Here is a 72,089-nt window from a genome sequence, read left to right on the forward strand (position 1 = left end):
CAACAAGTTGCTTCTTAAGCAGCGTTTGTTTGGTCTTCGTATGCAAGAAGGTACGTCTCTCAAGGACCATCTAGATCATCTTAACTCTATTTTACTTGATTTACGTAATTTAGATGTTAAGGTAGATGATGAGGATGCTGCCTTAATTTTGTTAGTTTCTTTGCCAAATTCGTTTGAGACTTTTGTGGAGTCGTTTGTTGTTGGTAAATATTCTTTGACCCTAGAAAAAGTGAGGTCAGCGCTTCACACTAGGGATTTGCGCCGAGTAGCGTCAGGTGGTGTTGTAGACAGTAGTTCTGTAGGGCTTGTTGTTAATTCGAGAGGGTTCTAGTAAGGGTAAAGCCAAGTCTAAGGGTCCTCGTAAGAATGTCTCGCAATCATCGCAAAGAACTAGGTCATTGGAAAAATCGGTGTCCTAAGTTGAAGGAAGTTTGGTGTTTCATTTGTTGCACAAAAGGTTGCTAAATACGATTCTGAGGAAGATTATGCTCTCGTTGTTGATGTTGTTCCACGTTCTTCGGATAGTTGGATTTTGGTTACGGGATGCGTTTATCATATGTGTCCTTTTAGAGAATGGTTTACTTCTTATGAAGCTTCACATGGGGTTAATGTTGCCATGGGTGACGGGTCTATTTGTGAGGTGCTTGGAGTTGGGACTGTTCAGGTTAGGACATGTGATGGTGTTGTTATCTTCCGAGAAGGTGTTAGGCATGTTCCATGTTTGAAGATAAATCTTGTATCACTTGGAATGTTAGTTGATCAGGGCTACAGTTTTCAAGGTGACGGTGGATCATTGTGGGTTGGTAAGGGTTCTTGTTACTTACTTGAGGGGTGTTAATGAAGGAACTATTTATTTCCTTCAAGGCACTGTGCCGACTGTTGGAGCATCAGGTAATCGTTCTTCTGTCTCTCTCGAATCTAAGTTGGGGCATATGCAAGTTGGATATGTGAACGATACTTTGAAGCACATCCAGTTTGGGTCACTTGGTGATATTCTGGATAATTCGGGTTTGGATAGCTTTAGTGAGAATGGTAGTGTTGTGATGAAGGTGGAGTCTATTCCGGTGCACGGGTCAAGCTACGGGGTTCTCAAGACAAGCTATCTACTTTTGTCTCTGCGCCTCAATGAGACGGTCACGCCCAAGAGGTGGGGCGGTTTGGGGCTCGGTGGAGCTGTTGTGGCTCTTGAAAGAGAGCCGTTTGGGACCTCATAAGGGGTCATTTGAAACTTCGACGGGAGTTTATTCTTTGGAGCTTTTGGGTTGGACTATCTTGTCTAACAATTTGTATCTTTGATAGAGGTAATTTGTGCTCACTTAGAATGTTTGTTTTTGTTTTGGTTTCGACTTGAGTTTTGTTGCCTTGGTGTAGGCATTTTTGTGGTGGTCATGACACCTAGTTTACTCAAGTGAGACATTTGTTTTGTTTCGTGGCATTTGTGTTTCTTTTGAGACAGTTTGGTACGACGGTACATTTAGCCATGTAGTTTGGAGGAGATTTTGTTTGGAGTCTTGTGTGTTGTTTTGGTACACCGTTCCATCTTAGTGACATTTGGTATCTCATATATTTGTGTTGGCGTTTGGTAGCTTTTGCTCTCTTCACAGTTTGCTACGTTTGGTCTTCCTATTAGTATGAAGATATGTTAGGTACTTAGTACAATTGGTAGTTTTCAGCTTACTACATTGGGTACTTCGTATATTGGTCACATTTGTTGCACACTTGGTTCGTTTGTCCGTTTTGTGGGTTGTGTTCAAGTCAGTGGAGACTATCGGGACAGGTAGTGACTTGAGGATCGACTATGTTGAAGCTGCTTTGGTTTTGTTTCTTCTATGCTAGGTTCGTATTTGGATAATTCAAGTGAAGGTGGAGATTTGTTAGGAATTCGTGCCTTGAATTTGTGTCGAAGACGAAATAAGTTAAGGAAGAAATTGACGTAGAAACATGAACATATGTCAAGAGAAGACTATGGCCCGCGTGAGGAAGCAATTTTCTACGGGTCACATATTTCCCTGAGATCAACAGTATAAATTTGTCATTAGGTGTTGTGTGAGTTGACATTGTTTATGTTTCTTGGATACTTAGTGGGTGTGGGTCCCACTAGAGTTTTTCCTAGTTGTTTTGTACAGGGTTTAGGAAATTAGTTAATAATTTCCTATTACTTTATTTCTTTATTAATCTAGATATTTTATCTTAGATGGAATAAATATATAAATACCCAAGTTTGATTCTAGGTTAATTAAGAGAGAGATTTGAGAGCACAATAAAGAGGGTCGATTTGTGAGGTTCCTTCTGAAGAAGAAAACGCAGTTTGTTCCGGGCTTTATTATTGGTGTTTGCCTGTCTTTGAAGATCGGAGGAGTTTGTTCAGATCTTGGTAGGCCTCAAGATTATTTGTTTTTCGTCTTATTGGGGTAGTCTCTTTTGTTCTTTTGAGACTACTATATTTGTTGGTAGAATATGGTATACTTTTGGCTCATATTGAGCGCGTGTGTACCGGTCTACTGTTGTACTATTTTCTCCACTATAGTGAAATTTGATCTCCTCGCAGAGTGGACGTAGCCAGTTATTTTACTGGTGAACCACGTAAATCGTTGTGTGAACTTTATTTACATCCGTTATTTATTGTTCTTATCGCCTTATCAATTAACTGTTTGAGTAACGGGACGCCTCCGTTACAACACATATTTTAAATGAGTAAATAGATGAGTTCAGATACAGAGTATATTGCATTTAGGAAATACGGAGTAGGATTCATACCTGGTCCTCGAAAGCAAATAGTGTTGAATATTAGAATATGTAAATATTATTGTTAGAATATTTCTTATTCATGTATATCGTCTGTTATTTTGTATCCTAGTTTAGTTTATACTCTTGCTAATTACATGGGATTGCATTCCCTATCTTTAGATAGTAGTTATTGACTCCCCATGATTTATGGGATTGCATAGCTAAATTAGGATAACCATCTTGTATATAAGCTAAATCCGACATTTCATGTCGTTCTCGTAAGTCTTTGTCGTTGTGTCATTCATGTCAATTGGGTAAACATATAAAACTTCCCTTTAGCAATTCTTTATCTGAAACTTTACATCCATTTGATATTCTTCATACGGACTTGTGGTCTTCCCCGATTATTAGTTCGAACCAACATCGTTATTATGTCTTATTTCTTGATGATTTCACCAATTTTTTATGGACTTTTCCTATTGCACAAAAATCTCAAGTTTATGACATATTCACTAAATTCCACAACATGATAAAAACTCAATTTAATTCCCATATAAAGACATTACAATGTGACAACGGTCGCGAGTACGACAATTCACCATTTCACAAATTTTTTGAGTCACAAGGGATGCTTTTCCGCTTCTCTTGCCCTCACACTTCTTCACAAAACGGTAAGGCCGAGAGGAAAATCCGAACTATAAACAATATGGTCCGAACCCTTCTCATTCATGCTCACTTACCTCCCTCAATGTGGCATCATGCCCTTGCCATGGCCACTTATTTACATAACATCCTCCCTAGCAAGGCTAACAATTACAAATCTCCAACATCGAGTCTCTACCATCGCACTCCGTCTTATAGCCACCTACGCACATTCGGATGTCTTTGTTACCCACATACCCCATCTACCACCATCCATAAACTCGCCCCACGAGCGACCCCGTGCGTCTTTTTAGGCTACCCGTCTTCTCACCGTGGCTACAAATGCTATGATCCTAGCACTCGGAAAATCATTATTGCACGACATGTGACTTTTGATGAAACAATTTTTCCATTAGCTGGACCAACACCCACGGCCCAAACCTCTTATGATTTCCTCTCTACTGACCAATCTCCTTATGTGGCCCACCAGCTACATACCCCTGCCCCATTACCAAACCAATCCATACCCCCTCCACCAAATTCTCCTTCACCTTCAACACCTGCCAACACCTCTGCGGACACCCCTGCCTCTACCCCCGCCACCGCTCCAACCCCTCCCTCCACTCGGGTAACACCACCCACCCCACCTACGCCACCAGCCCTGTCACCCCAAATGACCACTCGTGCCCAACACGGAATTTTTAAACCAAAATCCTTGTTTGACCTATGTACTACAACCCTATCACCCATACCGAAGTGTCCCAAATCTGCCCTCCAAGACCCCAATTGGAATCGTGCCATGAAAGACGAGTACGACGCCCTCATAAAGAATGAGACTTGGGTTCTTGTGCCCCGACCTTCGGATGTCAATATTACTCGTTGTCTTTGGTTGTTTAAACATAAGTTTAAGGCTAATGGTGATTTGGAGCGATACAAAGCTCGTCTTGTGGTTAATGGCAGGTCACAACAGATTGGTATTGATTGTGAAGAGACGTTTAGTCCGGTAGTCAAACCCGCTACTATTCGAACCGTCCTTAGCTTGGCTGTTTCCAAGAATTGGCCTATTCACCAATTGGATGTCAAAAATGCATTCCTCCATGGCCATCTTGCCGAGACAGTTTACATGCACCAACCACCCGGTTTTCGGGACCACTCTCGGCCCGATCATGTGTGTTTGCTAAAGAAGTCTTTATACGGTCTTAAACAAGCACCGAGGGCATGGTATCAACGGTTTGCGAACTATGTCTCTACAATTGGCTTCACGCACAGTAAGTCAGACAATTCTCTTTTTATATACAATAATGGTGACCAACTTGCTTACCTCCTCTTGTACGTAGATGATATAATTCTTGCTACGTCGTCGGATGCACTTCGGGTAAGTATTATGTCACTGCTCAAATCAGAATTTGCTATGTCCGATTTGGGTCCTCTAAATTTTTTCTTGGGAATCGCTGCTATACGACACTCTAGGGGATTATTTCTTCATCAGTCCAAATATGCTCAGGAAATAATTGCTCGGGCCAATATGTCTTCGTGCAAACCCGCGCTTACCCCTGTCGACACTAAGTCAAAACTTAGTGCTACTGGCAGCAAGCCCTTCTCTGACCCGGCATTATATCGGAGTCTCGCGGGGGCGCTGCAATATTTGACATTTACCCGTCCCGATATCTCTTATGCGGTACAACAAATTTGCCTTTTTATGCACGATCCGCGAGATGAGCATTTTAATGCCCTGAAACGCATCATCAGATATCTCCAAGGTACATTTACTTATGGGTTGCACATCAGTCCCGCGTCCACCAGCTCCCTCATTGCCTATACGGATGCCGACTGGGGTGGGTGTCCAAATTCCCGCCGCTCCACCTCGGGATATTGTGTCTATCTTGGAAATAACTTAATTTCATGGTCCTCCAAGCGACAACCGACTGTCTCCCGATCCAGCTCAGAGGCCGAGTACCGCGGCGTTGCCAACGTTGTGGCTGAGTCGTGCTGGCTCAGAAATTTACTTCTTGAGCTGATGTGCCCTATCCGACGTGCGACTATTGTTTATTGCGATAATGTGTCGGCTATTTATTTATCGGGAAACCCGGTTAATCATCAGCGAACAAAGCATATCGAATTAGATATTCATTTTGTCCGAGAAAAAGTCGCGTTAAATGAAGTTCAAGTCCGTCATGTTCCATCACGTTACCAGTACGCCGATGTGTTCACAAAAGGCCTACCAAAAATTTTGTTCGATGATTTCAGGTCCAGTCTCAACATCGGTTCACCTCCCGCTTCGACTGAGAGGGCGTATTAGAATATGTAAATATTATTGTTAGAATATTTCTTATTCATGTATATCGTTTTGTATCCTAGTTTAGTTTATACTCTTGCTAATTACATGGGATTGCATTCCCTATCTTTAGATAGTAGTTATTGACTCCCCATGATTTATGGGATTGCATAGCTAAATTAGGATAACCATCTTGTATATAAGCTACGTTGATTTACAGTATTATTCAAGGGAATATAACCTCTTTTATTGAACTCGGAGCACACAGCTAGGACACGAGCACCACGGTTATTCTCAACGATATCCTTGGCCAAGCGCAACACTGTGCCGCCTCCATAACATCCTTGTTGGTAGAGCATAAAACGTTGTACATTTGGACTAAGATCAAGGAGTTTGAGCAACTCATAGTCACACCCAGGCATCGCGATGCCTGATACAGTACAAAATATAATGTGAGTGATCTTAGATTTGGGTTGCCCCCATTCATTGATGGCCTTAAGAGATGCTTCAAGTCCAAGTTTCGGGACTTCCTTAATAAGTATGTCTTCACGAGTGTTGAAGGAGGTTGCATTTTCGTCACATATTTGAGGGTTCGCCTTTAGGAACTCCTCCGTCAAGAGCATGTGACGCTTCCGAATATTAGTGTTCTTACCTGTCACTCATATCATATGAATAATCGCTGAAATTTATTTTATGATCGAATAATTACCATGTTTTTCAAAGAGTAACTCGTAATTCGAGTTTCTAAATGATTTAACACATATTAAGAAACTAATTAGAGAAACATTATTTACAATATTATTTCATCAATTATACTAATAAATATTAGTTTGTACGAGTGCATTAATAACTTCTTATTGTGCGCCCTTAGGTCAAGCATTAGAAAAACCGTAAAATAAAATGGAATAATTACAGTGGATAAACTGAAAAACATACAGATACGCTTGAATTTCTCCTTAAGATGGGATGTATCTTTTCCCCATTTGGTAACTCGAAAATAGAAAGTAATAAATTCATCTTGTGTCATTTCATTTGGTGGATTGGCAGTGCCAATTGATAGGATTGTTGCTCGACATTTTTCTAGGTCTCTCATTTCTTTAGATGATTCCATCTTTGATAAAAAGTTTTTAACACTTTAATTAGCAAGAAATATGCTTTCCTCTAATCCTATGGTAAGACTTAAGAAATATTCTTTCCTCTAATCCTTCGTTTATTCTATTTTAACAATTTTTTTGCAGGTGCCGTTATATATAGCACAGTGTCATATCATTTGGGGAAAATTTAGAGCAGCCTTTGACAGTAGGCTTCCTTTGCCTATCCAAAATCCAAATATTTTGTTGTTCAATTGGGTAACTTTTAGTCTATATTTGAGAAAGCAAACGAGGTCGGTTTGAAGTATTTTTGGACTCGTTGAAAAGAGGGAGTTCTTTTGCCAAAAAAAAAGAAAGGTTGGAGTACAAGCTTTACAAGGATTGTCAATGTTTGGACTAAAAATCACACAATAAGGAAAAGCCCACTTAATAAGCAATGGACTGTGGAGGGAAGTAATGGAAGAAGAGCCCACGATTGGGAGCAAGGACGCTGAAAGGGAAATGGGCCAGCAGACGCGTGTAAAAGGAAGCCAAGGCCCACTGAAGAAAGCATCCGTGTTTAGGAAAGAGTTTTAGGGAGAAGTCAGGAAGCAGTCAGGGAGATCAGGGAGAATAGAAGGAGACGTCAAGATATGGAAAGAGTTATTATGGAAATCGTATACCTTTCCGTAATCCGGATAGGATACCTCTAAGGTTCCTACCCTATAAATAGCAAGAGAAGCGATCAAGGAAAGGCATTCAATCATTCATCTCACACACACAACACCTCGTGCTAGCAAGATTTACGTTACATCTCAATTGTATTCGTCCTCCCATTCAAGTATAGTGAAATAATTGGCAGGATACAATCCCTCCCGCGGTTGTTCCCACATTGGGTTTTACGCGTCACCAAATCTTGCGTGTCAATTTACATCTCATACTTTATTTATTTACGCATCAAACACAACAATCGATCAAGCAACCAACGAATAAGACCGCATTGACCTAAATACAATTAACTTGGTAAAAAATACATAAACAGTTTGGCGCCCACCGTGGGGCATTGTGGTCGTCAATCGTTGATAAAACCGAATATTCAATGGATAAACAAGTATCAGAATCCGTGTCAGGGAGCAGTCAACCGACGTTACCACCAAATTCCAATCCGGCATCAACGGTGGCAACTCAGACTCCTGAGCACACCTCAAGAACTCCACCAGCGGCAAAAACCTCTTTGCCTCCCAAAACCCCTGCCGTCTTAGTCTCAGCCAAATCAAACAGAAGTGCAACAAGCTCAGGCCACACCCCACCACCCAGTCCAACGCAAATCTTGCTCGCTGACGTAGAAAATCTTCAGAAAGCCATGGAAAACATGAGAGAAGACCAGAGGAAAGCTGACGCTGAAGCAAGAAAGAGAGACAGGGAACTTTGGGCACAGATAAACGTCCTGAAGCAGCAATCCCTCACGTCTAACAAAGAGGGAGGAGACAAGGCTCCAGTGGTCGACCTAACACTGGGGGCATCAGGAATCCCCTTCGACGGATACCATCTGAGCTGGTAACAAGATTAGACCTAACCCCAGTATCATCCGACGAAAGAATAACCCCACAAGGGCTAGGATATCTCACACAAGACAGCTGGCAGTCAGCCAACCATGTAGAAGCTCGATCAGATGGCCCTCCAATCAGTAACTTCACAGTAACCAATCAGACACCTGGAATAGGGTCCGCAGGCAGCCCGCAGGTAAGTTGGCATCAAGAAACGCTCGTAACTTCAGCCCCGCTAGCTACAACGACGCATTAGAACCTTCAAGAATTTGGACCAGGAGCCAGCACACTGAATCAGCAAGCAGCTGACAGGCGGGCTCCGAACTCTGGAAACAAAACGAACCAGCAATATTTGGAGTTAAGAGAGATGCTAAGCAGGGTCCCAGGATTTCCACCTCCACTTAAGAAAGCGGCGCCGGCGCCTGACAATTATGCCGACTAACCATTTGTGGACACCATATACATTACAGCCATGCCAAAGGGATTCACAAATCCAAATATGCCTCTCTTTGATGGCACAACAGATCCCTTTGACCACATGAGCTAGTACAAGCAGAAGATGATGACAGTGACGGCTGTAGGGCAAGTCAAGGAGGCTTGCATGTGCAAGGGATTTGGATTCACTTTAACAGGACCTGCACTTCGATGGTTTGTAAGCTTGCCCAACAGGTCGATCTCCACGTTTGCTGAATTGGTAAATGCATTCACCCAGCAGTTTGCAAGTAGCCGAAAGCCGCAAAAGCATGCATGCGACCTGTACAGAATCGTCCAGGGACCAGGAGAGACCATTGGAGAATATAACACAAGATTGAACAATGAAAAGGTGGCAGTACGGGAGTGTGATGTCTCTACAGCAGTATAAGCCTTCAGGTGGGGACTTCACCATGATTTCGACGTATACAAGCAGCTAACTATGCACCCCTGTCACAGCTTTGAAGCGGTGCAGGAAAATGAAGCTGTCGGCCGTGCGACATTCAGACTAGAAGAAGACATCCTAGCTCGAGTCAGCCTACCCAGCACGCCAAGCGTATCCAGCACATCTGCCGTGGAAAAATCAGCAAGAAAACAATCTACTGGCAAGAGAGACGAAAGGTACATGCCATATGGAAGAGGAGTCAACAGAATTGAAGAAAACCAGCAACTCCCCACTCTGGCGGAGTACGGGTTCACCACTGGCATCGAGGGAATTCTAAAAGCACTCAGGGAGATGGGATATGGAGTAAGATGGCTTAAGCCACCAGTAGACGTCCATTCATGGCGAAAAGACAACAAGAAGAAGTGCGAGTTCCATCGTGACATTGGACATAACACAGAAGACTGCTACACGTTGCGAAGAGAGATCAAGCGCCTGTATGAGTAAGGAGAACTGAGCCACCTATTACCACGTGGGGGCAAGCAGCAAGATAAGGTAGGCTCCACGAAACCCGCAAATCCACCCACGTGCACCAAAATTATAAACGTGATAACAGGCGGCTCAGATCTAAGTGGGCTGACATACTCAGCAGCTAAAAGACACACCACCGAGACCAAGGGAGATAGACCAGCAAACTCTTGCAGAATTTCTCACAGCGATCTACCTGTTGTCGCCTTTGATGAAGGAGATGTATGTGACGAACGGGAACATCATGATGCACTCATTATCACCATGTCAATGGCTAACTGTACAGTAAAAAAGGTCCTGGTAGATACAGACAGCTCGGTCAATCTGATCATGTTAAAAACTATAGAAAGCATGAGATTTAGCGAAAAGGATTTGCAAAAGAAAACCATCCCGCTGGTAGGATTCAGTGGGTAGACAACCAACTCACTAGGCGAGATAGGCATCCCAACCTACGTGGGAGGGGTCAACAAGCAGATCAGATACCTGGTCAAAGACGGACCCTCCACCTACAATGTCATTTTAAGAAGACCGTGGCTGCACCAAAAGAAAGCAGTCACCTTAACATATCACCAGTGCATAAAATTCCCCACTCCTTGGGGGTAGAAACAATACGAGGAGATCAAGAGGAAGCTACAAGAAAGCACTAAAATGCACCAACAGCCCTCCAGCATAACAATTACAGAGGCAGCCTGTCTAGGACGAATTCGTTGAACCCCCAACTGAGGAACTACACCAGATCAACCTGGATAAGTTGCACCCTAAGAGTACTGTGCTAATTGGAGCCGGATGTACAGGAAGCATAGGGCATCAACTAATCAAGTTTCTGCAAGATAACATGGATTGCTTTGCTTGGTCACACGACGACATGATATGGATAGACCCATCCATCATAACACATAAACTCGGTGTGGACCCAAAACACAAGCCCATCTAGCAGAGGCGGAGGAAGTTTGCAGCTGAAAGAAATAAAGTGATTAACCAGGAGGTAGATAGCCTGCTAGCAGCTAAAAAGATAAGAGAGGTGAAATATCCAGAGTGGTTATCCAACGTGGTGGTAGTACCTAAGAAGAATGGAAAGTGGAGAGTCTGCGTAGACTTTATTGATCTCAACAAGGCATGCCTTAAAGACCTCTTCCCGTTGCCTCATATCGATGCAATGGTGGATGCAACAGCAGGACATGAAATGCTGACATTCCTGGACGCATAGAGTGGTTACAATCAAATCAAAATGGATCCTGCAGATCAAGAGAAGACAACGTTCATGTCTGAAAGAGGAATATATTGTTACAACGTCATATCATTCGGCCTGAAGAATGCAGGTTCTACATATCAGAGACTAGTCAACCGCATGTTAAAAGAGAAGATAAGATGAACTATGGAAGTGTATATTGATGATATGGTGGTAAAATCAGAAAAAGCCACAGATCACATGCGACACCTGACAGAGACATTCAATACTCTAAGGGAATATAAGATGAAGCTTAATCCATCCAAGTGCACCTTTAGAGTATCCTCTGGTAAATTCCTAGGCTACATCGTAACCCAGAGGGGGATAGAAGCCAGCATTGAGCAGATCAAAGCCATATTGCAACTAGAGTTACCTGAAAAGCCCAAAGACGTTCAGAGGCTGGCTGGCAAGGTAGCAGCTTTGAGCAGATTCATCTCAAGGTCCTCAGACAAGTGCAGGCTATTCTACGACATATTAAGGAAGAGCCAGAAGTTTGAGTGGACTGCAGAACACGAGCAAGCATTCAGGGAGCTGAAACACTATCTCAGCACACCACTACTGTTAGGCCTGGAAATCCGCAGACCTTCCTGATGAGTATCTCACCTGAACCTGACCGCCGGGCTGTTAAGGTGCCAGGCTATCAGGGCACATGAAGATAGGCGCCAGGCCATGGAGAGGACAACGGTCAAAATATCAGGACGATATTAGACCACATTCGCGTATATTAAAGGAATTAAATGCGCAACATTAAGTGTGAAGATTATGCAGTAAATACGATAATAAAGAGAGAAATATTCGGTGATTATTACTGGCAATTATGGAGAATATTATGCCTTTAATACCAGATCAAACAGCCGTTCAGGGAAGAAGACTATATAAGGAACACTTTGAAGATTTCAAAAGGCATCTCATATATACGCAAGAAGAAGCATACGCAATACTAAGAGAAATACAAAGATTGTTATTATCATATAATTATTCTCTCAAATTACATAGTGAAATCCTCTCCTGGCTTGGTGCCCGTGGTTTTTTCCCATTCAAGGGTTTTCCACGTACAAAATTGTTTATCTTGTTATTATTGTTATTTCATTTACGTCTTGTTATTGTACCCTGACAACCTGACCAACAGACTACCTAGAGCTAGTTAATCCTACACACGGTTTCACACGACCGATTTCGCCTTGCGCAAAATCCACACAAAACAATTGGCGCCCACCGTGGGGCATCTAGCTCTTTAAATCCTTTTTTCCTTATCTTACAAAAACTCAAAAACCTACAAAAATGGCCCAACTCACCGTTGAAGAACAATTGAACGCAACTCTCCAAAAAATCACTGAGTTGAAAGGCCTGAAAGAAAAAGTGGCCCAAACTGAAGCAGAAATCCTGCAATTGAAAGAATCAGAGTCGGCCCTGAAGCAAAAATTGGAAAAAACCCAAGGGGCAGGCTCTAGATTCCAACCAGGAACCCCGTTTTTATCAATCATTAAGAACATTGATTTTTCCAGCTTTGGGAGCCCAAGTATTCCTAAAGTCATTAACGTAGATGGTGATGATGAGCCAAAAGATGATGATAAAGAGAAACCTGATGAATCTGCAGCACCATCATGATGGCGATAGTTCAGAGATCAAGAAACTCAACGAAAAATTTGATAAGATACAGGAGTACCGCCAAAGCATGGAAGAAGTCGCCCCGATAGCTATCTTTGATTCGCTTTTCATAGACGAAATAGCAAAAGTAGACCTACCAAAAAAGTTCACAATTCCATCCATGAGGGTCTATGATGGAACCACGGATCCACAAAATCACGTGGCTCTTTACAAGCAGAAGATGTTGGCTGCATCTATTCCCAGCGAATTCAGACAAGTTTGCATGTGCAAGGGATTTGGAACGACCTTGACTGGTCCTGCCCTGCAATGGTACATCAACCTGCCAACTGGCAGTATCCATTCCTTTGCCAACCTGATCAATAGTTTCAACCAGCAATTTGCGAGTAGCAGGGAGTTGGAGAAACGATCCAGTGACCTTTACCGAGTTACACAGAAGCCTGATGAAACTCTCAGGACATTCCTTGCAAGATTCAACAAAGAAAAAGTGTCTATACCCAGGTGTGACGTTGGAACAGCAGTGGAGGCATTCAGACAGGGGTTACTACCATACAGTGACTTATACATCGAACTCACTAAGTATCCCTGCCACACCTTCGAGGATGTTCAGGCTAAGACTCTTGCTTTCATAAGGCTGGAAGAAGATAAAAGCTACAAACTTGGATTACCCAGTCAACCAAGGGATCATGAAAGGAGCAATAGAAAAAGCAACAAAGGGAACAATTATAGGCCTACTCCATATTACAGGCCAGATCAGTCAGAAGTCAACATGGCTCGTGAATATCAAGGTAAGGTTAAAGTTTATCCACCTATCTCCGAACATAACTTCAGTGTTGATATTGCAGGATTAATCCAGAGACTTGACAACATGGGATCAGCTGTTAGATGGCCCAGGAAGTCAGAAAATCCAAATCCCAGAAGAGACAATTCAAAATGGTGCGAATTTTACATGGATATTGGACACACCACGGATGATTGTTTCACCCTGAGGAAGGAAGTAGCCTACCTACAAAAGTCAGGATACTTGAAAGATCTGATCAAGACAAAAGACAAGAATGCAAGCCAAGATAAAGAAAATCAGGAGCATAAGCAGGATCACAACCTCTCTCCACCACCACCAATCTATGAAGTAAAATTCATATCTGGCGGTTCAGAGATTTGCGGCCTGATAAGTTCAGCAGCAAAGAAGATAGCCAGGACACCAAGGACTGTGTCACCCTGCAAACCAGATCTTGTCCCAACAATCACTTTCAATGATTGTGACCTGGTGGGCATCCCTGATGTTCATCATGATGGCCTGGTGATTTCTATGCAGATTGGAACAACCACAGTAAGAAGGATCCTGGTAGATGGAGGCAGCTCAGTGAACCTGATCATGCTTGACGTACTGAAAGCCATGAAGATAAATGGGGATCAAATCACAAAGAAATCTAGCGTCCTAGTAGGATTCAGCGGTGAGACCAGGAGCACCTTAGGAGAAATCCACCTCCCAACCTACGTGGAAGGAGTCTCATCCTATGAGAAATTTGGAGTCCTTGACTGCTTGTCATCCTACAATGCTATCCTGGGCAGACCCTGGATTCACAATGTCAAGGCCGCACCATCAACCTATCACCAGTGTATCAAGATACCAACAGACTGGGGCATAGCCACAATCAAAGGGGATCACAAGACAGTCCAGGAATGCTACTCAGCAGCCTTGAAGCCTTCCAAGGCAGGTAAGTCCCTGGCATAGCAACTACAGTACCCTGTCAGGAGCACTTATGTGGCACCTCCCAGAATGGAAACAGATCAGATAATCCTAGACCCTGAGTATCCTGACAGGTATGTTTTGATAGGATCTGACGCACCAGATAATGTCAGACCTGAACTGGTAAAATTCCATAAAAAATAAATCATCTTGGTTTGCTTGGTCACATTTTGATATGACTGGAATTAGTGCTGATACAATTACTCATAAGCTCAATATTGACCCATCCTTTAAGCCTGTACAGCAGAAAAGACGCAAATTTGCAGCTGAAAGAAACACCATAATAAATGAAGAAGTAGAAAAACTCTTGGACATGGGGATGATCAGGGAAGTAATGTACCCTGAATGGCTGGCTAACATAGTCGTTGTGCAGAAAAAGAATGGAAAATGGAGAGTCTGTGTAGACTACACTGACCTGAACAAAGCCTGTCCTAAAGATCCATTCCCCCTGCCTCATATTGATGCCATGGTAGACGCCACAACAGGCCACGAAATGTTAACATTCATGGATGCTTTTAGTGGATTCAATCAGATAAAGATGCACCCTACTGACCAGGAGAGTACTGCATTCATTACAGACCCGAGGCATATACTGTTACACTGCCATGCCTTTCGGCCTGAAGAATGCAGGGGCAACGTACCAGCGCCTGGTCAACATGATGTTTAAAGACCAGATATGTGACATTATGGAAGTATACATAGACGATATGGTGGTAAAATCCAAGAATGCAGAAGACCATGTGAAGCATCTAGAAATAGCATTTGAGATATTAGAAAAGTATAACATGAAGCTAAACCCTGCAAAGTGCCACTTTGGAGTCTCTGCAGGCAAATTTCTTGGATATATGGTCACAAAGAGAGGCATAGAAGCCAGCCCTGAACAGATAAAGGCGATCCTGGAACTACAGTCACCCAAGTCTGTCAAGGATATCCAAAAATTGACAGGCCGGGTAGCTGCCCTGAATCACTTCATATCAAGATCTTCTGAGAGAAGTAAAACATTCTATAACCTCCTCAGGAAGAATAAACAATTCCAGTGGACGGATGAGCATGAGGCAGCCTTTCAGGATCTAAAAACCTATTTGTCATCTCCACCCCATCGGCTAAGCCGAGAAAAGGGAGAACTCTGTCAAGATATACCTATCTCATCACACACACAATCATGTGTGATCTGGTGAAAGAACAAGATGGGCAGCAACATCCAGTCTACTATGTAAGTAAAAGCCTGCTAGATGCTGAGTTGAGGTATGGACTACTTGAAAAATACGTTCTAGCTTTAATTATGTCATGTACCAAGTTGAAACCCTATTTTGAAAGTCACCCCATTATAGTCAGGACCAACCTGCCCATAAAATCATCTGCGTAAACTCGAACTTTCAGCGGGATGGCCAAATGGTCAGTACAAATTAGCACATATGACATCTCCTTTGAACCCAGGGCAGCAATCAAGTCGCAGGCCCTAGCAGACTTTGTGGCTGATTTCAGCCCTAACCTGGAACCAGACCTAATAAAAGAGGTCAACCAACTAGAAAATAAAACCCTAGGCCAAGAATGAACCCTATTCATAGATGGGGCATCCAACGCCAGGGGGACAGGGTTAGGACTAGTACTTAAATCACCATAGGGAGACGTGATAGCTCAGGCTGTAAGCTGTGAGTTCAAAGCTACCAACAATGAAGCAGAATATGAAGCCCTGATAGTAGGCTTAAAGGTATGTCTAGACCTCGGTGTTCAAAACCTAAAGGTAAAAACTGACTCACTATTAATTGCTAATCAAATAAAAGGAATTTATACGGCTAAGGATGCAAAAATGATTTCGTATTTAGAATATGCAAAAAACCTTACCGCTAAATTTGCTTTATTTGACATAGATCAAATATCAAGAGACCGAATACCGGTGATGCTCGCCAGCCCTAGGTTCAAATTTCACCTCCACTGTTTTCGACAAAATACCAATTGTGCACTTACTAGAGCCAACCATCAGCAAACCTAAACAGGTCAATCCTGTCAATCAGGATAATAACTCTTGGACTAAACCCTATTATGATTGGTTTCTCCGAGGAATACTGCCTCAGGGAAGACATGAAGCAAGGGCTTTTAAAATTAGAGCTTCAACTTATACTATCATCAATAACACCCTATTCAAGAGATCGCAGGCTGGACCCTACCTGAGATGCTTGGAGCCTGACGAAGCCAAACTAGTACTTCAAGAAATACATGATGGACATTGTGGCAACCACAAAGGAGGAAAGAGCCTGACAAGCAAAGTTCTCAGAACAGGCTACTACTGGCCTACACTGAGGGCTTACTGCCTGGAATACTCTTCAAAATGCGAAGCCTGCCAAATTCATGCACCAATCATACATCAGCCATCTGAACTCCTTCATTCAATTTCCGCACCCTGGCCATTTATAAAGTGGGGCATGGATATTGTGGGAAAATTACCTGTAGCTCCAGAACAAAAATTCTTCATGCTAGCTATGACTGATTATTTCTCCAAATGGATTGAGGTTGATTCTTTCAGGCAAGTAACCGAAAAAGAAGTAATATCCTTTATCAGGACAAACATTATTTGCAGATACGGAGTACCATCAGAAATAGTATGTGATAACGGGACTCAATTCGTGGGGAAAAGGACCCAAGCATTCTGCCAAGAATGGAATATCAACCTGGTAACATCAACCCCTGGATATCCAAAAGCTAATGGCCAGGCGGAGTCAAGCAACAAGGTAGTCATAAGCTGCCTAAAAAAGAAGCTGAAAAGAAGACGAGGCAGATGGGCTGAAGAACTTCCATTAGTACTATGGGCAGACAGGACAACTCCAAAAACTGCAACAGGCCAAACACCTTACTCCCTGGTATATGGCTGTGAAGCTGTCATTCTCGCGGAAGTACGAGTACCAACATCCAGATGCAGCCTGAAAAACGTTGAAGCAAACAAAGACCTGATGCAAGATAATTTGGTTCTGACAGAAGAATTAAGAGACGCTGCCAAAATCAGGATGGCATCATATCAACAAGCAGTCGGCAGGACTTACAATAAAAACGTCAGGGTCAGGGTCTTTAAAGAAGGAGACCTGGTCTTACGTAAAGTATTTCCAAATAAAAAAGAAAAGTCAGCAGGCAAACTGACTCCCACATGGGAAGGCCCTTACTTAATTGATTCAATTGTTGGACAAGTAGCATACATGCTCCAAACACTAGAAGGGGAAATGATCCCAAGATCCTGGAATGTAACTCATTTAAAACTATTCCATATATAAAGATCAGGCTACAATCAGGTATAAATTCAATCACTACTCAATCCAACATGCTATGTGATGAACTACATGTTTTACATGCCTTGTCTATATTTTATGCCTGTTCAACTAACCCATCTATTTACTTTTTGAATCCTGAACAATTATACAGAATAAAAGATTATATGCATAAATATTCAGGATTGAGGGCTACTCTACTGTATATTCCTGAAACAAAAATTCTGCACTTAACCGTGCATGACGAGTTGGTAACCACCACCAGATACAGTAAAGAGTCAGGACCAATCAGGCATGAAATAATTGCCTGACCTGACTAGGTTTACTGCCACGGATTACAACCGGATGGACGCAGCAAGACAGGTGCAAGGGTGTTTTATCCCGACCATCAGTCTAAATGCCCTCTTGACAGGCCGAATACCAAGCCCTCCAGCTAGGCAGGGGACATAAGCCCTCCTGACAGGCCGGAATTCCCACCCCTTCAACCATTATAGCAAAAAACTATACTTGGTTGAAATATTCATAACAAATTAAAACAAAAATAATGTGCAGGTTATTCAAGCAGAATGTTTGACAGCACCAACAGGATGAAATTCACAAGTAAAGCAAAAGACAAAATAAGCTAAAAGAAGGTCACCATGCCTATATTAATAAAAACCTTTACCCCCTGGGGCAAAGGTGCCAAATATTCATAAAAGCCAGGGACAACCTCCCTGACCCAAAACAGAAAAAGAAAAATAAATGTTTGTCCAGGGACATCCCCCCTGGATGGGCCAAATACCAACTGAAAATATTTATCACTGTTTCTCCTTAGAAACAGCAGCAGCATCAACAACCTGCTCCTCACTCTTAGCCAGATCAGCGCCAACATCCTGCTCCCCTGGAGAGTCGGCCTCCTGCTCGTTTTCCCAATTGTGCAGGTTAGGATACTTTGAGGAAGCAAAGGCCATCTCAGCTGCAGGATCTCACTTGGCCCTGGCCTCGACAGGCTCTGACATAGCAGCCGCCCTTCCTTTAATGTAGAAATAGAGGGAAGCATCATCTAGCTTAAACTCCAAGTCATCCCTCTCTTGGGTGAGCTCCTCATTCCTATCCAAGACCTCCTGCAACAACCGCTTGCTTGAAACCACCTCAGTCTTAGCAGCATCCCTCTCAGCCTGCACCCTGGTCAAGTCAGCAGCTTTAGCAGCCAGGTCAGCTCGTGCAAAATCCAGCTCAGACTTTATGTGGACAGCGGGCCGCCCACGGGGGCGCTTGGTGAGAAACGAGGGACAAGCGTTTGCATTTTGTAAGGAGTCGCCACCAATTTTTATGGGAAATTGGAACCGTTCGAATACCTCGTGTCATGTCAAGACACAAAGTAGTGACATGAACACTAAGCAATCGTTACCCTTAGCATTCTATGTCTAGAATGACTCTCGTGGATGCCAATGAACACGGGTGCTCACGGAGATCTGGAGTAAGGGGTGAGGGTACGTATTAGGAAGCTCTTTTGATCGAACACCTAATCCCGCCCGCCTCGATAGAGGCCTCTACTAATGATTAGGGAAGTTATTCGTACTTGATATATCGTCGGCTATATGCATGCAATGCAACATCCATAGATTAATCCTAACATGTGAGAATTAACTAAGTCGGTTGACACACGTAATTAGCATACAGTTGAGTCGAAGCAGGATTTAATGTTGATTTACATGTGAAAACATACAAGCGATAAAAGAAATACAATAATTACAACGGATTAGGCGATTTATGTCGAAAATACCTTTAAAACGGACAATTTGAGAAAAAGGAATAAAAGAAAGAAATAAAATAAACGAACAGAAATTAGCGATATTACGGGTAATAGTTAATTAATACGTAGACTAAACAAACTAGGTCAAGGCAGAAACGGAGTTCAGGGACAGAAATCATCTCGAACAGCGCAGAGATCGCGCCCTCGGAAGAGCGCGCAGACAGACGCGTCTGTTTCCAAGGGTGAGTTCTGGCCGTGAAGCCGAATCGCAAATCGTTAATCTGAATTGATGAATTTAATGATGGATTAAAATATTTACCCGGATGGAAGTGATTAATAGGTTAATTACATGTGAATGATGGTCATGAAAGCGATAAAATATGGATGGGATGGATGCAAACAGATTAATTACATGAAATAATGATTGATTAACGAATTAAACAAACAAAACTAACTAATTAGACTAAACATGATGATTAATGACGAATATGCGATTTAACATATGAATAAACAGATGAAAACTATATCAAAGGTCGAATTCTTAAACTCAATATCGATGAATTGAATTTATAAAACCCGGATTTGAGTTTATGACGAAAACCCGCAAATATTGGATTATTAGGGATTTAAGTCGGATTTGAATAATTAAAACATGTTAATGATGAAGGAATAATATACATGTGAATTATATACTATCATGTGAACGAAGAGTTAATCAAACAAACAAAATAAAAGCAAGACGGAATTACAGAGGACGAAGAAGAAGAAAAGAAGCGAGAAGCTGCTGGCGGCCTCACATTTAAAGAGGCGCAGCGAGAATGCGCTCCTTCGAAGAGGCGCAGCAGTTGCTGCGTCTTTTCTCGACTGTCAGTCTTCTGAAAATCTGTAAAAACAGGTTTTAAAGACGGTTTTAAAAATCGGTTTTAATGGTATTTTCGACGTAAATCTTACAATTGATGATACGAAAAGTAAAATACAATAAATAAATAAGGATTATACACCCTCAGACTTACATGTTGACGAAACGAGAAGGACTAAGATATCGATTAGTGAATGCTCGACGCGAATGCAAGGAAAGTGCCCTCGTAAGAGGAAAACGATTGATTAATTTAGATTGATTGAGTGTAATTGGTCAAATTGGTCGGTCATGCAACGGAGAGGCTGGTACCTGAAAAGATCCGAGCTTACGTGGTCGGAAGTCCAAGCACGTAGGCGCCAGTTAGTAAGAACAAAGTCTAGAATGCAAAGGGAGAAGAGAAGGGCGGACACTCGCGTGAGAAATATGAGGAACGAAAGCTCCTATTTATACTAATCACGTGAAGGAATAGGGTTTCGGAGACTCTTTGGAAGTGAATCTCGGAAAGATATAAAAAAGATACGTAAATCATGCAAAGAAGGGCCTGGGAAGAGGCGCAGCAGCCACTGCGTCTCTTGGAAGAGGCGCAAAGACCTTTGCGTCTGTTCCCGAGAGGTTTCTCTCTTTGAAGAAAGATTTCGCGTTTGAGTTATGGTAGGACGGAATTAATTCGATTATCTCTAATATCTTATGTAAATATTACGGGATATTATTTGCCAAAAGATAAAATTTGAGAAATATGGAATAGAAATATCCGGAACATTCCAGAACATTCTGACTCGGGATTTAACAGTTATCGAAAATGGAGACGGTTTTTGACCGGACTCGAATGCACTCTAATTACTGCCAAAACGACCGTATCAGGACGTAGATGACAACTAAGAGGTTGACATTAATATTTGAGCAATCACTTGACGATAATCTTACGAACTGTCACAAATCGTTCCGCGAACCAAACATGCGGCCCAATCATCACCGGGTGGTTTGCGAGGGGTGCAGAAACGAGGTGTCTCTGAGCCCCACTTTGACCGAGGCTTGGACAAGGCGAAAGTCAAAGTATAGCCATCAGGTCAATCGAAGATTACAACCTGACGACTATGGCGACGCGAGGCGGCTCAAGGGGTCTGAGCCAAGGACCTATCGTCGGGAACATTTTAGAGTCTGTCGACTTCCGGGGAGGGTCGTTTAAAGTCCATTAGACTACGTAAGGAGGCTCGCCAGCCATAAGAAGAGACCATACCTGGGACTTAATCGAACTTCGCGGGGAAACGAGAAATATTGGAAGCAGCAGGACGTCGGTAGAAACTGCTGAGGATCCGCTTGCGTCGGTCTCAAGCGAACTCTGGCGAAATTTGGAGGCTGAGGTTGAATCTGCTTGCGTTGGTCTCAAGCGAACTCTGGCTGGGTGACCATATTTCCGACTTCGGGGAATCTGCTTGTCTCTGTCCTCAAGCAAACTCTCGTTGGGTGATTATTTTGACGACTAGGAACATCTTGATCGTCATGGGAGAAACTTCGAGTGAGCGATCGCAAAATACTCTGTTATTTGGATAAAATAAACCGAGCAATCTTTGCAAAAAATCTTTGCTGCGCGGGATAAAATGGGTTTGGACAATACTGCAAAATATTGTCGCGCTGGATAAAACGCGGGCCGGAACGGAAGAAAATCGTCGAAACGGACCAAAATGATAAAATAGCGTTGAAGAAGAGGCGCACCAAAGATGGGCCCACAAATAAGGAACTCATAACGAACTTTTGAAAATTCGTATGGAGGGAACAAAAAGAAGAGGCGCAGCAAGAGCTGCGTCTCTTGGAAGAGGCGCAGCGCCTGCTGCGTCTTTTCCCCAATTTGGCAATTCTTGCGTAAAAACGCGAAATCAGAAGGGTTTATGTTCATTTTATTCGAAACATAAATCACTCCATTCTCTCTCAAATCTTCACCATTTCCGTCAAGGTTGGATTCAAAAGCTTGCTTTAAATATGACTAATCGAGGTATGTGTCTTAATCTTACATTAATCATCCGTATTTGTCGAATTTTGAGCCGCAATATCTAGGGTTTTCGACCCATTTAATCGAAAATTTGGGGCTTTTCCCCCAAATGGATTTGCCTCGCCGAATTGATGCTAGAAATGGATAGTAGGTAATGTTAGGAACATAACCATGTATTTGCTTTGAATTTTCATCGGGTTTTGAGCCCTTGAGCGAATTTTGAGACGGTTTCACAGCTAGATCGTAAATTGCTTCGAAAATGGCCTTAGGATTGCCCATTGGCGATGAAATTTGATATTTGGGACCCTTGGATGATGGGTAAACTTCCCGTCATTTCGGAATTTTGGTTGGTGACAACTTTTGCAGGGCACCTTTTTAGGGCATAACCGCCATTATAGCGAAATGCTGCCGAATTTTCGACTCGGACCCGGGACTAGGCTTTGACTTAGACTTGACTTGACCCAATTTATCACATGAGTGATTGGGTTGGCGGGAATATGGCCAAGGATGGCCAGAAAAAGACAGTTTTCAGGGCTCCGGAGGCTCGAAAAACTCCTTAACAAAGGTTCGCCGTCACGTGACGCGGCCTGTATTCGCTTTAATGTTGCAGGTGACGATGCTTCTACTTCTGGGAGGACCCCCATGGATATAGACGCTGCTGCTGTTGAGGAGGCTTTGGAGCAGGCCTTCACCGCTGCGGTGATGGCTGCTGCAGACGAGGTTCCCGAGGAGGAGACCGCTGATGAGGAGGAGATTCCGAGACGGGCCCACCTCGGACGAGGGGGTCGTCAGCTGAGAGGGGCTCCCGCATGGGCGGAGACTTGGGAGAGCAGGCACCTTGTGTGGGCTGCAGAGGGTCACCTGTCCTACAGGACAGTGAAGAGCTTGGTAAATAGGAATTCTCTAACTCATTGCCTATCCCTTTCTATTTTTGTTCAAATTTCCTTTAAAATTTACTTAAAACTAAAGATAGCTTTATTTCGAATCATAATAGGAGGCCGGGAACATCAGGTCGTTTTCAGGGTACACGACGGCGATGGAGCACTACGAGCGGCTGTCGGCGGAGGAGAGAGCCATGATCGAGCGTGGAGCGTTCGGTCCCTCGGTTCGAGTTTGGAGGGATATCGTGAAGAGGAAGTTGCGGGCCAACCTTAGCCTGGTCCGTGCTTTCTTGGATCGATTTTGGGATACGACTTCCACGTTTCACCTGCCTTTTGGTGAGGTGGGAGTCACCTTGGAGGATTACGGCATGATTTGGTGCCGTGTGGGATCGAGGAGATGGTGTGGCCGAGAGGCGGCATGAGGGCGGATTCGGCCGAGGCGAGGAGGTTGATTGGTCGGAACCGTCGCCGAAGGCTGTTGCGGTGCCGGGTTTGGTACCCAGTACCTACGTTCGAGATTACTTTGCGGGGAAGACCCCGGCATCGGTGGTGATCGATGGGAGGGAGACGGCTCCCCCTCCTTGTACAGCTGAGCAGAGGGCTCGTCTGTGGCTTTGGTGGTTCTTGTCTTCGATTTACCTCGGAGACAAGGGCGAGAGGCTATCGACGAAGCTTCTCCCCTTTCTTGCTGACCTGAGCTCCCTAGGGCGTTGGGACTGGGTCACTGCTGGTTTTGCGGTCCTCATCCGCTTTATGAGGGCCATGGTTCGTCCGGAGTTGATGGAGAAGGGGACTTCTCCTGGTGCCGTCGGACCCGGGCTACTGTTGGAGGTATGAACCTTTCTTTAGATCAAAGTAAATTCCTTTCTTCTATCAAAGATCGAAAGATCGTCATTGACTATCCTGTTTTACAGGCGTGGGTGTACTCTTACTTCCCGGGCCTCGCGCCCAAGAGGACGGAGCCGCTGGAGAGGGCCTATCCCGTGGTGAGGGATTGGGTCATGTGTCGGACGAAGAGCAAGCGTTCTTCTCACAATGTCTACCGGCGGGATGTGAACGCTCTTCAGCTGAGCAGCGTGAGTATCCCATTCGCATGCACTTATTCTTCTCATACTTTGTTTTAAATTGATCATAGGAATGACCTCTGCCTTTATATTGTCGCAGTGGGTGCCCAGACCTTGGGCGGAGTACGCCGAGGCGCCTCCTTTTGTCGCTGAGGTCCTTCGACCTAGGAGCCCGAGTCGGTATTCTTTGTGGACGTCGATGGGTCCTGTGTGGTACTTAGGCGAGCGTTTAGCTCGTCAGTGTTCTCGGGGCGCATTGACGGTTCCCATTGACCCTCCGAGGACGATGTTCAGGGAGCCTTCTGAGGCTGAGAGGGAGGCAGACTTGGCTGGTGTGCCGGCGACGACCTTCTTCTGCCTGGTGAGGACTACGCGGCGTTCCTTTACGGGAGGTTGGCGTACTGGCCAGTGGTGGTGAGTATCCTTTATTTTTGATTTGACTTCGGGAATTACGATGAAAGGTCGTCGATTAATGAGAGCCATTTGTCTTTGCAGGAGGTTGAGGCGGCGGGCATCGAGCCCCCAGTGTACCCCGAGACCCTCGAGTACACTGACGCGACTGGGAGGACGACGATCTCCGAGCTGCGTGACTTTGACGTAGCTGTGACGGATGCTGGCTTAGATGACTGGCAGCATCTGATTCGGAGGGTGAGTTCTTATTTTGCATAGTTTTCGTGTAAGAACACGTTTGATTGAACTGGTTCGCCATTTCGAGAATTCTTTTGAAATGCAGGTCGCGCCATCTCGGTTTGTGGCACTATGGAGGGTGGCCAACCGGCTACGAGCTACGGCCATCGAGGCACTCGTTGGCGGTCGAGGTCGTCAGGTATGAACCTCATTTGTTTTTCCTTGATCTTTGGTTTTTCAGTTTGAATTGATTGACATGAGCCAATTTCTTGTTGTCCACAGGCCGATCGTGAGCTGGAGCGAGAGTTGACCCAGTCTCGGGAGGAGACGGCTCGTTTGTCGAGGGAGCTCGAGTTTCGGGACGCCGAGATTGCCACTCTTATGGCGAGGGTTGCCGAGAGGAGGGTGCCCAATGAGAGTCCTGCGTGGTTCGTTTTTTTGAACATTTTTGGATTTGTTTGGGCGCAAGCCCCGCTTATTTGGACTTGTTTGGGCGAAGCCCCGATTGCACATTTGAACTTGTTTGGGCGAAGCCCCGGTTGCTTGTATATTTGCTTTTTTGTTGTATATACGACTACCGAGTGCCTTTTGTTCTTTGGGTTGCGTTATTTGTACCTGCAGGTTAGCTTTTGAACAGGTTTGGTAGACAACGGTTTACACCGTCATGCTGCCGAAATTTACATAGACAAAACACGTAAGACATACATTTTTATATACACATAAGGCCTTTAATTAGTGCAAAATGAGACTCGAAAGGATGTGAAAATGCAAAAATTTTGTCGGAAATGACCGGACGGTAGGGAGGGTTACCCCCGAAAAAAAAAAGAAAAAGCGAAATCTATAAGTTAAAAAATGGAAAAAAAAAAAGGAAATTAAGAAAATGAAACGACTAGGTAAATGTTGAAATAAAAAAGAATTAAAATGAAAACTAAATATAAAAGTGTGAGAAAAGTGGCGGAAAATGTCGATGTCGCCTCGAAATGCGCGCTTGTGGATTAAGGAAACCTGAAGCATGGTAATTTACTCGGATTTACCAAAATAAAATCCCGTAGGAATAGGAAATTATTCGCTTATAGAATTAGGAAAGATCCAAACGCGGAAATCACAGAAATAAGGCTGGGGAAGAGGCGCAGCATGAGCTGCGTCCCTTTGAAGAGGCGCAGCAGTGCCGCGCCTTTGTTCCCAGCAGGTCGGTTCTGACGGATTTTTGGAAACAGCAATTAGTATAAATAGAAGCGTCGACGAAGCTTTAAATCATATAATTCTTCCGTCTCTTCTTCGTCGATTTACACATAAAAACTCTCAATAAATTTTCAAGAGAAAATTATCATCATGAATACCTTAGAGATTCGCTTGAAGGAATGGACTAATGAGTTTTCGAACATTGAGAAGCATGATATGGGTGCTTATAACCTTGGGTCTTTGTTGAGTTTGAAACTCATTAAGGTTGTAAAACCGTTCTTGGATGCTTGCCTTGATTATTGGGACCCAAATTATCATGTTTTTGCGCTCCTAGGAGGTGATATTTGTCCTTTTCCGGAGGAAATTGCTGCTATTGGCGGGTGGGACCCTGAACATCTACCTGCCATCCCTTCTACTGCTCAAGGGTATAAGAGCAAGTTTAGAGATTTGCTTGGACTTACTAGACTTGAGGTAGATCGTCTCGTTACTCCGAAGGGCGTGAGGATGCTAGATTTTATAGACCGATTCATCAACAGGGCCGACCCTACCGTCTCTTACGTTGCTAGGAGGAGAGCATTTGGCTTCTGTTTGCTTCATGTTTATGTCTTTCAGGGACATGTTGATGAAGATTTGAGAGGTGATCCCCGTCTATTGGGTCTTATTGAGCAAATGGAGCTGCGCAGGAGCCCAGCTTGTCTATGCTTAGGGGAGATTATCTTGGGTTTGGATAATAGGAAATCCAACCGCGATCTTCCATTTTTGGGGAGTCCCGTTATCCTACAGGTAAAAGACACCCTTCTTTTTTCTTCTTTTTTTTTTTTTTTTTTTTTTTCTTTTTTTCTTTTTTTTTTTTTTTTTTTTCTTTTTTTTTTTTTTTTTTTTTTTTTTTTTTTTTTTTTGCGGGTGTCTAATACCTGTTTTTTGGTAGGTTTGGCTTATGGAACGGCTCCGATTGCTCGAGCCCCCAGTTCATGCACTTTCCTATCATGCCCGTATGATTTCGATGAGGACACGACTGTACATGGTGGACTTCACCCGGTCTGCGATTATTGGAAGAACAAGTGAAGAATGATGATGGCCCGCCGATCGATGGGTCGTTCCATGGTGGCACCTCAAGTCTGTCACTGGAGTGTCTTCTTTGGATCCTACTAGGTCCGTGCGCATTCCTGGATTGGAGTTTATGGTATGCATCTTTCCTGAGAGATTGATGAGGCAAGTCGGGTTGAAGCAGATGATCCCTAGGCTTGACACCATTCCGCAGACTGCTATGGCGCTTACTACAGAGAGCCGAAGAGAGTGGGCTATGAAGTGGGCCCAAAGAAACATGTGGTTCTTGAACTTCTCCTCCAATGCCTTGTGGGTGTCGGACTCTTATCTGAGGTGGAGGAAGGCAGCAACTTCGGAAGAGCGAAAGAGGCGAGGAAGCGTGAGCCCGTTGACTACAAGGTGCGCGAGGGAGAGAAAGAGAAGGAGAAGCATCTGACTGAAGGAGAAGAAGAAGCCGGGTTCCAAGTCGTTCATCCTTCGAAGAAATCGAAGACTACTCCTGTCGCGGAGATGGTGGTTGGTAAGAATGGAAGAGTCAGGCCTCGAGAAAGACCGTTGGTGATTAGGTCTGAAGTGGTGCAAGAGCGCCCGGCTCGAGGTCGTGACAAGAAATATGACAAGAACGACAAGGGCAAGGGAAAGATGGAGGAATAGCCCAAGTCTTATTTTTTATTTGATTATTATTATTATTATTGTTGTAATAAGAAAGGAGGGATTTTTAGAATCCTAGCCTAGTCTATTTTTATTATTTGCCGTATTATTATTATTAGAATTTGAATGAAATAAAAAGGTTAAGTGGTTATGAAACCGTTGTGATTTTCTTTAATTATTCTTGTCGAATTTCAAATGCAATGCAAATGTCCTTCTATTTACATTTTTAAATATAATGGCGGGTTGAATCCCGTGAAGGATTGCCTACGTATTCACTTAAAAAAGCGAAATCAAACCCTTGCGCGGAGTTCGAATAAATGTAAAAGAATAATTGTTCGAAGCAAGAGCTTGTAATGAACATAGAAAATAAGCATGAGCCTTTGCTTACTCGGGAGGTGCGAATTTAGTTTGTTTGATGATATGAGGATGACAAGTTTGTCAAGATGCAAGAGCCTAGTGACATTCAAATGGGCCAGGGGCCGTTTATTCAGTGCCACAAGAGCGACACGTAGGTTTACGCGAGGCGCGTTTTTGTTCCTGTTCTAGGCATAGTATCGTTTCAGTTGGTCGAGATTTGTGGGGTTTGAGAACTCATTCCCGTCTAGGTCTGTGATTCTAACCGCACCCCCTGGGAGTATTGATTTGACTAGATATGGTCCGGCCCAATTAGGTTTGAATTTTCCCCTTGGGTCGACAGGTAAAAGAGCTCTGACCGATTTGAGAACTAAATCTCCTTCTTTGATGTTTCTTGGCCTAACCCTTTTGTTGAAAGCTCGTTTGATACGTGCTTGATATGTTTGGACATTATGTAAGGCACGAAGCCTACGTTCATCCAGGAGGATGAGTTCTTCGTATCTATCTTTCTTCCAATCGGCTTCAGGGATTTGACTTTCTAGTAGAATACGCAAGGATGGTATTTCTAGCTCTACTGGTTGTACGGCTTCCATGCCGTAAGTCAAATAGAAAGGGGTAGCCCCAGTGGGCGTCCTGACGGATGTTCGATATCCCCACAAAGCGAAGGGTATTTTGCTTGGCCAATCTCTATAATTGTCAGTCATTTTCTTGAGGATTGTGACGACATTTTTGTTAGCCGCTTCTACCGCGCCGTTAGTCTGTGGTCTATAGGGCGATGAGTGATGATGCTTGATTTTGTATTTGGCTAGCAATTGTTCGGTTTCGGCTTGGAAGTGGGACCCATTATCACTGATGATCTCATGTGGGCAACCATATCGACAGATGATGTTATTTTGTATGAATTTGGCTACATTTTTGGCCGTAAGTGCGGTGTAGGAAGCCGCTTCTACCCACTTGGTGAAGTAGTCAATTGCTACTAGGATGAAACAGTGACCTCCTGTTCCGGCTGGGGTTATTTTCCCAATTATGTCAATTCCCCACGCGGAGAATGGCCAAGGAGATGTCATCGTATAGAGCAACGAAGGAGGGACATGTTGTACATTCCCGAAGATTTGGCAATTGTGGCAATGTCTCACATATTTGATGCAATCGGATTCCATTGTGGTCCAATAGTACCCTAGACGTGTGATTTTCTTTGCCATCATAGGTCCACTCATATGAGGACCGCATTCTCCGTCGTGGACTTCTTCCATCACCTTTCGTGCCTGTGAATGATCAAGGCAACGTAGGACTACACCAAGAGGTGTTCTTTTGTACAATTCCCCTTGCATGAGAACGTATTGTGAAGACAATAGGCGTATAGCTCGTTGTCCCCTCTTGTCCATATCTGGTGGATAGGTGCCATTAAGCTTGAAGTTTAGGATTGCTTGGAACCAGGGTTCCTGCGTGATTTCTTCTTCATTGGTAATTTGATGGACATAAGCCGGCTCCGACCGTCGTTCGATACACAAAGACATTTCCATCATGTAATCTGGCATGTTTATCAAAGATGCAAGTTTCGCAAGAGCGTCTGCAAATTGATTTTCTTCTCGAGGTAGGTGTAAGTAGGTTACGTGATCAAAGAATTGAGCGACTTGGTCTATTCTAGCCTGATAGGGTGCTAGGCTTTCACTTCGGATTTTCCAGGATCCCGTAACTTGGTTGATGATTAGTGACGAGTCTCCATGCACTCGGAGGTTTTTGATGCCTAAGCTTACTGCCGCTTGTAGTCCAATCAGACAAGCCTCATACTCTGCGGCGTTGTTTGTCACCTCGAAGTCGAGTTTGACAGCAATCGGTGTATGCTCGCCTTCAGGAGAAATGAGCAACACTCCTATCCCAAATCCTCTTAGGTTTGATGCTCCATCAAAGTATAGGTCCCAGGAGTCTACATCTGTTTGAAGTATATCCTCGTCGGGAAATGACCAAGTATCTATTGTTTGTGCGTCGTTGATGGGATTTTCTGCGAAGAATTCGGCGACGGCGCGACCCTTTATTACTTTCGGTGGCACGTATTTGAGGTCAAATTCGGAGAGCATCATGGTCCATCTTGCCAAGCGTCCGTTGAGGACGGGTTTCTCGAAGAGGTATTTGACTGGATCCATTTTGGAGAATATCTTGACGGAGTAGCTAAGCATGTAGTGACGTAGCTTCTTTGTTGCCCACACAAGAGCGAGGCATGTCTTTTCGAGTTGTGAGTATTTGCATTCGTATTCCAAGAACTTCTTACTTAGATAGTAAATAGCTCTTTCTTCACTTCCTACGGTTTGAGCTAGCATGGCACCCATGGCGGTTTCTGTTACCGTGAGATACAAACCAAGAGGTTGATCTTGTTGTGGTGGCATGAGCACTGGTGGTTTAGCCAATATCTCCTTGATTCGGTCGAACGCCTTTTGACAATCATCGTCCCACATGGTGTGGTCTGTTTTCTTGAGTTTCTTGAAGATGGGCTCGCAAATCATCGTAAGTTTCGATATGAATCGACTTATGTATTGAACTTTTCCCAGGAATCCTCTGACTTCTTTTTCTGTTTGAGGTTGTGGCATTTCAATCAGAGCTTTGATTTTGGAGGGATCTATTTCTATACCTCGTTGGCTAACGACGTATCCTAGGAGTTTGCCAGACGTTACCCCAAATGTGCATTTCTGAGGATTGAGTCTCATGTTGTACTTTCGTAGCCTTGCGAAGGTTCGCAATATGTCCCTCTCTCTCCTTGGATTTGACGATCATGTCATCTACATACACCTCAACTTCTTTGTGCATCATGTCATGTAGGAGTGTAGTTGCGGTGCGTTGGTATGTAGCTCCGGCGTTGATCAATCCAAACGGCATTACCGTGTAGCAATAGGTTCCCCATTGGGTGACGAATGCGGTCTTATGCATGTCTTCCATGGCCATTTTGATTTGGTTATAACCCGCATATCCATCCATGAAGGATAGTAATGCGTGGTCTGCAGTATTGTCCACTAATATGTCAATGTGAGGTAGAGGAAAGTCATCTTTTGGACTCGCTTTGTTCAAATCCCTAAAGTCAACACAAACTCGGATTCTCCCATCCTTTTTGGGTACGGGTACTATGTTAGCTACCCAGTCAGAATACTCGGAAACTTTGATGAACCCGGCTTTGAATTGCTTATCAACTTCTTCCTTAATCTTTAGAGCCCATTCCGTTCTCATTCGTCAAGCTTCGTTTCACAGGTTTGAAGCCTGGCTTAATCGGAATTCTATGTTCGGCAATATCCCTGTCGATCCCCGGCATGTCTTTGTAGGACCAAGCGAAAACGTCCTTGAATTCATTTAGTAGGTCTATGAAATCGGTCCGTTCGGTAGAGCTCAAGGTAGTCCCTATCCTAAGTTCTTTGGGTTCTAGTTCAGTTCCTACATTGATGGGTTCGGTGTCCTCATTCATCGGTTCCCCTTCCCCTTCCCGTAGTATTTCTTTGGCTACGTAGGGAGGTATTTCATCAAGTCCGGGTCTTGGTCATCCTCGTATCATCATAAACAGAATTGCACTCAAGATAACGCAAAGAGTAAGCGTAACCCGATTTATTCATATTAAGATTTGAGTAAAGTTGAAACAAAGAAGCCAACCGATCCATGGTGGATGGCGGCAAAGGAACAGTAGTTGGGGCATTCCCCGAACTACCGTGACTACTCGATGCTAGGCTAGGATGAACGAAGGGAGTGGGGGTGACAACAGGAGTAGACTCTCTAATGACTTCTCTAGACTCCGACTCTGACTCCGACTCCGACTCCGATTCGAACTCGTCGTCTTCTGGTTCTTCTTTGAACATCTCTCCTTCTCCAGTGGTGAGTTTGAAGAGTCTTCCTTGATTGTTGGTCCATTTGATTGACTTTCTCCATCCTTTCTGCTGCTTTGTGTCGATTTCTGTGATCAATGCGGTGGGGTTGAAACGATCGTCTTGAAGTATCGTAGTAATGATCTCATCCTGCGCGGCCCTAACAAATCGGTCCTCTCCAAACAGGAGGCTAACGGCTTGTTCGTCAAAGCAAGGTGCTTGACGGGTTTTGACGGTAGGAACCGTTTCGGGAGGAATGAAGTAACAATCGTGAAAGATCTCGATTCCGGCTAACTTCCTCTCAAGGTAATGCCAAGGTTCGGGAAACCCGTGAAAGAGTTCTGAACTTCCTTCTTGAACGAAGTATCCATTTAAGGTGGGGAGATATGGCTTCATTTGGACTCCTACATACTTGCGATTTTGGACTTGAGCGAGCATTTCGAGAACTTCTTCAGCTGTGGGTTTGTACCCTAGTCCAAGTGGTATTCTCGATGAGTTGCCTTTCTTGTATGGCGCGAAGGTGTTCTTCCGAATCGGGTTCAAAGGCATTCCAGGGAAGTATCCCTGATTTTTGAGTATGTGGTTGACCACCAAGTTAGGGTAGGGATTATAGTATAAGGGTGCCAACTCACTTTCTATGACATTTACACTTTGGAAGCCCCCAAGTTCGTATATGGGATCCGTAAGGACTTGATTGTTTGATTGCTTCTCAATTATTGCCTTGATAGGCGACGAAGTGATCGTCACAACTTTGCCATTGAGTGGGATCTTGATCTTTTGGTGAAGGGTGGAGGTCACTGCTTTGGAAGCATGAATCCAAGGCCTCCCCAGAAGTATGTTGAATGAAGCTTCGATGTCCACTATTTGGAAGTTGACCTTTCGCTCGATTGGTCCCGTGGCTATGGTTAGGCTAACAAGTCCAACCACTTTTCGTCGCGTACCGTCATATGCGCGTACACCTTGATTGGTGGGAGTCCAATCCGACTCTTTCATGCCTAGTTTATATGCCGTTTTGAGGGGTATGACGTTGACCGCGGAGCCATCATCTACCAAAGTCATTGGCACATTCTTCTTTAGACAGATGACAGTGATGTATAGAGCAAGGTTGTGACTAGCGCCGAAAGGTGGCAAGTCTTCATCTGAGAAAGTAATAGGATTACTTAACTTCGGTGATTCTTGGAAGACCAAGTTGACTACATCTTCGGGAGTAGAGTTATGCGCTACATTCAATTTGGCCAAAGCTTGCAGTAAAGCTTGGCGATGTGGAAATGAGCTTGCCACTAGTTGCCAGACTGAAAGATCAGCCTTGGTTTTCTGTAATTGCTTGAGCAAATGATCAGTGGGATCGTCTTCGTTGTCATTCGGTGTGATGACATTGGTTGGACCGTTTTGAGTGGTGCTTTGGTATGGACGACCCGAGCGAGTTAGGTGATCCACATCTTGGTCTTCGCCATTTTGGACTATTTCTTTGACTAAGGAGTTTTCGATGAGATACTCGTCCTCGTCGTCATCGGCCCAAACCCCATTGATTGCAGCTAGTTCTTTCATCCTCATGATGTCACTTTCTAGTTGTATGATTTGATCGACTAGCTTGTCGAACACGATGACTACTTCTTGCATAGTGGCATTTTGAGGGAAGGTCAATGGTACGCGTTCTTTAGGCGTTGCCTTAGGATCACGTAAGTTTGTTACCATATTTTCTAGTTCCCACACTTGTCTGTCTACACTCCTTGCCCATGCGATGAAGTCGGAAATGGTAGGGGAGATGGTAGAGTAGAGTCTTTCTTTCCCAATTGCGTGAATTTCGTTTTCGGTGGGAGAAATGAGATGTGAGCAATCTAAGGTAGATTCGTCACTTGTGATCACTAGAACTCCAAGAGGATTCTGAGTGTTGTTGGGTTTACCTCCTGGTGGAATTGGAAGTCGACCGTCTTCGATCATATCCTGAAGCACGTGTTTCAACTTGTAGCATTTTTCTGTGTCGTGCCCTTTGCCCCTATGGTATTCACAGTAAGAGTTTTCATCCCAGAACTTGGACTTTCTTTCGGGTTCGGGAGTAGGTCCAATGGGTTGGAGTTTGCCTTGCTTCATCAGCCTTTTTAGAGCATTGGAGTATGTATCCCCAAGGTTTGTGAACTTTCTTGGTGGGCTAGTTTTCTTGGATGGCTCGAGAAGGTTAACTTCGTCGGTCTTGCTAGTAGAGCCGTATGAACGACTTGTGGACCCTTGGTATCCTCGACCTACCGTTTTGGACAAGAGTCCTTTACGGATGTCGTCTTCAATTCGCGTTCCTAGTACAGTTAAGTCCTTGAAGGTCTTGATGTTTTGATATCTCAAATGGTTGGCATATATGGGCTTGAGATTATCCACAAACTTTTCCACAAGAGTAGCCTCGTCCGGGCGTTCAACTAGTTGGGTACTAGTCTTCCTCCACCTACTTAGGAAGTCGGTGAATCCTTCTTTGTCATTTTGGGTAAGAACCTCTAGAGTACGCATGTTGACTTGGATCTCGGCATTATCCGTGTATTGTTTCGAGAACTCGATCGCGGCGTCTTCCCAAGTAGCGACCTTTTTGTGATCTAAAGTGTAGAACCATTGCTTTGGGATGGTGTCAAGAGATGAAGGAAAGATCCTTAAGAACATCTCGGGTTTGATGCCTTTGATAGACATGTAGTCCTTGAAGGCGCGGATGTGGTTCAAGGGGTTCTCATGTCCCTTGAACTTAGGGATATCCGTCATGCTAAAGTTAGTGGGCAATTTGGAATTGACGGCTTCATACTTGCGATTGTTCTCCCTGTAAATGTCATCCCCCTTAAGGTACATCAATTGCTCCTCTAGGTATTGGAGTCTTTTCTCAGCTGCGGTTGTTCCTAGGACAGGATTCTCATCTTTAGATTCGTCATCGGAAAATTGTAGTACTCCACCTTTAGGGGGAGGTAGCTTTCCCTCTACATCAAAGATACGGCCTTCGATAAGCTCAAGGCGGTCATAGGTTTGTTCTTGAGTGATTTGCATTTGGGCTATCGCGGCTAGGATTCGATCATTACTCTCTTGAATTTGCTGGAGGTTCGTATCATAACTTGACCCAGGCATCTTGGAAACTGGATAAGAGATCGGCGACGAATCAAAACACGATCGACCATTCTATCACACTTGCTAAAAGAGGAAAGGTTTTGACTCGTGAAGTGGGTGTGTGCCACTTGTGTTGAGTGAGTTTTGAAGAAAGACAAGGTCTTTGAAAATGTGCGTCCTAGCCAACTGTAGTGTAGTTGTAGGAATGGACTCGAAGTGAGGTTTTGAAATGGGCTTGTGGCCCGAATTTTGACTTGACAAACGGACAGAGTTTTGACCGGATTTTGTGCTAATTAAAGGCCCTATTTCGAAATTCTTGATTGAAATTGGGTTTTGATTTTTTTGAAAATTTGTCATGATTTGTTTTGAAATGGTGATCACGTAAGGTTTACATATTTATACAAGCATTATAACGGATCGAGTGCATTTAGAAGGGTTTTGGTTTAAATGGTGGGTTGCCATACCGAACCATCAAACCCGAAGTCTGTGGAGAGGCTCGTGCCAAACAAGAGTAAGGCCGATTCCTAGTCCATTTCCTCAAGTAGTGAAGGCCCTTGATACAAACAAGAGTAAGCATCATGGTATGGATGACGTCAATCGCTATCCATCCTTAGGCCCAAATAAGAATTAGGACCGTTTAGACGGGACGATTGGTCGAATGGGTTGGGTTGGGCCTAGGAAGGCCGATTAAAACGGTCTAGGAAGACCGAGTTATGAAAACCGACAATTGTCTTGTACAAACTTATTCCCTAACCTTGTTCAAGTTTCACCCTAGCTACACGTAAGTGTATATTCCCAGGAGTCGCCAAACCGTGGACAGCGGGGGCGCCCACGGGGCGCTTGGTGAGAAACGAGGGACAAGCGTTTGCATTTTGTAAGGAGTCGCCACCAATTTTTATGGGAAATTGGAACCGTTCGAATACCTCGTGTCATGTCAAGACACAAAGTAGTGACATGAACACTAAGCAATCGTTACCCTTAGCATTCTATGTCTAGAATGACTCTCGTGGATGCCAATGAACACGGGTGCTCACGGAGATCTGGAGTAAGGGGTGAGGGTACGTATTAGGAAGCTCTTTTGATCGAACACCTAATCCCGCCCGCCTCGATAGCGGCCTCTACTAATGATTAGGGAAGTTATTCGTACTTGATATATCGTCGGCTATATGCATGCAATGCAACATCCATAGATTAATCCTAACATGTGAGAATTAACTAAGTCGGTTGACACACGTAATTAGCATACAATTGGGTCGAAGCAGGATTTAATGTTGATTTACATGTGAAAACATACAAGCGATAAAAGAAATACAATAATTACAACGGATTAGGCGATTTATGTCGAAAATACCTTTAAAACGGACAATTTGAGAAAAAGGAATAAAAGAAAGAAATAAAATAAACGAACAGAAATTAGCGATATTACGGGTAATAGTTAATTAATACGTAGACTAAACAAACTAGGTCAAGGCAGAAACGGAGTTGGGGACGTAAATCATCTCGGAACAGCAGCAGCAGATCGCGCGCCCTCTGGAAGAGGCGCAGCAGACGCTGCGTCTGTTCCAAGGGTGAGTTCTGGCTGTGAAGCCGGAACTGCAAATCGTTAATCTGAATTGATGAATTTAATGATGGATTAAAATATTTACCCGGATGGAAGTGATTAATAGGTTAATTACATGTGAATGATGGTCATGAAAGCGATAAAATATGGATGGGATGGATGCAAACGGATTAATTACATGAAATAATGATTGATTAACGAATTAAACAAACAAAACTAACTAATTAGACTAAACATGATGATTAATGACGAATATGCGACTTAACATATGAATAAAAGATGAAAACTATATCAAAGGTCGAATTCCGTAAACTCAATACTGATGAATTGAATTTATAAAACCCGGATTTGAGTTTATGACGAAAACCCGCAAATATTGGATTATTAGGGATTTAAGTCGGATTTGAATAATTAAAACATGTTAATGATGAAGGAATAATATACATGTGAATTATATACTATCATGTGAACGAAGAGTTAATCAAACAAACAAAATAAAAGCAAGACGGAATTACAGAGGATTTAAGAAGAAGAAAAGAAGCGAGAAGCTGCGGCAGCCTCACGAAGAGGCGCAGCAGAACTCGCGCTCCTTCAAGAGGCGCAGCGATTCTTTGCGTCTTTTCTCGATGTCGATCTTCTTGAAAATCAGAAAAAAGGTTTTAAAGACGGTTTTAAAAATCGGTTTTAATGGTATTTTCGACGTAAATCTTACAATTGATGATACGAAAAGTAAAATACAATAAATAAATAAGGATTATACACCCTCAGACTTACATGTTGACGAAACGAGAAGGACTAAGATATCGATTAGTGAATGCTCGACGCGAATGCAAGGAAAGTGCCCTCGTAAGAGGAAAACGATTGATTAATTTAGATTGATTGAGTGTAATTGGTCAAATTGGTCGGTCATGCAACGGAGAGGCTGGTACCCGGAAAGATCCGAGCTTACGTGGTCGGAAGTCCAAGCACGTAGGCGCCAGTTAGTAAGAACAAAGTCTAGAATGCAAAGGGAGAAGAGAAGGGCGGACACTCGCGTGAGAAATATGAGGAACGAAAGCTCCTATTTATACTAATCACGTGAAGGAATAGGGTTTCGGAGACTCTTTGGAAGTGAATCTCGGAAAGATATAAAAAAGATACGTAAATCATGCAAAGAAGGGCCTGGGAAGAGGCGCAGCAGCCACTGCGTCTCTTGGAAGAGGCGCAGCACCTGCTGCGTCTGTTCCCAGGAGGTTTCCTCCTGCTGAAGAAAGATTTCCGCGTTTGAGTTATGGTAGGACGGAATTAATTCGATTATCTCTAATATCTTATGTAAATATTACGGGATATTATTTGCCAAAAGATAAAATTTGAGAAATATGGAATAGAAATATCCGGAACATTCCAGAACATTCTGACTCGGGATTTAACAGTTATCAGAAAATGGAGACGGTTTTTGACCCGGACTCCGAATGCACTCTAATTACTGCCAAAACGACCGTATCAGGACGTAGATGACAACTAAGAGGTTGACATTAATATTTGAGCAATCACTTGACGATAATCTTACGAACTGTCACAAATCGTTCCGCGAACCAAACATGCGGCCCAATCATCACCGGGTGGTTTGCGAGGGGTGCAGAAACGAGGTGTCTACACTTTAGCCTATCATAATCTGATCTCATCAGATCAATCCTGGCTACCAAAGAATTAGCCTGATAGGCATTATGGAGACAGGTCGCAGCACCCTGGTCAAAAACAAGAAAAGTATGAGTAACTTATACCAACAATAGAAAACTACCAAAACAAAACACATATAGAAATTATGCCAAACCTGGCAAGGCGAATAGACGACCTGGTGGCTGTAACACGAAATACTGTATCAGCAATATAAACCAAACATTATCAGGAAACGAACCCAGGTAAAAAGAAAGAAAAGATTAAGATGGACTTACTGCCTGAAGTAGTGGCACTAGCAGCCCCTGAAACTTTAGCCGCCCTGGAAGCACTGTCAGCCTTCAAACAGCGTGGAAGGTGACCAACCCTACAACAAAGAGGCCAGGACCTCTCCAAAGGAGGAATAGCAAGGAAAGCAGAAACATTGGGAGTGGGATACTCAGTTTCAGTAACCCAGTCATCAACTGCACACATAGGAGATATGATTTATTATAAATTTCATTTCATTTTTTACTAACAGATAAAACATGCAGGGCAAATAAAGAAACCAAAAGACTCACCGGCCACGCAGGCTTCATGATTTAAATACGCCAGGTCAGGACCCACAGAATTGGTCCTAACAAACATGTAGCCAGCAGCCCAGCCCTTATCATGGCCACTGTCCAAATTACTCAGAAGAGGAGTAGTAGACGCCCTGACCTTAAAACTTATACGGTCAGGACTGTTTGTTTTAACAGAATAACAAGTCTTCAAGTCATCAAGAGAAAAAGAAATATTGTGTTTTTTTACAGAGGTTCTCAATAGAACATACAACCTTCCACACCATTGGCATTAATTGATAAGATGGAACGCCGATTTCCTTAATAACCTCAACCATAAGAGGAGAAAAAGGAAGCTTACAGCCTGCTCCGAAGGCCCAGTCATGGATGCAGAACCAACCAGGACAAGCCCAGTCAGCCCTGATAGGAGAATCCTCAGGGATCCAGACTTCAAAGATCGCAGGATGATCCCCTTATCCTTCAAAATCTTCTCGAACTCAGGCTTCAAACGGTTTGCAGGAGACTGATCCTCATTTAAAGCCTTCGTAGGCTTGAATTGAAAAGCACCATGGGATATTGAGATCATCTCCAATGGAGGATCACTCGGCTTATTTACTATGGGAGATGGAGCAGCAGAAGAAGCAGGCAAGGTTTCAGAAGAAATTTCCTCAGGATTCTGAGGAGGAGGAGTTGCAGGAACCACTGCCCTGGTAGATTTTTTCCTTGCAGCCATTATTTGAAGAATTATGGAAAATTGATTAAAGATTAAGGAAGTTGGAAATTAAGAAAACTGAAGAAAAGGATTGTTGAAAAGAGAAGATAAGAAGAAATTGCGTTGATGAGTTCAACTTAATGAAGCACTCAAGTATTTATAGTGGAGAAGATTAGAGTTTCAGCCGCAAAATCATTAAGGAAGTTGCAGTAAATAAACACGCATCAGCAACTGAAGTAAAAGAGCCGTTACAGGAAACTAATCAGGAAAAACTTAACCGTTGGGTAATCTTACCAATAATAAAGTTATCTCCTCATTTTTTCGTCCTGGCACACTGCAAATGAGGAGATAAGGGGCAATTGTTAGGCCTGAGAATCCGCAGACCTTCCTGATGAGTATCTCACCTAAACCTGACCGCCAGGCTGTCAGGGTGTCAGGCTATCAGGGCACATGAAGATAGGCGCCAGGCCATGGAGAGGACAACGGTCAAAATATCAGGACGATATTAGACCACATTTGCGTATATTAAAGGAATTAAATGCGCAGCATTAAGTGTGAAGATTATGCAGTAAATACGATAATAAAGAGAGAAATATTCGGTGATTATTACTGGCAATTAGGGAGAATATTCTGCCTTTAATACCAGATCAAGCAGCCCTTCAGGGAAGAAGACTATATAAGGAACACTTTGAAGATTTTAGAAGGCATCTCATATATACGCAAGAAGAAGCATACGCAATACTAAGAGAAATACAAAGATTGTTATTATCATATAATTATTCTCTCAAATTACATAGTGAAATCCTCTTCTGGCTTGGTGCCCGTGGTTCTTTCCCATTCAAGGATTTTCCACGTACAAAATTGTTTATCTTGTTATTATTGTTATTTCATTTACGTCTTGTTATTGTACCCTGACGACCTGACCAACAGACTACCTAGAGCTAGTTAACCCTACACAGTTTCACCCTGACCTGATTTCGCCTTGCGCAAAATCCACACAAAACAACTACTGTCGAAACCAGAGCCAGGAGAATCATTGTTTCTCTACTTAGCTGTCATCGAGGTAGCAGTAAGCGCTGTTCTTGTCAGAGAGCAGAAAAAGGAATAGAAGCCAGTCTATTATGTAAGCAAGTCTCTGCTGCCAGCAGAGACCAGGTACACATCTCTTGAAAAGTTAGTGCTAGCTCTAGTTGTGGCATCTTATAAGCTACGTCCTTATTTTGAGTCCCATAACATACACATCGTGACCAACTACTCGCTGAAATCTGTCATAAGGAAACCTGAGTTGTCAGGCAGAATGTCAAAATGGTCTGTACACCTTAGTGGGTATGATATCCAATATGACCCCAGAACGACAATCAAATCACAAGCACTGGCGGACTTTGTCTCAGACTTTAGCCCAACCATCCAAAATCTAGCAGACAAGGAAGTCTTGACCTTGGAAAGGGGCAGGGAGACAGAGGTCTGGCAGATGCGCATCGATGGAGCCTCCAACCAAAGGGGGGCAGGTGTAGGGCTAATTCTACGGTCACCACAGGGGGATCTGATAGCACAGACAGTAAGATGTGAATTCAAGGCAACCAATAACGAAACAGAATACGAGGCTTTGATATTAGGGATGCAGCTAGCTCTTGAACTGGGAGTCAGGAACCTAAATATATCCAGTGATTCCTTGCTGATAGCCAACCATGTGAACGACGAGTTCATAGCCAGAGATTCAAAAATGATTGCATATTTAAAGATGACAAATGAGTTAAAACAGAAATTCAAAACTTGCAAACGCAGGCAGATCCCCAGAGATCAGAATGTAGAGGTAGATGCCCTAGCAACTCTGGGGGCAACATTCAAGCCGACAGATATATCTAGCATTCCCATTGCACACATGCTGGAACCTTCTATCCAGAAGGAAGATGAAGTAGATATGGGAGAATTGGAAGATCAGCAGGATGAACTGAAAATTCAGGTAACTGCGGAAGCTGCCGCAGATTCTCAGACAACTGACCAGCCATCTGATCATCCACCTACACAAGCAGACGGCTGGGATTAGCGGATGCCCTACCTGGACTGGTTGCGACACAATAAGCTGCCGGACGATAAAAAGGAAGTAAGAGGCTTCAAAATGAAAGTCTCCATATTTATACTGATTGATGATATACACTTCAGAAAGTCAGTGGCAGGACCCTACTTACGATGTTTGGACAGGCAGGAGGCACAGACCGTATTACATGCTCTCCACAGTGGTGAATGTGGAAACCATGTAGCGGGCAGGAGTCTGTAAAACAAAGCTCTCAGACAAGGCTAATTCCGGCCCACAATGAGAGCAGATGCAGCAGAATACGCCCGCAAGTGTGACGCCTGCCAACGGTCAGCACCAATGATCCATCAGCCAACAGAGCCTTTGCACCCTATCATCTCTCCCTGGCCATTCATGACGTGGAGAATGGACATAGTAGGCCCTCTGCCTAGGGCCACAGGAAACAAGATTTGGATGCTGGCAATGACAGATTACTTTTACAAGTGGATAGAAGCAGAAGAATTCACGGAGGTGAAGGACAAACATGTCATCTCTTTCATAAAACGCAATATCATCTGCAGATTTGGTATCCCATCAGAGATCATATGTGACAATGGCTCGCAATTCATCTCCAACAATCTTGAGGGATACTGCGCCAGATGGAACATCACCTTGAAAAAATCAGCACCCAGGACTCCAAAATCTAACGGGCAAGCTGAGTCCAGCAACAAAATTATCATGGATAATCTGAGAAGAAGGTTAAAGGAGTTAGGAGGAAAGTGGGCAGATGAATTACCACTGGTGTTATGGTCAGATAGAACGACACCAAAGATAGCAACGGGCCAAACACCCTTCAGCCTGATGTTTGGTTCAAAAGCAGTCATTCCGTCAAAGGTTCTGGTTCCCACTCACAGGTATGGATGTATGACAGGGGAACTGAACAATGCAGAGATGGTCAGGAGCCTGGACACAGTAGACAAGCTGCGAGCAAGTGCAAAAATACGTCTAACTGCCTACAAGCAGTCAGTGGCCAGAAGTTACAACAAGAATGTGAAAGTCAGGATCCTGGAGGTAGGAGACTTGGTTCTCCGTGGAGTATTCCAGAACACTAAAAATCGAAAGGCAGGTAAATTCGCCTAAAAATGGGAAGGACCATACCAGGTAGAAGGAGTTGTTGGCCATGGTGCATAAAGACTGATGACTATGGATGGTCAAATCATACAACACCCATGGAACATACTTCACCTGAAGAGATATTACTTTTAATAATAAGTATATTTTAGCCTACAGGGTAATGTACTATGAAAAACCAAATTATTTTAAAATAAAAGAAAGTCCAGTAGTAGGCATACTACCAATTTCATTTCCGATGTCTCTGACTCTTTCAAATTTTAAAACTACTATTGGATGGTGTGGTCTGATAGCGTCCCGGGACCGCGGTTGCTCTGGTACCCCATGAGATGGCGTCAGGTATTTCACACCATTCTAATAGACTTTTCTGTTTTCAGGCTTCTCTAGGTACATCACTCTGAATCCTAACGTCTATGGTACGTTGAAAGAATATCTAGCAGGACTATCAACTACCAACGCGGGGTGACAAGGCACATGTCACTCCAACATCCCTAACCTACTTTCTTCACTAGGAGCACCCTCACCAGGTGGACTGTGGAACATACGAAAGGGAGCCTGGTTGACAGCTAAAACGCTTACCCAGCTACCCCTGATACCACCCCCTGAACGTAGTACGCACTAATCACAATTAATTAGGGCCTCAGCATGCATGCACTCGTCTATGGAACGTAGGGATCTCTGCGCTACCAGAATCCTGCAGCGTCCCATCGGTCCTAGAATGACGATAAACTTGCCTAAAGTAAGACTCTGTTGGCTCTAAAATATGATGAACACGTCTTGCGTCATGAACAAGGTTAAGTAGTCAAAATTGCGGCATACGCCTAAATCAGTCAGCAGACTGACATGGAAGCTAGCTAAGTCTAAATCAGCCTTTTCAGGCTGACACGACTGGTCTAAATCAACCTCTAAGGTTGACACGGCCACCCCTCCCTACAATGCGGCACATGCCTGAATCAGCCAACAGACTGACACGGCAGCTAGCTGAGTCTGGGTCAGCCTTCTCAAGATGACATGACTCACCTAATATAGCCAGCAGGCTGACACGACAACTTCCTAAACTAAGGAAATCAAAGTTTAAAAACAAAATATATACTTAAAACTTGCCAAACTACGGCAAGGGGTATTCCAATATCTGGCCGAAAACATGGCCCCAGAGTTTTAATCGCCAGCACGGCGAGCTGCCAGAAAAGTGTTTAAAATATTACAAGTCTGCTACCACAGGGCCAGACTATCAAAAAAGTTCATTGATTAAAAAAAAAACTCCTTAATTTTCGGTCACATTAATGACCTCCACATCTGGCATTCCATCCGCCTCCTCCCGCTGATCATCTGTTTCAGGTATCGGACCAGCTTGCACACCCTCAGTTGCCATAGCTTCCAGAGCTCCGTCAGCAGCATCCTGGGGTAACCCTGCATCTCCAGCAGCAGCCTGCTCAGCCAGCGCTGGAGAGTTCACCTCGCCAACCTCAGGCATCAGGACGCTCAAGTCAGGTTGAACCGGGTACATGGTCTCCAACTGCCTCTATCTTTCTTCAATAGCTTACAGAATTGGAGGCTCCTCAAGGGTAGCACGCATACCGCCGATCTTTCCCAGTAAGGTGGCATAGGCAACAATGTTCGTGGCCAGGGTGATCAACTCACTGATCCTCTCCTCAGAACGCTTCAAAGAGTAAGATAATGTGCTACAAACCTCCTGGGTGCAAGCCAGCTGATCAGCCCCCTCTTTCAGCTTCTTCCTCGTGTCAACAAGATCAGCCTTCAGCTCAGCCACTCGTCCTCTCATATCAGCACACTGCATTTCCAGATCCGCCAGGGACCCAGTCAGCTCCCTGTTCTTGGCGTGAGTAGCACGGCTGGTAGTCTACACTATATTGATCATCTTCCTGTTATGAAGGGCAGATTGGAAGGCCTGGGGGCAAGGAAGGTTTGTAACACCCCCATTTATTTAAGGGCCTGAACTAGGACTCCTCAGATAAATGACGGTGTTACCCTCTCGGAAACCCGAGGCAGTAGATAACAAATTGAAGAAACACAGTACTTTATTAAAATGTTTATAGTGAGATTACAACTGGAATTAAAATGAAGTCTCAAAATACGACCAAAAGATAAAGTCTGATAAAACTACTAATAAGACTAAGGTGGGCTAGGCACTAAGTCATTCATCCAAGCTCTCTTCCCGGCCAGCTCCCATGGTCTACGAAATACTGTCAATCTGCTCACCAATAATTGGATCATCACGGGCGTACACGAAATACATTGTGGTCACCGCGAAGCCGAGTAGGTAATACAATAAAACAAAGAACATAATGCACATGTTCCTCCATCACCACCACCGCCATCACAACTCATAACCCGGACAACCTTGACCATACCGATCCCGGTAGACTATACATCGACCGTAGCCGATCTCCAAAGACGTTGTTGAGGACACCAGGGCAAGTCTGCAGAACCCGCCTGGGCCTTGTCACCACACCATACTCACCTCCACCTCCACCAACTCCGATGCAATAATATATTAAAACAGTTCAACGATAATACTTAACGGAATTAAATCAGACAATCATATTATCACATGTAAATCACCGATTCAGTCAACCCAGTCACATAGTACTATATCAAGTCCAGTGTATTCCCCTACCTCAAATAGCGGTAATAAGCTAACTGCAGATCAGAAGTACTCCACCCGAAACTCGCCACCTAAACATATACATAACATAATTAATTCACTTAACTATTCCCGTTCCCATACTCAAGAGTCACTATAAGTAGAAACTTTCCCAAATTAGAAGTTACTAAAAATATAAGTTACCCAAAATAGAAAGTTTCCTAAAATGGGAAGTTTCCAAAATAGCAACTTACTAAAAATAGCAGGTTACTAAAACTAGCAGGTTATTAAAAATAGTAACCTTCCCGAAATAGAATCCCGACTCAAAGCCTAAATATATGATTCTGTCATTGCTACTTAATATCGACTTAATAACTAAAACTAATAATAGAAATAATAGAAATGTACATATTTTCCGACTTACTAAAAATAGAACCCGTAACAAAATTACCCAAAAACAATAAACTCAACCCGACACACAAACACACCCCCTTCAACCCGACACAACTCCCTCCAACAACCACCAGCACTCACCGCCGACCACCAGGCCTGACACCAGGTCTGGCCTGGTCACCTCCAACCACCACCAACGTGGTCAACCCACGCCGGTGGTCAGAACCACCACCACCAACACCCCCTGTCTGCAACTCTGCCGCCACAAAACGCCACAACAGGCCCATTTCAGACTCGCCTGCCACCACGACACATCCCTGCCACCTCACCTAACCACCACCCTTGACACCACCGTCGAACGGCGACTCTGACACACGTGGCACCACCGATTCGACCTCCCCCGAGTCCACGGTGGTGCCACCCCATTACCCCATGTCTGAAATGAAACAAAAACCACCCATATCAACCCCGACACCTTATCACCACCACTGCAACCACCAACAGCGACGACAACCACTCAACCTACCACCACACGACTCGACTCACCACCAGCAACACATCCCACACCCCGACGACCGCTATAACAGCCCCTAAACGACGTACAACCCAGATCAAATTAGCGTGACATAAATGAAAAACAGGGAACCTTACCTACGGCGGCCGTCGATCTGTGCTATTTCGGCAAGTACAACCACCCTCGTCCACCAGCAACAGCTTCCCTAGACTCACGGCAGACCCTACTCCCTCCACACTCACCGGCGTGCGCTCGTTGGCTGTAAAAGAGGCTTGTGGCGTGGAAGAAAAGGGGTTGATGATGATGATGTGCAAAATGACGGTAGGAAGGGGGATTGGGTTTTAAGGTTGAATTAGGGTTTTGTTTTAGGGTTTGGTGAGGTAAAAAGGTAAATGGGTAAGTGGGTAAATGGGTTATAACACCTTGACCCAAAAAGCCACCTAAAACTATAAACCCGACTCATCTTACAATATGAATCAATTAATTGCCTTTACGCTTTTACCAATACCACACTAACATGATTTAATTACTTTTACGTTACTATTAAATAATAATATCTCGCTCAATCGATAATAAAATTCGGGGTATTACAGTTAAAGTTAGCAGGAGTTAAGGATAAGTGACTCAAAACAGGAGGAAGATGGGGGATACTTACCGAGAAGGCATTATGCACGTCATTCTCAGCCATCTCCTCTGGGGAGAAATATGAGAACATTTCAAATGTGGCAGGGAAGAGCAGCTGATCAATCTCCGTCCAGTAAGGCACCTTATCAATATTCCCGAAGCCCTCTGGGAAGTGGGCAATGATGCCACCGCTGGCAGAAGTACGGGGGATGACAAGTGGAGTAGGAGGGTGGTGAGACAGAGGCTTAACCTCTAAAGGCTCAGGCTGAACTGGGCCAGAGGAGGGGGACGGTGACTGGAAGGAAGCTGCAGAAGCACTCCTCTTGGAGGCAGAGGCTATATCAGGACTGGCAGCGACCCTCTTTCTCTTGGCACTTTCAAAAATAATCTCCAAAGGATAAGCCTTGGAACCTAAGGATAGCCGTAAATTTCAGGTGACAGAGGCACTAGGTAAGCAACAAGATAACATGCGAGCTGAGACAACGATTAGGCGACTTACCAGAAGACATGCTGTGAGCTGTCTGTTGCGGGTTGGAGGAGGAAGCTGGCGAGTATCCAGGAAGCAGATAAGGAAACTTCCTCTCGGCCAGAGGAATGCAGAATAACTTGTTACGAGCAGAAACCGGAGCGCCAATACGGGTCAGGTAGCAGGGACCTACACAAAACGACGGAGTAAGCTAGTAAGCAGTGAGATAAATAAACCAGGCATCAGGGAGGCCACTTACTTGAAGTGATAATCCATTTCTCGGATATATAGTCGGCAGGTGGCTGGATGGAAGCCTTCCTCACGTAGAAGAAGTCCTCGAACCATTTTTTGTCCCTGGACTTCGACACATGCTTGAAAGGAGTCTCACCAGCACCCCGGAAGGAGAACTGGCCCCTGCCCAGGGACCTGATGTCGTACATATAGGCCATATCGCCCAGGGAGATGGAGTTGCTAGGTTTTTGGCAGGAAGCTAAGGAGTAGAGGAGAACCCTCCAAATGGTGGCAGAAATTTGCGCCGTGGAAAAGTTGTTGGTAAAGATGAAGTCTTGGACGAGTTTCAGAAAGGGGAAACGGAGGTCGTATCTGAATGGGTATAGATAAAGACAAATCCACCCTGGCCGGATAGCGTCAGCCTTTTGACCCGGTTCAGGGATGGCTATGTCCACCCCATCGCCGAGACCCAGCAAACCCTTAATAAGGGGAATGTCGGCAGAAGTCAGGGCAGAATCACAGTCGTGGAGGTGGATGAAAAGATTCCGGGAAGGAAAAATGGGGTCAGGATTACGGCCAGCTAGGGTGGAGGATGAGGAGGCTTGTCGGGTTTTTCTCATGGTGGAAAGAGGAAAGGGAAATTAAGAAAAGGAAAGGAGGGAGAAATACCTGGTGAAAAGGACGGTGGGAGTGGTGCAGCGAAGCCGGCAAGGAAGAGAGAAGGAGGAGAGTAAAGATTTGGGAGAGGAAAAGTTTTATGGGAGATAATTGTATAATTAATGAAGTGGTGAAGGGGGTTGGGGTTATAAAGGAAGAGAAAGGGAGTAGGGCGCGAGAAATGAGGAGGTGGTCGGCAGCAATGATGATTATGCATGAAAAGAAGTACAAATGACGGCTTAGGGTTTTTGGTAATCAACTACGTAAATTCCTTGTTCGATACCTCGAAGCGTATCTCACAAGAAATTGGGGGTAAACTATTTGGGCTAAAAATCACACAATAAGGAAAAGCCCACCTAATAAGCAATGGGCCGTAGGGGGAAGTAATGGAAGAAGAGCCCACGATTGGGAACAAGGACGCTGAAAGGGAAATGGGTCAGCAGGCGCGTGTAAAAGGAAGCCAAGGCCCACTGAAGAAAGCATCCGTGTTTAGGAAAGAGTTTTAGGGAGAAGTCAGGAAGCAGTCAGGGAGATCAGGGAGAATAGAGGGAGACGTCAAGATATGGAAAGAGTTATTATGGAAATCGTATACCTTTCCGTAATCCGGAAAGGATACCTCTAAGGTTCCTACCCTATAAATAGCAAGAGAAGCGATCAAGGAAAGGCATTCAATCATTCATCTCACACACACAACACCTCGTGCTAGCAAGATTTACGTTACATCTCAATTGTATTCGTCCTCCCATTTAAGTATAGTGAAATAATTGGCAGGGTACCGTCCCTCCCGCGGTTGTTCCCACATTGGGTTTTCCGCGTCACCAAATCTTGCGTGTCAATTTACATCTCATACTTTATTTATTTACGCATCAAACACAACAATCGGTCAAGCAACCAACGAATAAGACCGCATTGACCTAAATACAATTAACTTGGTAAAAAAATACATAAACAGTCAACACGGTGGTCAAAGGTGGCGTTATGTGGGGTCGATTGGTGCGTAAAGTAATGCTTGTCATAGAAAGGGCTGTAATATGAGTTTACAACGGGTAGTTAGGGGTTTTTCGTAGGTCTTTTAATGGGGTTTTTTTGGGATAAAAATAGCACAATAAAGAAGGCCCACTTAATAAAGTAAAGGCTATGAAAGATATGGTGAGGAGGAAGGAAGCCCACGGTTGGAGAAAGGAAACGGGCTCAAGGAAGATTAGGAGCCCATCATAGGAGGCGTCCGCATTAAGGAAAGAAGTGTCAGGGAGAAGTTAGGGAGATCAGGGAGAATTGGCAAGGGAGTCCGGGTTTGGAAAGAGTCCTTATGGAAATTATATTTCCTTTTCACACTAGTAGAAAAACATTAATTTGCGGCTCATCATTTGAGGCGTTTTTGTCAAACAGCAGCAAATAGGTTTCACTATTTTCCTTTCTTTAAAAAAACATAAATCTATTTGAGGCGTTTCTTAAAAAAAATGCCGCAAATAACTCATTTGAGGCGTTTTTCCTAATAACCGCCTCAAATAAGAGGGCCTTTTTTTATTTAAAAAAAAAAGGAATAAAAGGCAACCCTCGGTCCTTCACTACTCCATTACTTCTCCCGTCCTCCTTCATTACTAACCTACCCCCTTCAATAATCACTATCTCACTATACCCAACCCTCAAACGCTAAAACATAGCAAATCGCCCACTCTGCTCCATCGCCACCGTTGGCCAGATGCACGTTCGCCATCCGATTTCGTTGCCAGGTTGGTTCCTCCTTCATAATTGGTACAATTCGTCCCTAATTTCATTTAAATTAGTTAAAATTTAAGGGTAGTTTGATTATTTTGCTTATACGATGTTATTGTCGTTACTTAATTCCATAAATGTAGTATTAGTTTCCGATGTTTGATGTTTTAGAACTAAATTGATTAGATTATATGATTAGGGTTGATCCAAATCAGGTTTTTTATGTTTATTCTTTCAATTCTAGAAAATCATATCTGGTAATTTTATTTTTATATTATTTCGGCTAGATCTGGGTTTGGTTGGGGTTTTGTGGTAGTTTGAATCTAGGTTCAGGCCTAATTGTGCTGTATGAAGGCGAACTAGATGTTTTACGCAATCTTGTACTTCTCGTGGGTGAGATTATGACAACATCGGATATATTAGTTGTAGGTGAAATAGGTTCATTTGGCAAGAGTATAGGGGACATAGGTCAGAGTGTTTTGAGAGAGACGGGTATAAACGTATAGTTGTACAGTTGTAACAACTTGTAAGACTGAGTTGAGAAAATAATTAGGAGTAAATATTTAGTAAAGTTAGTAATTATTGTTAACTTGGGTCATGTATTATTAGTCACTAACAAAATATAAGGGTATATGAATGAGATTTAGAAATGATAAGGGTATATGGTAGAGACTTGAAAAATATAAGCTATATGGTAGAAATTTGAAAAACACAAGGGTATATCGTAGAAAAACCATTTTTTTTGTGTGATGATTGATTAATTATGTTTTTTTTTTATTGTCAAGTTTGTTTCTTTTATTTCTTGATCTAGGGTTTCGATTTTTGTGGGAAAAAATGATTTATTGTTTGCTTTTATCTTTTAACTTACCCTTGTCATTAATAATTTTATTCTAGGTTTTTGATTGCAGGCAAGAAAAGTTCACTCATGTATAAAACATGAAGATTCCTAAGCTGCTGAAAATTCAGGTAATTATGTTGGTTAACTTATTGATTTAGTTACTATCAGCAAAAGATTAGTAATGAACTAGTTGCAAATGAAATATGAATTGTGATATGTTTTGATAATTTATGCTCTATGTTTTAAGGTAGGTAACTTTATGTGCTATATGGGTAAATATGAATTTGAAGCAATTGTTATTCTTTTTGTGCTATAGTGGAATTCATTTCCTCTCTATGTCGATAACTACATTATTAGAAACCATGCATGTTATATGGTTATGTGAGACAACTAATGTCATTAAAAGACTACTTTTGATTGTTGTTTTGAATACACTTCTACTCCCACCTTTCAGAATGCGTTTGATGGTTCTGATTGGAGGATAAGAAGTCAATCTTATTCATTTCCTCACTAGTGCTCATTTTGCGCTACTGTTTCAAGTATTGTGCAGTATTTAGCTTTAATATTACTTCATAATTTCCTTTTAATCAGGATGAAGTTGCACGAGAAATTAGATTAAGGGATATAGTGACCTCTTTGGGACCTGCATATACTAAACTAGGACAAGGTAATTTGCGTTCCTTTACTGTATAACTACTTCGTATAATCTTTTACCATCTGCATCTTTATTCGTGACACCAATGTCAGCTATTAACTTATCAGTTTAATGATTCCCCTTTTTTTGAATTGGGTAACAACATAATGGTTTGAACTTTTCTCAAGTTTTGCAGGATGTTATTGCTGCCTATACAGTGGTACAAATGTTTCAGAATCTGACGTGAGAACATATCTAAAGGTCTCCCTTGGCTGATTGTGCTTACTCTCAGTGAATAATTTGTTTGCATTTTTTTAGTATTGACAAGCGTTTGGAAGATTTTTTTTCCTAAATTATTCTAGATCATTGTTTCAGGTGAGACCATATTTTTGATCGTACAATGCGATGTCTCAAAAGGCCAACTTATTTGAGGTAATATAAGTAGTTCTAAGAGATGGAGAGTTGGTGTATGTATGTGTCCCAATATAGAGAAGGCCACTTTAGAGACAATTTATGTTATCATGACTATGCTCGGCAAAGTGTCATAACTCTTTTCAGAGGACTTGTTAAAATTGAAATGACATCCGACTTTTTGTAGGTCACAGATATAGTGTAGTCCTTCCTGAAAAGCTGCAAACAGGAAAGTGGAACGTATACAGGTTTGCTATCCTGAGTCCTCTTGTGTGTGTGTGTCTGCTTTTGTTGGTCTTCATATTCCTTTTTTTTTATGAACACCTGGCTTTGTCGTACTTCTGAGTAGGTTTGCTCGGTCTCCACTGACGCTGGTTACAAGATTCCCAACCATCCTGAGATCGGGACACTGCGGCATGATAACTGTGTAATATTCTGTCTAGTCTTTATTTTAAGGATGTGGTATATCTATTTCAGTAAACATGTCAACATCTATTAAGTTGTGCAAAATTTTGGATCTGCTATTCGGAATTTTGGGCTCTCTAAAGTAAGTCTATTCTTCTATTTTATTCCCAGGGGTCTTCGTTTAGAAAAGTGTACCTCGGGTGTTCTTAAACACCGGGTTGCCAAAACGCCTCGGGGCATCTTAGGTGTGTCTTATGTACAAGGCGCAGCTAGCAATGCACAGTTGCACACAATTATGCACTTTACATATCATGTTCTTAATATTCTTTTATCGCGTCATTCGCGTTGCCTCGCTATCCCTAGCTTTTGCTTCTTTACATGTTAGCCCTCTTTAAAATTTGTATTAATCGCAGCTTCATTTGAATTTCTGAAGAAATCAGTTAGTTACACCACATTAACGAACATACTAAACATCAAACATGTGAATACATGTGATATGTGAAAATTCTTCTCTTAGTAATGAGCGACTTATGTTTTAAAAACCTGGCGAAATGTTTTTGCAATGTGATAATAGTTCACGATGTATTCGGTTTCATATATTTTTTTTTTTTTTGTGGAAGTGTTTTCTAGGAACCAAGGGACTTAAAAGACATACTTCTTCACACTTGAATTCAGAACTCAGTGTAGCTTGTCAGTTATGATGGTTTGTACTAATCATATGCATGTTTTTTGTGCCTAATATCAGGATCCTCAAAGATTGGGAAGCGTAAACAAACATCAATGAGAACTATGAACTCTGGACGGAGGGAAAAGGCAAAACCTAATGCAACTGCTTTGAAAGAACCCACAAATCAGAAGAGGAGAGTGGAAGATGCTTCACCTTCACCAAGCAACGTCATAGAGCAGCTACGTCAGCAGAGTTTTTATGGTGATTGCTTATTCCTCGAAATAATTATATCATGTGGCCATTTAGTATGTCGACAGTTTTATCATTTTGAGCTGTGAACATTTGGAGAGTTGATGTAGGAGATGATTTGTTGAATGAAGCAATCCTATAGCCGTAGTAATGTAGTATACTATGGAATTAGTGGCTGTCTTTAAGTTTTACAAGCTTTGAGATTAGAATCAAACTTGAGTTACTTCGTTTTGTATTCTAGTGCCATTGTAATTAGTTTTTGAGTATTCTATATTTGTATGTAATTTCTATTTGATGTATTAATTTAGAATAATTACAAAACTCATGTAAGATTGTCTTGTGGAAAAATATATTTGAGAGTTCTTATATTTAAATAATTTGTTTGAACCATTTCTTTTGTAAAAAAAAAAAAAAAAAAAAAAAAAATTTTTTTTTTTTTATTATGTATTTGCGGCGTTTTTTTAAAAAAACGCCTCAAATAGCGCTATTTATTTGCTGCGTTTTTTGAAAAAAACGCCGCAAATAGCTATTTATTTGCTGCGTTTTAAAAACGCCGCAAATAACTTTTCTATTTGCGGCCCCCTCATTTGCTGCTACATGAAAAACGCCGCAAAAGGTCCCTTTTTTGGAGCCGCAAATAAATATTTTTGTACTAGTGTCATATTCGAGATAGGACATAACTAGGGTTCTTACCCTATAAATAGCCAAGGAAGCGAATCAAGAAAAGGAGAATCAATTCAACACACACCACATTCATACATCAACATTCAAGATCACATCTCAACATATAATATACGTTCGTCCAAGATCTTGCAGGCCTGACGCCTAGGGCCAGCAGGATTAGCTTTGTGCCACAATTATAATCATCCTCATATTCATATAGTGCAATACTTGGCAGGGTACCGTCCCTCCCGCGGTTGTTCCCACATTAGATTTTCCGCGTCACCCAATCTTACGTGTCAATTTACATTACGCACTTCATTCTTCTATTTATTTGTTGACATACGAATGAACATACACATAACCAACGAGTAAGACTACATTGACCCTAATCAATCGACTTAGGTAAAAATACCTAAACAGTTTGGCGCCCACCGTGGGGCATTGTGGTCGTCAATCGTTGATATTCTAGATATACAATGGAAAAGCAAGCATCTGAAGCCGTGTCAGGGAGCAGGCAACCATCGCCACCACCACCGTCTACCCAAAATCCAATATCAACAGTGGCCACGCAGGCTCCCGGACATACCTCAAGAATCATACCGACAACAAAGGCCTCTCTACCTCCCAGGACTCCTGCTGTCATGACCCAGGCCAGGTCAGATAAGGGAACAGCAAGTTAAGGCATCACTCTACCACCTAGTCCCACACAAATCTTACTCACTGGCATGGAAAATCTTCAGAAAGCTATGGAAAACATGAGAGAAGACCAAAGGAGAGCCGATGCTGAAGCAAGAAGGAGAGATAGAGAGATCTGGGCATAGATTGATATCCTAAAACAGCAGTCTGTCACTCCAGTAAGTGGGACAGGTGAAGGAAGGTCTCCTTTAATAGATCTGACACGGGGAGCATCGGGCAGCAGGCAGATACCAGCTGAACTAATAACAAAGTTAGATTTGGCTACAGCACCGTCAGATGGAAGAATAACCCCACGAGGGTTAGGATACCTCACACCAGATAGCTGGCAGCCGACTAACTGCATAGGGACACAGACAGGTGGCCTCCCCATCAGCAGTGCCGCAACAATCGATCAGACACCGGTAGCAGGATCCGAGTCAAACCAGCAAGTGAATTGGCAGCAGGGGACAATCGTTACTACAACCCCCTGGCTGCCGGAGCCTATCAGAACTTTCAAGAACCCGGATCAGGAGGAAATATGCAGACAGCTGACAGACGGACCCCGGATTCAGCCAGTATAACCAATCAACAGTACTTGGAACTAAAGGAGATGCTGAGTAGGGTCCCAGGGCTACCACCCCTACTCGAGAAAGCAGCTCTAGACAGTTACGCCGATTCACCATTCGTGGACACCATATCCATCATAGCCATGCCAAAGGGATTCACAAATCCAAATATGCCTCTCTTCGACGGCACAGCTGATCCCTTTGATCATATCAGCCAGTATAAGCAGAAAATGATGACGGTAACAGCTATAGGGCAAGTCAAGGAGGCTTGCATGTGCAAAGGATTCGGGTCCTCCCTGACAGGACCGGCACTTCGATGGTTTGTGAGCCTGTCCAATAGGTCGATATCTACATTTGCTGAATTGGTGAACGCATTTACTCAACAGTTCGCAAGCAGCAGAAAGCCACAAAAGCACGCAGGAGACCTGTATAGATTCGTCCAGGGGGTAGGAGAGAGCATTGGAGAATACAACACTAGGTTCAACAATGAGAAGGTAGCAGTACGAGAATGTGATGTCTCAACAGCAGTAGAAGCCTTCAGAAGAGGCCTCCACCACGACTCCGACCTATACAAGCAGTTAACCATGCATCCATGCCATTGTTTCGAAGCAGTACAGGAGAAGGCAGCTGCCGCAATCAGGTTGGAGGAAGATGTCTTAGCTAGAGCCAGCTTGCTAAGCGCGCCTAGTATCTCTAGTACCTCAGCCGTGGAGAAATTAGGAAGAAAGCAAACCACCAGCAAAAAGGATGAGAGGTACAGACCATACGGGAGGGGAGTCAACAGAATCGAGGAAAATAAGCTACTCCCAACTCTGGCGGAATACGGATTCACCACAGGAATCAGAGGAATCTTGAAGGCACTCAGGGAGATGGGAGATGGAGTCAGGTGGCCCAACCCACCAGTAGGAGAGCAAGCATGGAGGAAGGACAGCAAGAAGAAGTGCGAATTCCACCGGGATATTGGGCACAACACTGAGGATTGCTATACATTACGAAGAAAGATCAAGCGCCTGTACGAACAAGGAAAGCTGAGCCACCTATTACCACGTGGGGGCAAGCAGCAAGATAAAGTAGGCTCCGCCAAGCCGGCAGACCCACCCACATGCACCAAAATCATAAACGTGATAACATTCGGCTCAGACTTAAGCGGGCTGACATATTCAGCAGCTAAGAGACGAGCTACAGAGACCAAATGAGATAGGCCAGCCAATTCGTGCAGAATTTCTCACAGTGACTTGCCAGCAGTCAGCTTTGATGAAGGAGATGCATACGATGAACGAGAACATCATGACGCACTTATTATCACCTTATCAATGGCCAATTTCACAGTTAGAAAGGTCTTGGTAGATACAAGAAGCTCGGTTAACTTAATCATGCTGAAAACTATAGAAAATATGAGATTCAGCGAGAAGGATTTACAGAACAAGACTATTCCACTAGTAGGCTTCAGTGGAGAAACAGCCAGCTCGCTAGGGGAGATAGTCATCCCAACCTATGTGGGAGGAGTCAACAAGCAGGTCAGGTACCTGGTTATAGACGACCCCTCTACTTACAATGTCATCTTGGGAAGACCATGGTTGCACCAGATGAAGGCAATCCCCTCGACATACCACCAGTGCATAAAATTCCCCACGCCATGGGGAGTAGAAACGATAAGAGGAGATCAGGAGGAAGCTAGAGGCTGCTATAAGAAGGCACTCAAGTGCACTGCCAGCCCCCCCCCCCCCCCGCATAGCAATTACAGAAACAGCCTATCCAGGACGAATACATCGAACCTCCAGCAGAAGAGCTGGATCAAATCAACCTGGATAAGCTGCACCCAGAACGAACCGTGCTCATTGGAGCATGATGCACAGGAAGCTTACGACAGCAGCTAGTCAAGTTCTTACAGGACAACATGGATTGTTTTGCATGGTCGCACGATGACATGATAGGAATAGATCCATCCATCATAACACATAAGCTTAGTGTGGACCCAAAGTGCAAGCCCGTCTAGCAGAGAAGAAGGAAGTTTGCAGCAGAGAGAAATAAGGTAATCAACTAGGAAATAGATAGCCTGCTGACAGCAAAGAAAATAAGAGAAGTAAAATATCCAGAATGGCTGTCTAACGTAGTGGTGGTGCCTAAGAAGAATGGGAAGTAGAGAGTATGTGTGGACTTCACCGATCTCAACAAAGCATGCCCTAAAGATCCATTCCCGCTGCCTCATATTGATGCAATGGTGGACGCAACAGCTGGACACGAGATGTTAACATTCCTGGACGCATGGAGTGGATACAATCAGATCAAGATGGATCCTGCAGACCAAGAGAAGACGGCATTCATGTCTGAAAGAGGAATATATTGCTACAACGTCATGCCATTTGGTCTAAAGAATGCTGGCTCCACATATCAAAGGTTGGTTAACAGAATGTTCAAAGAACAGATAGGAAGAACAATGGAGGTGTATATTGATGACATTGTGGTGAAATCAGAGAAGGCCAAAGATCACATGCGGCATCTGGCAGAAACATTCAGCACCCTCAGGGAATACAAGATGAAGCTAAACCCATCTAAATGCACCTTCGGAGTATCTTCTGGCAAATTCTTGGGCTATATCGTAACTCAAAGAGGGATAGAGGCCAGTATCGAGCAGATCAAAGCCGTCTTGCAGCTGGAGTCACCTGAGAAGCCTAAAGATGTTCAAAGACTAGCCGGGAAGGTAGCAGCCCTGAACAGGTTCATTTCAAGATCTTCAGATAAATGCAGGCTGTTCTACGACGTACTAAGGAAAAGTCAGAAGTTTGAATGGACCTCTGACCACGAGCAAGCCTTCAGAGAGCTGAAGCATTACCTCAGCAGCCCGCCGCTGCTATCAAAACCGGAGCCAGAAGAACCACTATTCCTATACCTAGCCGTCACAGAGGTAGCAGTGAATGATGTCCTGGTTAGAGAGCAAGAAAGGGAGCAGAAGCCAGTATACTACGTAAGCAAGTCTCTGCTGCCGGCAGAGACCAGGTACACATCCCTTGAAAAGTTAGTACTAGCATTGGTAGTAGCATCTCGCAAACTGCGCTCCTATTTTGAGTCCCACATTATACATGTCGTGACCAATTACCCGCTAAAAGCTATCATGAGGAAGCCTGAACTGTCAGGCAGAGTGTCAAAATGGTCTGTACACCTCAGTGGGTACGACATCCATTATGACCCCAGAACAGCAATCAAATCACAAGCATTGGCCGACTTCATATCAGACTTCAGTCCTGCCATCCAGAATCTAGTAGATACAGAGATCGTCACCTTAGAAGGAAGCAAGGAGGCAGAAGTCTGGCAGATGCATATTGACGGAGCCTCCAACCAAAGAGGGGCAGGCGTAGGATTAATCCTGCGGTCACCACAAGGAGACCTGATAGCACAAGCAGTAAGATATGAACTCAAGGCAACCAACAATGAAATAGAGTATGAGGCCTTGATATTAGGAATGTAGCTAGCTTTGGAGTTAGGGGTCAGGCACCTGCTCATATCCAGTGACTCTCTATTAATAGTCAACCACATGAATGATGAGTTTATAGCCAGAGATTCGAAGATGATTGCATACCTAAAAGTAGCAAAGGAGTTAAAACAGAAATTCGAAACTTGCAAGCTTAAACAGATCCCTAGAGATCAGAACGTGGAAGCAGACGCCCTAGCAACCCTGGGTGCAACATTTAAACCAACAGAGCTATCCAGCATTCCAATAGCACACATGCTGGAACCGTCTATTCAGAAGGCGGACGAAATAGACAGAGGTGAACTGGAGGATCCACAGAGCGAGAAAGAAATCCGAGCAGTACAGAGGAAGGTGAGAGCTCCCAGCCAAACAGGCAGCCAGACCAAATAGCCGATCAGGCAGACGACTGGCGCACACCTTACCTAGACTGGCTACGCTATAACTAGCTACCAGATGAAAAGAAGGAAGTGAGAGCTTTCAGAGTGAAGGCCTCCAGATTCATACTTATTGATGACACATTGTTCAGAAAATCGCTAGCAGGCCCCTACCTACGGTGCCTGGGCAAGGAAGAAACACAGACTGTGTTGCATGCTCTCCACAGTGGCGAATGTGGAAACCATGCAGGGGGCAGGAGTCTGGCAAATAAATCCCTTAGACAGGGATACTATTGGCCTACGATGAAGGCGGATCGCGAGAATACGCACGAAAATGTGACGCTGCCGGCGCTCAAAGACCAATGATCCATCAGCCAGCAGAGCCCCTGCACCCTATTATTTCTCCCTGGCCATTCATGGCATGAGGCATGGATATAGTAGGCCCTCTACCACGGGCCACAGGAAATAGAACCTGGATGCTAGCAATGACATATTACATCTCCAAGTGGATAGAGGCAGAAACATTCACGGAGGTAAAGGACAAACAGGTCATCTCATTCGTAAAACAAAACATTATTTGCAGATTTGGTATCCCATCAGAAATCATATGTAACAATGGCTCACAATTCATCTCAAACGATACCGAGGGATACTGTGCCAGGTGGAACATCACCGTAAAAAAATCAGCACCTAGGACTCCAAAGTCCAACGGGCAAGCTGAATCCAGCAACAAAATCATCATGGACAATCTAAGAAGGAGGTTACCGGAGTTAGGAGGAAAGTGGGCGGATGAATTGCCACTAGTGTTATGGTCGGATTTAACGACACCAAAGATAGCAACAGTCAAACACCCTTCACTGGTCTTTGGCGCAGAAGCGATCATTCCGTCGAAGTTCTAGTTCTCACTCACGGGTATGAAAATATGATAGGGGAACTAAACAATGCGAGAGATGACCGAAGCCCGGACACATTGACGAGTGCGATCAAGCGCAAAAATCCGTCTGGTCGCCTACAAACGATCTATGGCCGGGAGTTATAACAAGAATGTGAAAGTCGAGGCTCCCGGAGGTAGGAGACTGGTTCTCGAGAGGTGTTTCAAAACACCAAGAATCGTAAGGCGGCAAATTCGCCTACAAATGGGAAGGACCATACCAGGTAGAAGGAGTTGTTGGCCATGGCGCATCTGATCGATGACTATGGACGGTCAAATCATACAACGCCCATGGAACATACTTCACCTGAAGAGATATTACTTTTAATAATAAGTAGACTCTAACTTTCAGAATGATGTACTATGAAAAGCCAAACCGTCTTTTAAAATTTAAAATAAAAATCTGCTAGTAGGCATACTGCCAATTTCACTTTTATTTTTGGTGTCTCTAGTTATTTTAAGATTTTAAACTACTATTAGATGGTGTGGTATGGCAGCGTCCTGGGACCACAATTGCTCTGGTATCCCATGAGATGGCGACAGGTACTTCACATCATTTTAATAGATTCTCTTATTTTCGGGCTTCTCTAAGTACACCACTTTGAATTCTGGTATCTATGGTACTTTGAAAGGATGTCTAGCAGACCATCAACCGCCAACGCGGGGTGACAAGGCACATGGCACTCCAACATGCCTAACCTATTTTCTCCACAAGGAGCACCCTCACCAGGCGGACTGTGGAACATACGAAAGGGAGTCTGGTTGACAGCTGAATACGCTTACCCAGCTACCCCTGATACCACCCCATGGACGTAGCTCGCACTAATCGCAATTAATCAGGGCCCCAACATGCATGCACACGAAGATGGAACGTAGGGATATCCGCGCTACCAGAATCTTACAGCGTCTCCATCGGTCCTAGAATGACGATAAACTTGCCTTAATGACGCCCATGTCGGCTTTAAATGAGATGAACACACCTTGCGTCATGAACAAGGTTAAGTAGTCCAAAACTGCGGCATACGCCTAAATCAGCCATCCGACTGACACGGCAGCTAGCTTGGTCTGGATCAGCCTTTTCAGGCTGACCAGGCTGGTCTAAATCAGCCTCCTAGGTTGACACGACCACTCCTCCTTACATTGCGGCATACGCCTAAATCAGCCACCAGGCTGACACGGCAGCTAGCTGAGTCATAACGTCAGCCTTCTCAGGATGACAGGACTCGCCTAAGTCAGTCAAACAGGCTGACACGACAAATTTCTGAAAAATAGGGAAAATAAACAACAAGCACACGATATGTAAGCTAAAGCCTTGCCAAACTAGGACAAGGGGCATTCCAAATATGGCCAAAGTACGGCCCAAAGTTTAATCGCCACCTTGGCGGAGCAACCACAGAAAGAGTTTTAAAAATTACAAAGTCTGCCACCTCTGGGCCAGACCATCAAAAAGTTCATCGAAACATAAAAATATTTAATTATCGGTCACATTAATGACCTCCACCTCTGGCATCTCCTCTGCCTGCTGACCTCCCGTTTCAGGTACCACACCAGCTTGTGCATCCTCAGCCGCCATAGGTCTCTGAGCTCCGTCAGCAGCATCCTGGGACATCCCAGCTCCATCCCCAGCAGCTTGCTCATATAGTGTAGGAGAATTCACCTCCTCAACTTCAGGCATCAGCACACTCATATCAGGTTGGGTGGGGTAGAACATCTCCAGCTGCTTCTCCTCCTCCTCTATAGCCTGCTGGGTAGGAGCCTCCTCGAGGGCAGCATGCATCCCGCTGATCTTTCCCCGCCAGGTAGCATAGGCAACAACGTTGGTGGCCAGGGAGATCAGCTCACTGATCTTATCATCAGAGCGCTTGAGGGAGTCAGAGAAAGTATTGCGCACCGCCTGAGTACGCGCCAGCTGATCCGCCCCCTCTTTCGACTTCTTCTTGGTGACAAGCTCGGTCTTGCTCCACCACACGCTCCTTCGATCGATCCATTTGCGTGCGGATCGGTAACAATCTCCTTGACTCCTGGTTCTTTGGCGCCGGTAGCACGGTGGTCGTCCGCACTATGTTGATCATCTTCCTATTGTAGAGTGCTGTTGGAGGGTGCAGGGGCGGGGAAAAATCAAGAGTCAGCAAGGAAGTCAGGAGGCAGAATCTAAGTAAAGCAGGCAGACAAACAGGAAGAAAAAGAAGAATATTTACCATATAGGCGTTGTGCACGTCATTTTCAGCCATCTCCTCTGAGGAGAACTCCGAAAACGTTTCCTCGACAGGAGGAAAGAGCAGCTGGTCAATCTCCGGCCAGTAGGGCACCTTGTCCACATTTCCAAAGCCCTCTGGGAAATGAGCAATAATGCCTCCGCTAGATGAAGCCCGGGGACTGGCAGGAGGGGTAGGCGGATGGCGAGATAACGGGTTGACCTCCAAGGGCTCACGTGCAGCGGAACTTGAAACTGTGGGAGGAGTCTGGAAGAAGGCAGCAGGAGCACTCCTCTTGGAGGCAGAGGCCACATCAGGGCTGGCAGAAGGTCTCTTTCTTTTGGCACTTTGGAGGATGATTTCCAACGGATCAACTTTTGAACCTGCAAGCATATATAGCCTCGGGCGATGAGAATACTTAAAACGTCGTGAAACTTGACATGCAAATAAAAGTGGTTGCGAAGGCTTACCGGAAGACATACCGTGAGCCGGCGAGGAGGATTGGAGGAGGAAGCGGTGAAAAACCGGGGAAGCGGATCGGAAACTTTCTCTCGATTCGAGATGATCTTTGACGTTTTTTGAGCGGGGATCTTGGCGCCAATACGGGTAAGGTCACGGGGGGCACGAAAACGATGAAGTAAGCTAGTAAGCGGCGAGATAAAAAAATCGGTGACAGGAAGACTACTTACTCGAAGTTAGAACCCATTTCTCGAAAATGTAGTCGGCGGGAGAGGTGGATGGAGTCCTTCCTCACGTAGAAGAAGTCCTCAAACCATTTCTCATCACGGGATTTTGACACGTGCACGAAGGGAGCCTCTCCACGGCCCGGAATGAGAATTGACCCCCGCCCGGGGGATCGATGTTGTACATATGGGCTAGGTCACCCAGAGTGACAGATTACCGAGACTCGACCGGTGGCGGAGAATAGAGAAGAACTCTCCAAATGGCAGCAGAAATTTGTGCCATGGCGAAATTGTTGGTGAAGATGAAGTCTTGAATGAGTTTAGGGAAAGGAAAACGGAGGCCATATCTAAACGGGTACAGGTAGAAACTAACCCACCCTGGACGAAGGGCGTCAGCTTTTTGTCCCGGTTCAGGGATGGCGATATCCACCCCGTCACCAAGACCAAGCAGATTCTTGATCGTGGGAATGTCGGCCGGAGTTAAAGCAGAATCACAGTCGTGGGGGTGCTTAAAAAGTCCCCGAGAAGGAAAAGTGGGGTCGAGATTACAATCAGAAGGCGTGGAGGATTGACGAGTTTTGCCCATGGTGGAGAGAGAAAGTGAAAATTAAAGAAGGAAAGAGGAAGGATTACCTGATAAAGAAGACGGGGAAGATGAACAGTGGAGCCGGCAAAGGATGAAAAGAAGGAAGGTTGAGGGTTTAAGAAAGAAGAAGTATTTTTGAAATGATTTGAAATGATTAATGAGAGTGGAAGATGGACGTTGGAGTTATAAATAGGAGAGAGGGAGTTGGGTGCGAGAAAAGAGGAGAAGGGCGGCTGAAGTGATGGATTGCATGGGAAGGAGTAAAAAAGACGGCGTAGGGTTTTTTTGGCATTTGGTTGCTTAAAATTCCTTGCTCGATACTTGAAAGCGTACTTCACAAGAAATTTGGGGCAAACTGTTTGGGCTAAAAATAGCACAATAAAGAAGGCCCACTTAATAAAGTAAAGGCTATGAAAGAAGTGGTGAGGAGGAAGGAAGCCCGCGGTTGGAGAAAGGAAACGGGCTCAAGGAAGATTAGGAGCCCATCATAGGAGGCGTCCGCATTAAGAAAAGAAGTGTCAGGGAGAAGTTAGGGAGATCAGGGAGAATTGGCAAGGGAGTCCGGGTTTGGAAAGAGTCCTTATGGAAATTATATTCCCTTTCCATATTCGAGGTAGGACATAACTAGGGTTCTTACCCTATAAATAGCCAAGGAAGCGAATCAAGAAAAGGGGAATCAATTCAACACACACCACATTCATACATCAACATTCAAGATCACATCTCAACATATAATATACGTTCGTCCAAGATCTTGCAGGCCTGACGCCTAGGGCCAGCAGGATTAGCTTTGTGCCACAATTGTAATCATCCTCATATTCATATAGTGCAATACTTGGCAGGGTACCGTCCCTCCCGCGGTTGTTCCCACATTGGGTTTTCCGCGTCACCAAATCTTACGTGTCAATTTACATTACGCACTTCATTCTTCTATTTATTTGTTGACATACGAACGAACATACACATAACCAACGAGTAAGACTACATTGACCCTAATCAATCGACTTGGGTAAAAATACCTAAACAGGGTTATGATATTTTGTTTGGTCTGACATTTGGTATGTAGGTTGAGGGGTGTGCAAGGTATGTCGTAGTTGTGTTGTTTGTGGTGGTTGTTGGTTGCAAGTGGTGGTTCGAGGGGAGTGAATTGACCACGAAAAAATCCTACTTTAACTTACATAAATCTTCTGTGACGGCCTTACTTTACACACCAATCTACCCCCACATAAGGCCATCTTTGACCACTGTTGTAAAACTTGTACTCCCATCTTTCCAATGAGCCTAAGAACACCTCAAACCGGTCTCGTTTTCTATCTCAAATATAAACTGGAAGTCACCCCTATTGTAAGTGGTTAGGAAGTTGTCAAAATCTGGCCAAAAAGTCGTGTTTGGCAAAAAAGTTTTATTAAAGTTTGTGTTTGACAAACTTTTTTTTTTTAAATGTGATGTTTGAATTTTTTTTAAAGGTTGTATAATGCATCTATTATTCGTTGTATATAGTTATTTACGGTATAAATTTCATGCAGAAGGTTATCTCCAGTGTGATAAAGCACATCTTGTCGTCAATGGTAAGACACAAGAAGTCGGGATTGACGGTGATGAAATGTTTAGCCCTACTCCGCTATGGTCAAGCCCACAACAATAAAATTGTCCCCAGCCTCGCCTTCTACAAGTCATGGCCTATACATCAATTGAATGTCAATAATGCTAATGCGTATTTAATTATATGCATGGCGGAAGAAACTGTGTACATATATATGAATAAACCGCCAGGCTTCATCGCCTGTTTGCTTCTCATCACATGTGCAAGCTTCGTAAGTCTCTTTATGGACTCAAGCAAGTGTCACAGACTTGGTAACTTTTTATAATTATGAATAATAATTGACAACCCTAATCAAGGATTACCCAATAATTTAATCATTTGTCCCATGACTCTCATCTATTCCCAAGAAAAAAGAACATACATCAGATGTACTACCTCACATTTTATTTGTTTTTGAGCATATCTGTATTTTTTTTAGTTTATTACCTTAAAGTTTATTTATTTTGGAGCATATTTTAATTTTTTTTTGCGTCAAAACTCAAATTTAACTAAGGTTGTATGTAATGTTTTTGAGTTTTATTGTAAATTTTTTGAGCTTACTATATTTTAGTGAATAAACTCAAAAACGTTATAGTAAAACTCATAATTTTTAAAACAATACTCAAAAACTTTATTATAATGCTCAAAAACTAAAAATCTGGTGGTAGTAAATCAGATGTATGATCCACTTACTGATCTATTCCCCCTTCTCCAGTTCTTCTCCCAACTTATCAGGACTAAAATCAACATGATTACTCACCCACTAAAACATCTTTATTTATTAAAGCAACAACCACATCTTTATTTATTAAAGCAATAACCACAGTGCTGAGTTGTCGCACTGTGGTTGAAAGTCAATTTGTCAAAGGCAACTTTTTGTTTCCTGAATTTCAGGCCCACGTCCCAAATGCAATTTAACTGACAGCAAATTTCATTGTTCATTTTACAATAGTTCAATTACAAAATACATTAGCTTCAAGTTTATATACGACATATAAAATCTTTTGTAATTTTACAATAGTAAAATATCACTATTAAATTATCATCCCCTTTCAGTAAGGAAATTATGTAAAAACCTAAGTAAAAAATATTTAACATTGATATCAATCTTATATGGCATACTTCAAAGAAATATATTACACTTGGCAATTAAAGCTCAGAATTTAGCAATGATGATTAAAATTGAATTGGTATAATTTCAAAATACATAATCACTAAAATATCATTTTTTAAAAAACAAAAAAAAGCTCAGTTCAAAATGAAATCAAAATTATTATAACCAGATTCATAATTTATAAAAAAAAAATCTGGTTAAAAAATTAATATAGTTCAAAAAATTTAAATAAATATTTTCTATAAAATGCATATATAAATCTGAACCGTATAATTTGAAAAAATACAATTCATAACCGAATTGATTTTTTTTTAATGATGATTGGATATGGAGATTCAATTAGGTAGAATACCTGGGTTCATTGAATAAAAAAGTCCATGAAACAAATGAAAACAAGAGAGATCTAAAACAAATAAAGATGCAAATATTGCAAACTCCAATCTTTAAATGTTTTATATAGGTTTTAATTGATTGTTGAGTTCAGGGAGAAGATTGACGGATGGCGTTTCGAGATGATTTGAGTGACCGCGGTGTAGTTTAAATATAGATGTAGTTGAAGAGTTTAGTGGGTAATTTAAACAAGTGCAGCATCCTTAAGATGTAAATTAATGGGATGGGTTTGGTACTTGGGTTGAGCTAGGACGCTAGGTACTTGGTATGCATGAAAATAGTGGAGAGTTGATAAATTCATGGGTTTAAAATGTTTAATGTCCTCCTAGCATGGCTATGAATTCAAATAAGTCTATTTAAAATTTTATGGGTCTAATTAAACGCAAGTTATTTCATAGAACAGGTGGACAAAGAAATGGTATTACGTGCTAATGGCTCTCTTAGCTAGTCTATGAGCCATTTTATTACAACTTCTAGGAACATAACAGAATGAAAGACAATGGAAATAACAACCTACTCTTAGAATGTCGCTAACAATGACTTTAGTATCTATGTTAACCGGAGTAAAGTCCAAGAGTTGTGCGACCACTTGCAGGCAATCCGAATAAACACACACATGGAGAAGTTGACTCCTCCTCGCCCAATTAAGAGCTTCGAGGATGGCGAGGGCTTCAGCTTGAGAAGCAGATTGCGCATAACAATTAGATTTCAAATTAGTGAAAATGGTAGAGCCAATATCGTTGCTATTTTTAACAGCCCATCCCAAGCCAGTAGAAAAGTCCGATCTCCAAGCAGCATCCGTATAGATAAGAAAGTGGTCTTCACACAAAATGGGGCCAATAAGAGGAAAAGCATTACCATAATGAAGAGCCTGTAAATTAACTTCGCAATCATCTAAAAGACGGATGATATTCACATCTTTCCTTTTATCAGCCCTCTCCTTTTCCGCAAATAAAGTCGAACTCAATTCATGTTCATATAAACGAATCGAGCCAAACGGGGACAGGGGTTCTTTACCAAAAACCTGCCGATTACGAGTAACCCAGATTATCCAAAGAGTGCACATGAAAGAAATAACTCCATCAATAGTATTCTCCTTTCTTAATAATAAGCTAAGCCAATTAATAATCCATTCCCGGATGCTAATATTAGAGCCACTATTAGCATTAATACCAAGATGAGTCGCACTCCACAATCTAGACACATACTCGCAATCCCGGAACAGATGTTCTAGAGACTCCATGCATTGCTTATCACATAGGCGACAAACCAGGCCATCACCAATACCTCTCTTATCAAATTCACGCCCAACAGGTAGAGTCTGGGTAAGAATTTTCCAAAGAAGGATAATCCATTTTTTAGGTCCTCGGAGGTGCCATAAGCGTTTTTTAATAAATGTCCTACACCCCGACGAAATACGAGACAAGTCTTTAATACTAGCCTTCAAATTCCAAAAATCCTGCCAAGCATCAAAGTAACCTTTCTTGACATAGTAATTACCATTCTTCGACAACTTCCAAAAAGCAAAATCGTCCTTGTTGTTGCTACTTATCGGAATAGCCATAATTTTAGAAGTGAAGGAGTCCTCAAAGAAACTCAAAACCATGTCAACATTCCAGGTATTATCTGCCGAAATAAGATCCTTGACTCTCAAGTTATTTAGGGATGGGTCAACATGCAAAAGATCATAATGTCTCGGGATAGGGATCGAGCCATCCACCCAAGGAGTAGTCCAAACATTCAAAATAGACTCAGAACCAATTATCCAAGCAATATTCTTAGTAAAGATCTTAGCGCCCCAGAGGATTCCTTTACAAATCCAAGAGTCATTGCTCTTAACTGCCTCAACACGATTAATACAATTAAACCAATCAAGACCCAACTCAACTCCAATAGTTCGACTAATAAGTGAAGACGGATTACGAAGTATATTCCATCCGATTTTAGCAAGAAGAGCCTGATTGAAACATCGAGTATTTTTAATTCCCAATCCTCCAAGACCTCTTGGCTGACTTAAAAATAATTTACTACACCAGCTGATACCCTTAGACGTCCTACACCCTCTCCACCAAAATTGCGACAATAAAGAATCAATCTTATTAGTCACACTTAGCGACATTTTAAACACCGATAGAAAGTACGTAGAAAGAGAAGAGAGGATGGAAGAAATCAAAGAAAGGCGACCAGCCGACGAGAGTAAAAGACTATTCCAGGATGATGTTCTCTTTTTCACATTATCAATCAAAAAATTAAAAATATCCCTTTTAGACTTACCATTATCGGAGATACCAATATCAGTTGGAAGCCCCAGATATTTTCCCATTTCAGCCGTAGGAGAGACCCGGAAAATTTTGAAACAATCTTGTGCAAATGACAGAGACGAGCTCGGGCTAATAATAATAGCAGATTTAGCTTCATTAATACGTTGACCAGAAGCCCTACAGTAACTCGAAATAGTAGCAGCCAAAGTCGAGCATGAAGAAGCAGGCTTCCCTTCGAGGAAAAAAATGGAATCGTCAGCGAAAAGCAAATGCGATATAGCTTGGCTTCCTCTGCACATTTGAATGCCCTTAATAGTACCAAGTCTTTCTTCTCTTCTGATACTTTGAGATAAAACCTCAGTGCAAAGGACAAAAATATATGGTGATAGAGGATCACCTTGTCGTAAACCACACCGAGGAATAATTTTTTGAGAAGGTATGCCATTGATCAAAATCTCGTAGGAAACAGTAGTAATACACTTCATAATAAGTTCAATGATCCAAGCAGGAAACCCCATTTTTGACATAGTAGCGCGAATAAAATGCCAATTAATCCTATCATAGGCCTTACTCATATCGGCTTTAAAAGCCATTTTCCCATACTTCGCTGATTTGGAAGAGGAAATCTTACGGAAAATCTCATTAGCAATAAGAATATTGTCACCAATATTACGACCCGGGACAAAGGCATTTTGAAATTCACCCACAAGCTTAGGCATAGCTTTACCAAGTCTATTCGAAATACACTTAGTGACAATTTTCATAATAACATTACAGAGACTGATTGGCCGAAAATGATCAACTGTTTCAGGGTTACTCACTTTAGGAATGAGACAAATAAAAGTGCGATTAAATTCTTTCAAAATGTGAGGATTATTTAGAACGGATAAAACAGCACTAATAACATCCCCCTTAATGAAGTGCCAGCTTTTATGATAGAAAAGAGCAGGAATACCATCAGGTCCTGGAGATTTCAAGGGGCCAAGCTGAAACACAGCCTTCCGCACTTCCTTAGAAGTAAAAGGCTTATTCAGATGATCAAAATCTCCCGGCGTCAAAGTAGTAGAAATGGACTCAAAAACACTCGATTCACGCAACATAAAATCGTCAAATGTCTCAATACTTTCCTCCGCTTTAAAAAGGTTGACAAAGGACTTTACGAAAAGATTTCTTATCTGAGTTTCATTAAAGATCCATTCACCATCTTCGTCGCGAAGTCCCATAATAAAATTGTTACCTGATCTATGTTTAGCCGAGTTGAAGAAGTACTTAGTACAAGAATCCCCATCAATAGTCCATTTTACCTTGGCTCTTTGTTTCCAGAAACAAGCAATATTCTTGGCAAACTCAATGGACTCCTTGTTCATACGCAAAAAATCATCCGCCTTACCATCCCGTATAGCCTGTTCCATACACTTTTCCGGATTAGTATCAAAACTAGTCCATTCATAGAGCCATCCCTTCCTCTTATTGATCGACCAGTGCTTCAAATCATGTCTAACACGGCTAAGTTTTCGCATCAACCGGAACGATAAAGAGCCAGAAATAGGAATTTTCCACCCCTCTTCCACTAATTTCATACACTCATCATAATTAAAATTCCAAGCCTCCAGTTTATAAGGTCTGCCAGCAGTAGGTTTAGTAAGATCTGAATGAAAAATAATAGGCGCGTGATCAGAAATTTATATTGGCAAATGCTGCACCCCAGAGTCCGGAAATAACGAAGTCCAATCCAAAGATGCTAAAGCTTTGTCAAGACGTTCAAAAACAGTATCACTATTATTCCTCATGTTACACCAAGTAAAGCGGGGTCCTTTGAAAGGAATGTCCATCAAATTCAGGTTAGTCTTCCAATCATAAAAACTATTTGCCCCTCGAATAGGACCATTACTACCACCCCATTTATCTTCATGATATTCAACTTGATTAAAATCTCCAATTAACAAATAGGGATGCTCAAACTTGTCAATCCATTCCCCAAGATTAACCCATACTTGTTCTCTTTTATGCACTATAGGCTCACCATAGACAAGGCACAAATATCAGATTTTACCCTTACATTGCGTAACCTGCAAGACGATGAAATTGGGACAAGCATACAGGCAAACAAAATGGCTCGGATTTCGAAACCCAAACCAAAGACCGCCCTTAGTACCAAGAGCATCAACACCAACACTATACGTAAAACCAGACAAACGAAACAGCGGATCCACTAGACTACTATTACACTTAGTTTCCATAAGAAAAATAAAATCGAAAAAACCAGTGGATAAAATCGTTCTAATTTTCGGTATTATAGGGGCGAGCGGGTTATTTAAGCCCCTACAATTCCAACAAAGACCCTTCATATGCAAGTATAAGATTGATTTATTAGGGTGATACCACCACAGCCAACCCAACCATCCCACAACCAAAACCAGAACCCAAGAAAACCAGCTCGTCCAAATCTCAGCGACCAAAAATAAGACTAAAAAAACCATTTAAACCCACAGAGCAAAGCAGCGGAATTGAATTTGCAAAGCCATCCTTCACAGCAAACTAACAAAACCAAAGTTAACCAGCAGCTCAAGAAACAATCAATCAGAGAAACTTAGACGGACCCATTACGAAGCACGATAATCGTAATTCAAAAATATATGCAGGGAGGAACACAAAGGAAAATTGAAAAGAAAGACATCCATGCAAGACAGTCAAGAACACAACAGGTGGGGGAAGGGGCGAGGGGAAGGGGAACACCATATCGAGCTCTTGACCATCGAAAACAGAAGTTTTAAGGAAAAGGGTCAATTTTCCACCGTGAAACTTACCAATAAAGGTGGGGGAAGGGGCGAGGGGAAGGGCGACACCTTCAACTGCATACATTGCTGACAACAGATGATCGGGTTCAGCATAACGGGTGCCGGACAGACGGACTTCAACAGAAAGAGCTGCATGACAACATAAAAGACCGGACACGGTAGAAGGATGGATCGAAATTCCGAAAAGACAAGCAAACTGATGGGTTTAAACGGAAATTAATAGTAATTATTAAGGTAGAGATTTGATCCGCCGGAGATTGGCCAAGAAGCGGCCAATCCCCGGCGTCCGAGCTGAAGCACAGGGGGTGGTGGTGGGAGGAAGGGAGGCGGCAGCGGAGCAGAACTAGCTGATTTGGGGAGTTTTTTTATGAAGAAAGGGGTTTTCTCTCTCTATGTTCTGGTAGAGTCTCTCTCACCAATTTAACAGACCTAACTGTGACCATTTTAATGAGAAAATATGATCATTTTGATAGGTAATACTCCCTCCACTTTTTTTTGTTCACCCCATTTCTTTTTACACATTTATTAAGAAAAATTATTAAAGAATGAAAAAATAATAAAAGAGTTGTAAGTGGAGTGAAAAGAATGATTAAAGAATGAAAAAGTAATAGAAAAGATGTAAGTGGGGTAAAAAAAAATGATTAAAGAATGAAAAAGGTAGTCTAAATAAGGAAATAAGATAAATGGGGTGAAAATAGATAATTTGCCAAAAAAGGAAAATGGGATAAACATAGAAAATTGGAGGGAGTATTTTTTATCTTAAAATGGTCACATTTAGGGACGTCACAATTTGTAGCCGTCGCAATTAAGACCAACTGTTAAATTTATATGAGAATACTTATAATTATTTATCTTTTATTTATTTTTATATTAAAAATCTGATATTTGGTCAAAATGATTTGACATATTTACAAAAGTATATGTATCATTATAAAATAACATATTGTTAAAATATAATCTCAAGATACACAAATAAGAAGTATTCCTTTTAGTAATGTG

General features: G+C 43.1%; 1 protein-coding gene and 3 long non-coding RNA genes across 6 annotated transcripts; 3 read left to right on the forward strand and 1 right to left on the reverse strand.

Moving 5' to 3' along the window:
- Positions 1 to 5,823: 5,823 nt before the first annotated feature.
- On the reverse strand, positions 5,824 to 6,755 carry LOC141600625 (chalcone synthase-like). Its single transcript, XM_074420871.1, has 2 exons — positions 6,581 to 6,755; positions 5,824 to 6,296 (listed from the first exon to the last, which is right to left on the reverse strand). The coding sequence occupies exons 1-2, from the start codon at positions 6,753 to 6,755 to the stop codon at positions 5,824 to 5,826; spliced, it is 648 nt and encodes a 215-aa protein (XP_074276972.1).
- A 16,663-nt stretch (positions 6,756 to 23,418) lies between these two features.
- Positions 23,419 to 24,189, forward strand: LOC141602458 (uncharacterized). Its single transcript, XR_012524453.1, has 3 exons — positions 23,419 to 23,775; positions 23,859 to 24,020; positions 24,120 to 24,189. It is a non-coding gene; the product is annotated as an uncharacterized LOC141602458 (long non-coding RNA).
- Positions 24,190 to 24,511: 322 nt separating this feature from the next.
- LOC141602459 (uncharacterized) lies at positions 24,512 to 25,028 on the forward strand. The gene is made up of 3 exons (XR_012524454.1): positions 24,512 to 24,656; positions 24,742 to 24,834; positions 24,918 to 25,028. It is a non-coding gene; the product is annotated as an uncharacterized LOC141602459 (long non-coding RNA).
- A 24,463-nt stretch (positions 25,029 to 49,491) lies between these two features.
- Positions 49,492 to 53,175, forward strand: LOC141599219 (uncharacterized). 3 transcript variants are annotated; one of them, XR_012523764.1, is made up of 8 exons: positions 49,492 to 49,616; positions 50,494 to 50,565; positions 51,029 to 51,104; positions 51,260 to 51,332; positions 51,447 to 51,503; positions 51,670 to 51,730; positions 51,832 to 51,907; positions 52,633 to 53,175. It is a non-coding gene; the product is annotated as an uncharacterized LOC141599219 (long non-coding RNA). The 3 variants fall into 3 exon arrangements; XR_012523765.1 differs by having other exon boundaries at positions 51,268 to 51,332; XR_012523766.1 differs by lacking the exon at positions 51,447 to 51,503.
- Positions 53,176 to 72,089: the final 18,914 nt, after the last annotated feature.

This window comes from Silene latifolia, chromosome 9 (genome assembly GCF_048544455.1).
Source record: "Silene latifolia isolate original U9 population chromosome 9, ASM4854445v1, whole genome shotgun sequence".
Taxonomy (NCBI): domain Eukaryota; kingdom Viridiplantae; phylum Streptophyta; class Magnoliopsida; order Caryophyllales; family Caryophyllaceae; genus Silene; species Silene latifolia.

Bases quoted from the DNA above. Each gene is read 5' to 3' on its own strand.
- LOC141600625 (XM_074420871.1), bottom strand. From the start codon at position 6,755: ATGGAATCATCTAAAGAAATGAGAGACCTAGAAAAATGTCGAGCAACA. The intron at 6,297-6,580 runs GTATGTTTTTCA...TATGAGTGACAG, and splicing joins GGAGAAATTCAAGCGTATCT to GTAAGAACACTAATATTCGG.